This window comes from Xenopus laevis, chromosome 4S (assembly GCF_017654675.1).
Source record: "Xenopus laevis strain J_2021 chromosome 4S, Xenopus_laevis_v10.1, whole genome shotgun sequence".
Classification (NCBI taxonomy): domain Eukaryota; kingdom Metazoa; phylum Chordata; class Amphibia; order Anura; family Pipidae; genus Xenopus; species Xenopus laevis.
Genome location: NC_054378.1, coordinates 54,909,767 through 54,981,855, shown reverse-complemented (window position 1 = coordinate 54,981,855; position 72,089 = coordinate 54,909,767). Strand labels below are relative to the sequence as shown.

At 39.9% G+C, this 72,089-nt stretch overlaps 3 protein-coding genes and 1 long non-coding RNA gene across 5 annotated transcripts; 2 read left to right on the top strand and 2 right to left on the bottom strand.

The window, feature by feature from the left end:
• Positions 1–3,621: 3,621 nt before the first annotated feature.
• On the bottom strand, positions 3,622–11,908 carry kiaa0895l.S. The gene is made up of 3 exons (XR_005960948.1): positions 11,479–11,908; positions 6,646–7,959; positions 3,622–5,751 (listed from the first exon to the last, which is right to left on the bottom strand). It is a non-coding gene; the product is annotated as a KIAA0895-like S homeolog (long non-coding RNA).
• A 9,380-nt stretch (positions 11,909–21,288) lies between these two features.
• tmem208.S (transmembrane protein 208 S homeolog) lies at positions 21,289–33,355 on the bottom strand. Its single transcript, XM_018260612.2, has 6 exons — positions 33,200–33,355; positions 30,623–30,718; positions 27,905–27,964; positions 26,789–26,925; positions 24,066–24,150; positions 21,289–21,728 (listed from the first exon to the last, which is right to left on the bottom strand). Exons 1-6 carry the CDS (start codon positions 33,203–33,205, stop codon positions 21,588–21,590), a joined length of 525 nt encoding a protein of 174 aa, XP_018116101.1. The 5' UTR covers positions 33,206–33,355; the 3' UTR covers positions 21,289–21,587.
• Positions 33,264–61,070, top strand: usp1.S (ubiquitin specific peptidase 1 S homeolog). 2 transcript variants are annotated; one of them, NM_001094172.1, is given in 9 exon segments: positions 33,264–33,289; positions 44,105–44,359; positions 44,714–44,843; positions 53,272–53,379; positions 54,719–54,879; positions 55,088–55,719; positions 57,629–57,793; positions 59,317–59,518; positions 59,687–61,068. In NM_001094172.1, coding segments are annotated over 8 exon segments (2,301 nt in total). In that variant the 5' UTR covers positions 33,264–33,289; positions 44,105–44,183; the 3' UTR covers positions 60,414–61,068.
• LOC121393288 lies at positions 44,873–52,275 on the top strand. The gene is made up of 2 exons (XM_041561245.1): positions 44,873–45,570; positions 46,000–52,275. Exon 2 carries the CDS (start codon positions 48,034–48,036, stop codon positions 50,188–50,190), a length of 2,157 nt encoding a protein of 718 aa, XP_041417179.1. The 5' UTR covers positions 44,873–45,570; positions 46,000–48,033; the 3' UTR covers positions 50,191–52,275.
• Positions 61,071–72,089: the final 11,019 nt, after the last annotated feature.

Sequence of the window (72,089 nt, the reverse complement as noted above, 5' to 3'; positions counted from 1 at the left end):
TTTTTTTTCAAAATGAATCAGTTAATAGTGCTGCTCCAGCAGAAATCTGCACTGAAATCCATTTCTCAAAAGAGCAAACATATTTTTTTATATGAAATTGTGGAATCTGACATGGGGCTAGACATTTTGTCAATTTCCCAGCTGCCCCTGGTCATATGACTTGTGCCTGCACTTTAGGAGAGAAATGCTTTCTGTCAGGCTGCTGTTTTTCTTTCTCAATGTAACTGAATGTGTCTCAGTGGGACATGGGTTTTACTATTGAGTGCTGTTCTTAGATCTACCAGGCAGCCGTTATCTTGTGTTAGGGAGCTGTTATCTGGTTACCTTCCCATTGTTCTTTTGTTTGGCTGCTGGGGGGGGGGGGGGAGGCGGTGATATCACTCCAACTTGCAGTACAGCAGTAAAGAGTGATTGGAGTTTATCAGAGCACAAGTCACATGACTTGGGGCAGCTGGGAAATTGACAATATGTCTAGCCCCATGTCAGATTTCAAAATTGAATATAAAAAAATCTGTTTGCTCTTTCGAGAAATGGATTTCAGTGCAGAATTCTGCTGGAGCAGCACTATTACCTGATTCATTTTGAATTTTTTTTCCCCCATGACAGTATCCCTTTAAAGTAATGAAAATATAATGTAGTGTTGCCCTGCACTGGTAAAACTGATGTTTTTGCTTCAGAAACACTACTATAGTTCATATAAACAAGCTGCTGAGTAGCAATGGGGGAAATTGAAAAAAGGCTATATGGCACAGGATAAATAGTGGATAACAGATAATACCATTATGTTCCACAGAGCTTATCTGCTATCTGATGTGTAACCTGAGCCCTTTCTCCTTTGAAGGCTACACAGCATCTTATTTATATAAATATATAGTAGTGTTTCTGAAGCAAACAGCAGTTTTACCAGTGCAGGGCAAGAGTACATTATATTTTTATAACTTTAAAACACTTTAATATTTTGATGTTACTGTTCCTTTAACAGAACAATTAATTAATGTAATTTGTATTAATGTGGTATCTGCCTTTTGCAAATATTTGACCTGACCGGTGTACTTAATTAAAAGTATAACAACACATTCCAGATTTTAACATGACCTATAGACCTGGCCACTGACTGCCCCTAGTTCGTCAAACTGAGTGGCTTTGTGAATGACATGTGGCTGGGAGGGTGGAACAATGTTTTGATTGGCCAGGGCACTGTTTACAATTTGTCCTCTGGCCTATTATTCATCACTTACAAGTCCACTCTGCTTGAAGATGTGTCTATCACCAACACAGGTTAGTTATGGGGGGCTGGGGGATGCATGAAGCCAGTGGGTTACCTTTGCCAAGAGTGATCAAGATAAATGACAAATTCCTTTTAAGCGTGGAATATGTAACTAATTCCTTAGAGCTCCAAGTTAAATTTGTATGGGCATTATTTATTTTAATATACAAGTTTTGGTGAGTTACAGTATATAAACTGGTGTCCTTAAAGGGGTTGTTCGCCTTCCAAACACTTTTTTCAGTTCAATTGATTTCAAATTGTTCCCCAGAAATATAGACTTTTTTCAATTATTTTCCATTATTTATTTTTTACAGTTTTTTTAAAATCTAAGTTTAAAGTTTAATGTTTCTGGTGTTTGAGTCTGGCAGCTCAGTAATTCAGGAGCAGTTGCTGTGTAGCCATGGGAGCAGTCATTTAAAGTTGAAAAAGGAGAAAAGGCACAGGATACACAGCAGATAACAGATAAGCTTTGTAGTATACAATGGGATTCTTCAGAACGTATGTGTTATCTACTGTGTCTCCTGTGTTTCAATGGCTACTCCCATGGCTACACAGCACCTTATTTATATAAACTATAGTTCTGTTTCTGAAGCAAACACACCCTTTTACTAGTGCAGGACAACAGTATATTACATTACATTACCTTTAAAAATTTACATTACATTACCTTTAAAATAAAGGGGGATAGCCTTGCAATCTCTATTGAGCACCACCTATAATCTAAGTACAGTGCTGACCAATTGACCCCCCCTCATTGTGTGGCCTCCCACATGAAAGTCTGCCTGCTGTGACTACTTACCTTGTGTAAAATTTAAATTCAGACTGTAAACTCCTGCATTGTCACACCTGTAATCCCCCTGCATTGTTCACACTTGTAACACCTCTATTGTTCACATCCCTAATGCCCTGTACTGTTCACACCTCAGACAAACTGCTGGAGGGGCACCCTAATTGTGTCACTGTAGCATAGTATGAACTGTTCATTTTAGAGTCCTAATAGGTTTCCCTGCCTTCTGCTGTACTCTGCCTGCCCTATGCTCCCTGTGTGTGTCATACTCTGCCTTCCCTATGGCCCATGTGTGCCATACTCTGCCTGCCCAATGCTGCCTGTGTGTGCCATACTCTGACTGCCCTATGCTCCCTGTGTGTGCCCTACTTTGCCTGCACTATGCTACCTGTGGGACGTGAACCTGGAAGGGTTTGGTCTGGGGGTGGGTGTTAGCATTTGGAAATTGTTGTTAGGGGTCCCTAAGGTGTTTAACCATGTGTTGGGGGTGCTGTGTCACAGGGCAGGTGGAGGAGGAATATGGATTTAAAGGTATGTTTAACATGATTTATATTTTTCACAAATAAGTGATGAGTGAAATATATAAGTGATATTTGGACAGTAAGCACCAACCATTTTTTCTGGTGTGCTATCAATATTAATGTGGACATGGTCTTTAAAGTTATTTTGGTAACATGGGTGTGGTTTAAGTTGGGTTTAGTTTAAAAATAGGAGTGGACACTGACTTCCATTATCGGCCCTCCATCACAGAGACCAAAAAAATTCCAGCCCTTGGTACCACAAAAGTTGGACAAGCACTATCTAGGACATGTACAGTTCTGTTCATAATAATAGCAGTATTCGTAAAAAAGTGAATAAAGCTTAAAATCCTTATAATAGCTTTTATTTCCATACACGAGAATGCATTGGGAACACTGAACATTCTATTCCAAATCAAAACATGAAGAAAATGTATCAAATTTGTGTTATTCCTTTACAGAAAGTGAAAAAAAAGGGAATATTAGACTGTTCCAAAAAAAAAAAAAAAAATAGCACTGTCTGCATTCTTCTTTAGAAACTCAAATATTCACTGTATAAACTGAACACTTTCAAGATATTGCTTTCTTTTGAATCACTGAACTCATATTTAGCTGTATAATCACGGTTTCTGAGAATTACTGCGGATCTGTGTTGCAAGGAGTTGACCATATTCTGGCACCTGTGAACAAGTATTCCAGCCCAGGATGATTGGACTACTTTTCACAATTCTTCTGCATTTCTTGGTGTTGCCTCAGAAACAGCATTTTTTGATGTCACCCCACAAGTTTTCTTTTGGATTAAGGATTTGGTTTGCCACTCTGTAATGTCAATCTTGTTGGTCTGGAACCAAGATGTTGCTCGTTTACTGGTGTTTGGGTCCGTTGTCTTGTTGAAACAATCATTTCAAGGGCATTTCCTCTTCGTCATAAGGCAACATGACCTCTTCAAGTATTTTGATGTACACCAGAGTATGAGAAACATCCCCATATCATGATGCTTGTGCCACCAGGCTTCACTGTCTTGGCTTGAATTCAGTGTTTGGGGTCGTTTTACAAACTGTCTGCAGCCCCTAGACCCAAAAGGAGCAATCTTGCTTTCATCAGTCCACAAAATGTTGCGCCGTTTCTCTTTAGGCCATTCAATGTGTTCATTGTCAAATTCTAACCTCTTCAGCACGTCTTTTTTTCCAACAATAGGACTTTGTGGAGGCTCCTTGTCGATAGCTTGGCTTCACATAGGTGTCTTCTAATTGTAACATTACTCACAGGTAACTTTAGACCAACTTTGATCTTCCTGGAGCTGATCAGGCCATTTTGGCTATTCTATGCATTCGAAGGATAGTTTTCCCGTTTTCGTCTGTCTTTCACGTTTTGGTTGCCATTTTAAAGCATTTGAGTTCAATTTAGCTGAGCAACCTATCATTTTCTGAATATCTTAATGTTTTCCCCCTATCCAATCAACATTTTAATTAAAGTACGCTGTTCTTCTGAACAATGTCTGGAATGACCCATTTTGCTCAGAGAGAGAAATGCGCTATAACCAGCATGCACAACATTTGCTGCCTTAAATGAGGGTCGTAATTGACATCTGTTTTTTCACAAAATGAATGACCTCACTAATTGAACTCCACACTGCTATTATTTGGAACAAGCCTCAATTAATGACTCAATTACACAGAATCAGCAGGATGCATGTCATAACTGTTGGGTCTTTTGGTTTTCAATTACTCTACTCTACTAGTAAATTTATTGCCATGTAAAAATATAATGTCTATCAAAAACAGTGATTGATCAGGTTAGTGATATCAGACTGCTATTATGCTGAATACAACTGTAGATGTAACTCCTATAAATTCAAAGTTATGCCAGATAGGGAATGAAAAGAATAATAATTTAAACGTTAGCATATTACTATCAAGTCCCGATAATGAGTATTTCTGCTGTCGTAATCAAATTAGAAGGCATGTTAAAAAGTTAATTTAAAAAAAAAATGCAAAGAATACGGTCCATCAGGTTCAACCCTTCAATGTGTCTCCCAGCACCATGAAGGATTTTGTTCATTGGAGGCAATACTTCTTTGCTATCAAACAGGTTGCTCTACTGACAATGTAACAGCCTGTACTTCAGCTTGTAGGAATGAATGCCGGTAAGACATGAGCCTCTTCTAATTCTGCATTCACAAAATAATAAACAAGCATAACACAGTGTACAAAAGTGGAATTCTTTTTACATTTTATTAAATAATAAACACACCCCAGAAATACACATAAGAAATAAACATTACCTATAATGTATAGGATGTTTTAACACTTGCTGTGCTATTCTTAAAAAAAACATGCATTATTAAGTTAAGTAATTTAAAGGAAACTGAAGGCCTGATTATCACCTCATTTTAATAGTGTTATTACCACTCCCCATTGCCAGTAGCCCTAGGTCAAGTTAAAGCCTCTTGTGCAGTTAATATTTTAATTCTGGTGACACAGGATCATGCATGGGCAGCACATACGTAACTGCAACTGCAACTGTCTGGAAAACTTGAAAAAAGGAGGACCATTCCTAAGGATCAAATGAGGTAATTATCAAGGCACAGGAGGCTGCTAGCAGTGGGAAGGGGGGCAGAAGCTGATGCCCTAAAAACATTATGATAAGAGCATGTATAATTGGGTCTTTAGTTGTCCTTTACACTTAATCATCCTGTTCATAATCCCTCTGAAATAAAATCATGAGCATCTTTAATTTACACTTTAACAATGTGAAATTGTGCTCATCAGATGGGTCAATTATCAGAGAAAATATTCCTCCTACTCCTATTCAGTACAAGATTTAAAAAAACTTTTTCACAGTACAATGTGCCCCATTTTACTCCCATTTACTATAAAAAAAAGTGCATCAATGTGTCTACTTCATTGTTACAGAAACACCTATTACTTTCTCAGTAAAGACTGTATAAGTAAAAAACTTCTTCAATCCTGCAGCCACAACACATCTAGCATTTAGACAGCATTCTACCCCGGTCAGTTAGGGAGTAACGCTTGCAGCTCCTCGTCAGTAAGCTGGTTTGTTTCCATAATGTGCTGAAGCGGATGATGGTATTTCTCCAGATCCTGCAGGAAGTGAGGAATATGAGTATTATCTAGCTCAGCAAACTTCTTTAGCTCCTCTGCATCTTCATTGGATACCTGAGGGAGAAGACAGTGAACCCCTCAATCCCTCCTCAAAATCAGTATAAACGTCAGACATTTACTTAGTATGGGGAATAAAGCAACTAGGGTGGTATCTCCTTATAGCTTGATATCTCAAAGTAATAAGGAAAGCTGAAGCTTTACAACACCACTTGTCCTCCTTGTTCTTTCCAGCACTCAAGAGGAAAAATAAGCTGATGAGCAAATGAATATGACTGGGTTGACATAATATTTTTGTGATTTGTAGGAAATATGAATTAGGTTTGTAGGACAGTAGAACAAATCATGGGCAATTTAGAAATTGAATATGCATACGTATTGTGTTGATTTTGCAAAGGTGGTTTTATGCCACATTTTTTGTAATAACTGTGTAAAAATGCCACTTGTGATGAAGGCTACAGCTTGGGGAAGGAATGAATTTGTTAATGAGAGCTTCACTTGACCGCACAGATTGTACGGTGGCACATGGGGAGACTTATCAGCAGGATATTTGTGCTGCTGTGGTTGACAAATTTATGAAACTACCTTAGAATTGGAAGTGAATCGCTGGCAGTAAGAGCTGCATAACCTCTGAAAAATGCAGGGAAAGGCAATTTCCGGCTGTTACATAATTCATACTGCTGGCCATTCACATTAACACAACTTTATGAGTGATCTCTTGCTTGCTGGTAACACAGATTTCCTTTTGATGAAATTACCCCCCTATGTGCCATCAACCTAAGTTGTGCCCTTTGTTGGAATGTCAAGAGAGTCTCAACCATCATCTAATTCTAAAGACACTAATGGTGTTTTGCTACCATGTTTGTAGCATAGAAAGAGCCAAAATATGCACACACCTATTAAAATAGAGTTGTACAACTGATAAATGAGGTAGTTGAAATCTTACTATACCTTTCCAAGTTAACAGTCGAAAATCAATGGTATGCCGGTGATGCAGAAGGCATAGTTTTCCATCAAAATAGACCTGGTCTTTACTGAAGCAGCCTGGGGAGAAACAGGTTTTAGTAATTATTTGTCTATTTCTTGACTACTGTTCTTTTAGCCTGTACACCATTATTTAAAGGAGCATAATAACCCCTTGTTTGACATGAGTTTGGTTAATAATACTTGTGATAAAAATACTTTTTGTGTATTGATTTAATCACAGAATATCTATGGTTGCTCTTATTCCTTGAGCTTAATGGGGGAATTAAAGCTACTCCATATTTGGGCCTTGAGCAGTAGCTAATTAGATTACTATTATTCAAACCCTTCCCCTTTGTTTTGCCACAAGGGGATTCTCTTAATGCAATTTAGAGTAGAAAGTGTTAATTATATAAAATGTAGTCCTGTTGGTGGAGTGCTCCCAAATATTTATTTAGCAAACAAAATTAAATAGCATTGTATATAGAAAATTGGCAGTTATGTGTTGATCTGACCATCCGAATCTGACGATGTACATGCGTGGCATTACTGCACATAATCCAGTCACTATTTTAGCCAATCAGGAATGGATGGTAAAGGGCAGACAATGTATAAACAGGTTATCCAAATATTCTGTGTGAACCAGCCATCAACCTGTTTGGTATACACTGAAATAATTGCAAACCGCTATTTCTTTTGCACGTAGCACCTTGCCCAGCTCTGTATTCTTGGAAGGCAGGCTGGGGATGGTATGTGGCCAAGTCCTGGACAGAATTAGCACAAGTTGCTAAGTACAAGCTCTGGACATAAGTCCTCTGTGCACTGAGCCCTACAGAGACCACATTTACGTTGATTAGTGCTAAAACACTTGAATTTGATGATTTGATATATGAGGCCGTTGACTTTAGAGGAAAGAATATCTGGATGTTTTAGCAAGTGGATTATAATATGGGAATCTGGGTATCAAAGCCATTTCAATACTCAGTGGTTTCTTGCCTGTTTGTCCAGTGTCTTGCTGTCCATGTTTAACTCGTACACAGTACTCCCATCGAACAGTGGGGTCCTGCACAAATTGCTGCAAGTCTTGGAAAAGCTCACAGAAGCTGGAGTTAGCCGCACGGCTTACAGCAAAGTAGAGAAGTGCAGCACGCCACAGGTATGGATTATTCCGGAATAGCACACTGTGCAGATTTGCCAAGCCCTCTTCAGTGGGATTAGCTGGCCTCAGTGAAAACCTCTTTCGACCTTCTGAACCGTGCCACGGCTGACGTGCATCATTTACGCCACACAAGTAATGGGTGCCTGAAAGATGACCATAATGCATTTACATAGTATAGAGAATTCATGTGGGAGACATATGACAGACATAAGAGCTATAGAAGAGATACAATAGAATGTTTACTAAAGGTCAACACTTTGTTAATTCATATATATGTATCTAGTAATTGAAATCCTATGGTATCTAGTATAGCTAAACCTAAAGTAAAAGAACTTATTAAGCAGTCTTGTTATCTTTTACTACCAAACAGTGTGTAACGCTACAAAAAGGTACAAAACTACTCTCTCTTTATGATGTTATTGAGGGGAAAAGTGGCTGTCCAAAACATTATGTATGGAGATTGAATACTGCAATGCAACCAGCAGACTTTAGTTAATAGCTAAAGGGGTGGTTCAACTTTCAACCCCCTATTTCAAGTCAACCCACTAGTTTTTTACCTATTCCCTAAAAGTCTTGCATAACACCTATAAAAGTTGGAAATATGAACTCTCTTAATCGCCGTGGGAGGGAATCCATGGGCATATAAGTCCATAATACACACGTATTATTATGAATTGTATTTTTATGAATATATTATTATTATTATTATTAATTGAATTATGAATTGCTGTGGAATAAAAGCCTGATGTTTCAGGAACACCCCTTAATCATAGGTGTTTCCGAAATACGTCAGGCTTTTATCCCACAGCAGCTACTGATTATTGATTAATGAATCAATAAAAAGTGGTCTATATTTTTTCTATATGAATGGTGTTGCAGCATAAATAAGTCCTGCTTGGATAGAAGCACACCTAAACCTCTGAAGCTTATCCCTTAATATTTAATTGAGGAGCCAGAGGTCAGTCTTAATAGATTTATTTTTCCTAATGGGTTACTTTAAAATAAGCACCAATACCAAATTATCCATTGGCTTAAAGAACATGTATATATATTTAACATAAACATCATATAGAGTGGAAGTAAGAAGTGAATAAACAATACCAAAATAAAAAGCAATATTTAGAAAATAATTGGCGTTATCACTTAAACCTGGTCAATGGCAATAAAAAAAGAAAAAGTAGGGGGAAAAAAAAAAGATCCAACCTGTGGTAGGAACTGAAGTGAGCTACGGTATATATGCAGCAAGTTACAAAAGTTGCCAGTGCAGAGCAGGCGTATCAAAGAAGATATGTAAACTGATATAATGAGTCCACTTTACATCAAACCCAAAACTCTATTTTTAGCAGTAATGAGCAAGATAATTAAGTGTTAATACACATTACAGCCACAATGTATAGTGCTGAATAACTAGTTACAATGGACACCATACGATATTGGTGTTCTCAGAAAAGCAAAGGATCCTCTACACAAATATTGTTTGGTGTACCACACAAATCCTACCTAATAACTTTTAATGTCAGGTCATTCTACTCATCCCCCACCATTGGATGCTGTATAACCAGAACTCCACACACCAATTTCATGCCAAAGCATCCCCTCTAGCCAGTGCTGTGTACCACCAAGTAGATGCTGAGAGTGGGTCAGCAGTTCTCAATTGTCATAACTGCTTGAGAGAGTAAGTCTTCAGTGAGTTGTACCACCACCTAAAGGTAGCCAGAAAGAGACAGATGTTTGTATATGAGTAGACCCACCACCTAAGATAGAGAGTGAAGATAAAGCGTGAAACGTGTTGGATCTGAGATAGAACTTAATTAGTGTGTTACCACAGTCTTATCAGCATTGGTTTGTTATGTTTAAATGTACATTTTTAAGCAACACTAACACTAATAGTATGGCTGAAATCCATTTGCCATTAGCTTAGATATAAAAGCATCACCATCTTTATTTTAAAAAATATTATGTTTCTTATTCCAGCCAACTACAACAAATACCCTGCACATACATACTGCAACCATACATCCTACACAGGCTTCTTGTTTCTCATGTAAAAAATAGGCCTCTGGCATTACACACTGCTGCTTTAGAAAATATAGGATTTTTTTGTCACAGAGTTATATACAGAGGAAGCAGAACCTGAGGCTGCAGGGGCCCAATAAGTATAGCGGCCCCATGAGGCCCTAATTCATAAAACATTTTAATAAATATTGGTAAAACGGGTCAATCTCTGGACATTTTTTGGGCCTGAAAAATAATTTGCTGTGGGCTCTACTTAAGCCACTGGAAGGGTGTACTTTAAATACATGATTCGTTTAACAGAAAAGCATTAAAAATCTGCTACAGTTAATCTCCTTTGTATATCCTTTGCCAGTGTTACAGACACGGTAGTCCTTTGTGGTAAAGGGACCCAGGGCAAATTGATAAAGTTATTGATGGGATTAACAACCTCTTATCCAAAAACATATCTGACTTACATATTAGATGACATTCAATAGGATAATAAGGTATACATAAAAAATCATATCCACTGAAAAACACATTTGCACATGTTTAGTATTCCTGCAGGAACAATGCCACAAACTCCCAGTATTCCTATCCCTACACAGAAATTTACCATAATAGAAAGTCTACTTACAGTTCCACAGACCTACCAAAACTCTTGCATTCACATATGCAACTCCCCTCCCAACCATTACTAGTAGTTATGTTGGGTCATAACTTGTTTTTCAGTTGATGTGCCTTTGGTTCTTGGGAGATAATCCCAAATTGTAGTTATTTTCTCCAGCAAATGTCTGGATGCTCCAGAACTTGTGTAACTATTCAAATATTGTAACTATTACTTACAGTCTGTTGGCCAGATGCAGTAATTGTCCTCTTGCAGACATATGTGACCTGTGTGGTGCCTCCATCTCTTCTGAGAACACTCCCTTCCAGCCTCAACCTAGATTGCTACTTATAAGCCACCAGTCCCTATTTTTCCTCAATAAATATCAGTAAATTGACTTTTCTTGGGAGCAGTGCACTGATGAAGCAGAGCAGTTACAGGGCAGTGCTCAGGCACAGAAAGTCACCATAGCAGTGTACAGTAGCAACAGAAAAAACTTACAAATAGTATGAAACGACTGGCCTACACCCCACCCAAAAGAACTGCTCTGTGTAATTTTCTACTGAATAATGAATGTACATTGAGCTGCATCCATTTTGCAATTCAGTTTGAGTCAAATAAAGGATACATTTACGACCAAAAATCACCACTCACCCTTACAAATGCTCACTATTTGTCATTTCTGCATTAAAAAAACAAACTGATCCTATTGTTCACCTATTGTTAGGTGATTTAACTAGGGTACATACTCCTGTAAATATCGTTTCCTATCTTCATGTGGGCTACAACAAAACAGGTAGGGAAAGAACCAACTCTGTAGCTAATCAGAGCAAGAGAATCTGAAATTACAGTGTAAAGTATTGGCTCCAATAAGATGCAAAATGTGTGAAATTGTACATGTATGAAATCATATAAAATGAATCCAGAATCCCACCCTAGTACACAACGACATATCTATGCAATTAATTGCGTCTCTGTATTTAGGCTGAATAAGATACAAGGTTGATTTCAAGAATATTTTTGAAGAACAAAACTTCAGTCAGCATGTAAATGCTCTCACCTCTCCACTGCAACCTTCCTTCTGCATGTATTTTTTGCAGCATGCCCAAATCTGACACTTGCTCAGAAGATTTCCTCCTGTCACAGCTTGAAAGTTTTCATAATCGCCATACTTCCTTAAAACTGTACTTAGTATCCAAACAGCCTGTAAAGATGTACACATTTTCTAATCATGATCAGATCAGACTACTTTTTTAAGCACAATTCTTCTATATCTAAATGAGTATAACGCACTGGTACATTCTTATTTTTTTACACAAATTGTCTTCTTTAAAGCAGCCCTAGGGGTGAGCCACCACAAACAACATGATTAGCCATTTTTTCTGAATAACTCATGTAAAGGGAGATCACTAAAGCAAATCAACGCCAAAACCAATAGGAGCCAGAGATACAGTGTGTATCTAGTGTTGCCACCTGGCTGGTAAAACGAATGGTTGATCCCAATGTTATCAATAAGAAAAAAAAAAAAAAAAAAATGTATATATATATATATATATATATATATATATATATATATATATATCGGTATTTTTTTCCAGAAAAGGTGGCAACCCTATTTGTATCAGTGAGAGAGTGAATGCTCCACGACCCACACACAAATACACATTTGTAGATTCCCCTGACACACAAAAACCTTTGTAGATTACTGTATGAATAATACTGCAAGGAAACGAGAGAAGCAATTTCTAGGTAGACACCTCCTTTTTAACTAGTTCTATTCATGCATCATATACACTGGAACACATTTTTCCAGAGGCCACACAATAGTTATTGCTGAAACTGTACATTTTTTTTTCCATCTCTGTATAGTGTATTTTTCGCACAAAAGACGTGAATCTGACACGTGAATCTATGTGCGCAATGTAAATACCAACCCATGGGACACTTGCATTGTTGCTCATACACACAATCTGCAAAACATGCATTTATATCATGCTGCATACCAATATGGTGCCAGATAAGTGTTTCAATGCCCCACAACGCCGTTGTAGTACCTAAGCACCAGCCGGCTAGCTCTCGCAGACAAAATACAAAACAAAAAGGTGGTACTGTGTTAGCCAGTCGCAAAAATAACAAATAAAAAAACAAACAAATACAAAAAGTATTGTAGGTATCACGTCTACAATACTTTTTGTATTTGTTTGTTTTTTTATTTGTTATTTAGACAAAATACAGAAACCTCACAAATCTTATCTCGCGGGACTGTCACATCACAGCTACAAGCATAAGCGCAGTGACGCGCCACGTAGCTTCCTGGGAGAAAGACGCATTATGTTTGATTGAGATTAATGCTAGATGCCGGCAACAAGCTGGACTAGGGATAGTTATGCTGCTTTGGAAGGTCCAGCTGTTCTCCGCTCTCATTCAGTTTTTCTACTCAGGATCCCAAGAAGATAAAATGATGACTACGGCTATCCTCACCGTCCCCAGAGACTCTGCTTCCAAAATTTCACTTAAACGCCAAACCATGTTTGTTTACCTGGTGGTTCACAGCAATACCCTGCTCCCAATATTTAACCAGGAGTGAAAAATCACGTTTTCTCTATTAGGGAAGTGACAGAAAAAGCATGGAATTGAATAATCATTCACCTATTTTGTACAGCTAATACATGGGTCCCTACGTTTATGTGCAATTTAGGAGCATGTTGTGTGCAAGAAACAAAACAAAAAAAACCAAACAAACAAAAATGCAATGAACTGTGAATGCAATGAATAAACTCTCAAAGCTCATGAGTAAAACAAGTCAGAAGATAATGGAATTGCAACCCTTTTTTCCACTGTAGAACACTCTATAGCCTGCACACAATTTACTATTTCAATGCTTTATTAAATACCGCAATATAACTCCGCTTCTGGTCTACTAAAATAATGTATCACTCTGCAAGATCCAACATGCGGCACTCGATATCGCCTTCTAGCCCAACTTTTACCTAAACCGGAAAATCATTGTTACTGTTGTATAGAGCTTTTTTCAGCTCCGTCTTCATTTTATTTAGGTAATGGATTCTCGTTATTTAAGTTATTTTTTTGTAAGAGCTTCAAGCAGTGACCACCCTGATTTTATGGGCTTTCTGTCACACTTAGATTTATAGCTGACCTGTGTGGTGCCTTTCCTGCTCACAACACTTACAGGTATACGAGAAAATCCTGTCATACTTACTGTGATTTTCATTTCCTGGACTGGACCATGGCAGTGGGCATGAAAGTTAATCCCCCTGCCTTGAGGGCGTACAGGAAATTACAATAAAAGGCCTTCCCCCACCTTGCGTCCCCATCTCTGACTGTAGACCAAGATCCTAAGGATGGAAATCCCTGCCCACTGCCATGCTCCAGTCCACGAAGTAAAAATCACGATAAGTGTGATAGGATTTTTTGTTTTCCTGTACACACACAAAGGAGGGATATCATGTAATTATCTATTAGTAGCAGCCAAAAGGATAGAACGGCCAAAGCAAGCCAATTCCTCGGAAAGGTGTCAAACTTGTAATGTTTCACAAAGGTACAGCAGGAAGACCATGTTGTGGCTCTGCAGATCTCTTCTGAGGAAACCTGGGCATGGAAGGCCCAGGACGCCGCCATCCCTCTAGTGGAATGTTCCTTCAGAGATTCTGGGATAGTTGCAGTCTGCAATAAGTTGGCCATCTGGATGCATACTTTGATCCACTTTGCTATGGACCTCTTGAAAGCTTTATTCTCCTGATTGCTGACTGTTGTAGTAACCAGTAGAGAATCTGGTTTTCTGAAGTTTGCCACTTTATCCAAGTAAATTTTGAGACATCCCACTACATCAAGAGTGCATTTTTTTCTCTTACTCATTTTTGGGATTAGGAAAAAAGTAGGTAGTATCAGATCTTGTTTCTGGTGGAAAGAGAAAGTGACCTTGGGGAGAAAGGAATCTGCTGTTCTCAAAACTTTGTAAAAGAAGATCTTTGACGGCTTGACTAAAAGGGCATGTAGCTTTTTGACTCTGATAAAAGATGTAATGGCTAGTAGAAACACTCGTTTTAAACACAGAATCTTAAATGAAGCCTCTTCAAGAGGTTCAAAGAGATCTTCCATTAGGGCTTTTGGTACCAAAGATAAGTCCCAAGGGGGAACCCATGTTCTGTTGACTGAAAGAACTCTGCTGAGGCCTTTGAAGAACCTTTTGACTAAGGGGAAAGAAGCCCAATGAGTCTCAGTTAAGGCGGAAATAGCAGTAACTTGCCCTTACATGGTAGACACACTAAGCTTGTGGTTGATTCCTGATTGTAAGAATTCTACAATGATAACTTCAGAAATATTAAATGGGTCAATATTTCTAGCACAGCACCATTGCCATTGGTGTATTTTGAGTTGGTTCTCCAGATTTGGGTGGACAATGGACCTCTGGTGAAGAAGATTTGGGGTAACCGGAAGCCTGAATGGCTCTGAGCCATCTGGTACAACAGAGGGAACCAAAGCCTCCTGGGCTACCAAGAAACAATCAGGATGACGTTCGCCCTGTCTTCCATGATCTTCTTGATGGTCGTTCCTTTGTCAGGTCAGGTTTTTTGCCTGACAAAGGTTCCTGTGAGGAACTGAAACATTGGACAAAATAAAACTTAAACTTGATTGATTTATATCCTGTTAGAACATTCCTTGGAGTGCGGTCAGTAGGTTTCTATTATACACATATAAAAACAAACACCACAGGTGAACCATTACAGTGTTTGTGGTTACCAGTCATTGGCCCCAAAAAAACTGATAGCAATTTCAATTTAGCATGGAAACAGGCAGAATAGAAATGTTAATATCGAAATCATAAATAAAATAGAAAAGTATAAAGTGAATCACTCTTACAGGCAGCCAGTTTTAGACACAACTGAAAGCATATGCTTGTTGATGAAAAAAAAAAAAAACCAAGACAAAAATTCTTGTCTCAATAGCAACTTTAAAGCCCATCTATGATATGACATGATTAGAAAGTTAGGGTGGAATTGCAGTCGATTTCCTGATCATCAATACCGATTTCACCCCCACAGGGACAGCTTAGTTACAGAAACAGCTGAACAGCAAGGTACCCAGACAAGATTTTAAATCTTTCTTACAACTCACAGCAATGGCATTCAGTCGCAATAACCTAACATCAGTTCACACTGACCACTCACATTAAACTTACCACATAAACACCAGACTACAAACTATAAGGAATGAGGTTTAATCGTGAAAAGCCAGTGCCCAGCCAGCATACCCATAGCAATACAAACACAAACTAACTGCAGTTCTGTCACGGAAACACTGTAACCACCGGACGCACATCTTCCAGCAATGCCTGTAAGCATATTCCTAATATTGCAATTTTAAATATTTCATATGATTCAAGCGCAAGCGCACCGTAACACTTAACACACAAATAACTAGTAAAACGAAAGCCAGTATAAAAAATATCGCCAGAGTTAAGGGATACGGCCATTTTGTTGGTGGGTAAAATCAGATTTGTGGATTAGCAAGTCAATGAAAAGTAGGGGACAGATGAAAAGCCTTTGAAAAGGAATACACACAGTATGACTTCAAATGCCTCTCCCTGCTAGATAGGTGTCTTTTGCCACAGATGTGGCTTTTTTAGAATTTATACTTTTTGGCAAATGGACGGTGAGACTAAAAAAAGTCACTACAAATACAGAGAAATTAGGGGTTGTCAGTGCCACAACTACTCACAGTTTATACAATTGGAGCTGGTGCACATTTTATACAGTTGAGTGTGTATATATATTATATATATTGTAATGTCTTGAGAAAGGCTCAGAACGGGACCGAAATGTTGACAATAAATTTTCTTTTCTAAACTGCATTATGAAGTCCTGGAGTGCGTCAATCTTGGGGAACTACTATATATATATATATATCAGTGCCGGGCCTACTCAGCTGGGCGCCCTAGGCAACCCGGCCAACTACTTCGCCCCCCACCGCTCGCGCATGCGCAGAAGTGTGCGAGCGGAAAGGACGCACGAGTGCGCATGTGCAGAAACCGGGCGAGTGCGCATGCGCAGAAAATGCGCGAGTGCGCGTGTGTAAACTTCGTAGAAGCGCGGCCACAGCTTATGAAGATAGCAGTCCGAGCTAGGGGAAGGCATCAGAAGAGGTAAGTGCCTGGCGCCCCTGTGCCTTTGCGCCCTAGGCAAGTGCTTCTTCTGCCTACCCCTAGTTCCGGCCCGGATATATATATATATATATAAGCCCAATATGAAAGCACTCACAGCAGATTTCATCAGTGTATAAAGAGGTTTATTCACCGCTCACATCTACGCGTTTCAACCCTCAATGGGTCGTCATCAGGACGACCCATTGAGGGTTGAAACGCGTAGATGTGAGCGGTGAATAAACCTCTTTATACACTGATGAAATCTGCTGTGAGTGCTTTCATATTGGGTTTATGTGAATTACGGTTAGCACCCAGCTGTGATACTTTATATGGTGAGTGCCGTTATATGTGGAATTATATATATTATATTCCTTGCAGACCTTCTTTGTGGATAGATATTGTAAAATTTTGGACACTGCACCCAGGCATTTTTTGAACCTAATGACGAGAGTGCAGACTCCTCCACAGTCTAATATATATATATATATTAGACTGTGGAGGAGTCTGCACTCTCGTCATTAGGTTCAAAAAATGCCTGGGTGCAGTGTCCAAAATTTTACAATATCTATCCACAAAGAAGGTCTGCAAGGAATGCCCTGACAATGAGTGAAGAGTTTGGATGACATGATATAGCCACACATATCAATCATAGCAATAAAAAGGGACTCTTTTACCAGAAAATTATTGTTTATTAATATACCGGTCGTAATAACTAATGTAAGGTTTGTTTGTATTAATGATGTCCCTCTCAGCACTCTACAGCAGTTATACATGTAATATGCTTACTTATTACATACTTATTGACTTGCCTGTGTATGGGGCTCTTGGAAAGGCCTGATATTGAAAACTTGTTGGATATTAATGATGTATAGGTCAAAAAAGGGTCCTCTTCCACAAACAACCAGCCCAAAACAAAATTGGTAAAATTTAGAATAACAATCAGCAGATGTGAAACATAGGTTTCACTGTATATACATCTATCTAAATATAGATATAGGTATACATAGGGATATGTTATCCAGAATCTTCATCACCTTTAGGTTTTTCAGATTGTTCCATAATTTGGATCAGTATACTTTGTACACTAAAAATCATTTAAACAGCAAATGAACCCAATGGATTTGTTTTGCCTCCAATGTGAATTAGTTACTGTATTTCTTAGTTAGTATCAAGTACAAGGTACTGTTTTATTACAGAGAGAAAACAAATAATACAAAAAAATGTAATTAGTTGCTTAAAAGGACTCTTTGGGAGGTGGCTTTCCCCATAATTCAGAGCTTTCTGGATATTGGGTTTCTTGGTAGATGTCACATCTGTAGAGAAATATACACAGATGTACATAGATATACAACACACTGCCCAAGGTAAAACATTTAAGTAGAAAGGTCTTGATTACCCAGTGGCACATACTACTAAAAAAATATATTATTATGAAAATGGTTTATTTACATGAAGCAGGGTTTTACATATGAGCTGTTTTATGCAATATTTTTTTATAGAGACCTACATTGTTTGAGGGGTACGGTTTTCCTATCCTGGCAGATAGAGTAATATTAAGAACTTTAGACCTAAGGTTGATGCCTTATAAATCAGGAGAGGTCTTCAGGAGAAATCAGGAGATGTCTTCAGGAGAAGTCTTGCCTTATCTGTCAAATACCCAAGGTGACAGCCATCTTCATCTTCTGGATGTACAGTAGGTAGAGTCCTCAAAACCTATGTCAAACGATCAGAGGAAATCAGGAAGAACAAGGGAATGAAGACTTCCAAACCATTTTTAGCCTAGTGGATTAAGGATACTAACGATAACCGTATTCTGCTCTTTAAGGTGAACACGCATTCAACGAGGAAAGTTTTTTTTACATCCTGCGCTGAAGTTGCAGAGGTGTCTATGGATCCGATATGCAGAGCGGCTACCTGGAGCAACCTGAACACCTTCATCCAACATTACAGGGTAGACCTAGCCTCTCTGGGAGCTTCCTACGGCAGCAGAATTTTGCAAAAGGCTCTAATATGATTCCCACCCAAGTTACTTCTGAATTCTCATTGTGCTGCCATATTGGACATAAGGGAATGAGTAAATTTATACTTTACTATACCCTTAGTCCCTTCGGCAGTCCAACCTGGTGCACTCACAACGCATTCTATATCATCTGCCTGGGTGCTGGTCCTTTACTTGGGCAGTCTCATCCTGAAGATGTCAATTTTTGCTAATAAACACCTATATTTTCATCGCTAAGACCTGTGAGTGCAAGTTTTTTTCCCCTGTTCTATCTCTATCTATCTATCTATATATATATATGCTATCCCACAGCACCAGCACTCAGATTATTTTGCAGGTGGTGCACAATCAAAGTTGCATTGATAGTGTAGAGAGGATCTCCATATATTGTCCAACCGTACTAGCACTCAAATCAATGCAAAGCCAGTGGTGCAGGATCAAAGATGAGGTAAATAGCAAATGGAGGATCAGCACACACTGTGGTTGAAGTGCAAAGGTGCTTTATTTTCATACAATGTTACATGTTAATCTGACGTTTCAGTCCCTCCTTGGGACCTTTCTCAAGGATATAATGTGTATAGCCAAATAGCCTTTAAATACCCACCCCCATTAGTGTTTTTTTTGGCACCATGATGACGTCATATGTCCATGTTAGAAGTGTATATACAAAGTCAGTAACATTCCAGTGTTTTTACAGTAAGGTCTTGAGTGTAATCTCTTTTTACACCACCAGGTGTTAGTGTTCCCTCTCAATGCTCAAAAGGTGTCCATCAACAAGTCCTTAAAACGAAACTTGGTATACAAAATACAGATACTTCATATTACAAGTAATATACAATTAAGGATACAATTTACTCACAGAGTTGCAAGTGTATTGGAGGAACATTCAGACCATGAGTCTGTAAGGTGAAAAATAGTAAGTGTTGTTACAAACCAAACTGAGCTTAAAAGTACATTGAAAAGTCCAACAGTAATAGTTCATGTAAGAAAACTGACTTGTTTTCTTACATGAACATTGTATTAAAATAAAGCACCTTTTCACTTCAACCACAGTGTGTGCTGATCCTCCATTTGCTATATATATATATATTTATATATATATATATATATATATATATATATATATATATATTCTTGCTAGAGATACTCTATTGTGTTCTATTTGTTGTTATCAAAGAGTCATCTAAATCCACATTCCAGAGAAAAAGCAGAGATAAGGCAGGAAAACCCTAGTGTCAAACAAAAGCTGACCCCCTTAAGCTGGCCAGATGCAAAGATCCGATCATACGAATCGAGGATTCGTATGATTTTCGGACCGTGTGTGGAGAGTCCCAACATTTTTCGTCGCAGAGATCGGTTGATCGGACAGGTTAAAAGATTTGTTGGCTGCCAATAATCTCTCTACATGTATTGCCGATCGTACGATTTTCAGTGGGAGACTGTCACTAGCTTTTGTCAGACATAACTTTCATACAATTGCTGTCAGGGGCAGAACATCGGCTGATCTGTTCTGTTACTACTTTATTTGATCTCAATGGTTAGTGGCAGGTAGGCAGCCATCTCAGGTCATTTTGCCTGGTCATGTGCTTTCAGAAAGAGCCAGCACTTTAGAATGGAACTGCCTTCTGGCAGGCTGTTGTTTTTCCTACTCAATGTAACTGAATGTATTGCAGTGGGACCTGGATTTTGCTATTGAGTGCTGTTATTAGATCTACCAGGCAGCTGTTTTCTTGTGTTGGAGGGGGGGGAAGGGAGGGGGTGATATCACTCCAACTTGCAGTACAGCAGTAAAGAGTGATTGAAGTTTATCAGAGCACAAGTCACATGACTGGGGACAGCTGGGAAACTGACAATATGTCTAGCCCCATGGCAGATTTCAAAATTAAATATAAATAAATCTGTTTGCTCTTTTGAGAAATGGATTTCTGTGCAGAATTCTGCTGGAGCAGCATTATTAACTAATGCATTTTTGAAAAAAAAACAAAAAACAAAGAGCATTTTTTCCCATAAAAACAAAGTTTTGGGATAACTTGTGCTTCATCTGTACTTTTGTAATCCCATGTATACTGCTGAAACTTTCACCAATTGAATCAATTTCTACAGCTGCATCACTCTAACCACAAATGGTCTTTTACATGAAGAGAGGCTTATTTATTTTTAAATAATAACATGCCTTTAATAAAAAAATAAAACTGAAGCTCTGTAATAAGATATAAACAACACATTTTGTATGTGAAAGTGGAGCATTACTTTGGATGGAGCATTGAATAGTTTTGTTTGATCACTTGCTTGAAGCATTTAGGCCACAAGATTATACAAAACGAATACTTGTAAAAATAGGATGTTTAGTTTAGAATTGGGTTGTGTAGCAGGGCAAGCTTTAGGAATACCCTACATAAGAAAATGGACATGCTATAAACCTAGAGGAGTTACAGTTAATGGTTTTGAATGATCCATTTGAGTATATCCTTAAAAAAAGCAAAAAAAAGCAAACAGACTATTCTTAGTTTTATACTTGGACTACTTTTTTTCTGTTCATAACTGACCAGAATGGACAAACTATATAATCACTCTAGAATGTCATGACAAAAAACCCTTACTTCCAAAAATGCAGTCACTCCCAGAAAAGGCCTTTTCAATACCTGTATATTATTTTTAACTTTAGGTAAACATAACTAATAAAAAAAAAATAATGCAACAGAGAGTTGTAATATTAAATGTGGGTTTTATGGCTTTCAGTACAGTCTTAAAATGAGGAGCGAGCATGCGTGCCAACAGTTCCTGAAAGAACTCCATTAACGTATTCTCCAGCCAGATCTGTACACCCAAGTTTTATGATACTGGCTTTTGCAGATTGAAAATTATGGAACAGCAGCTTTACTAACAAATCTGTTATATTTTTTATATATGTTTTTATATATGGCCCCTGTCTCCATTTTCTTAGTGCACAAACTGCCCACAGTCTGTTATCGTAAGACTTTTCAGCTCCAATGATATTAAAAAGTTATCAGAATCTCTTCATTTGCCTTCGTTCTTGACGGCGTTGCCGTTTTTCATTTTGTTCTTCTGGAACTGTAGAAGAATTATCAGCAGTGAACCAAGGACCAAGAACATTAATCCAGAGCAGATACAGTGCACGACCAGGAGCCTGAAAAACATGCAAAACACAAATTTAGTTAAGAACGGACATAAACAGACTGGAGACAAAATAATCATTTTAAGTGTAATAAGGGGACAACATATATATTTTATTTTAGAGATTATCTTGAGTGGGTTAGTGTGTTTGGCAACTATAAATATTTGCTTTATACTCACTGTAGAAGTTCCTAATAATGTTTAATGCAAAATGGAAGTTCAACACTCCCTACCATTATAACGGTTTTGTGGGTATTTATATGTAAAACAAATCAAATTAATTAAGCAAGAAAAATCCCTAATTATGTGATTTAGACATACAACAGTGAAAAGTATTGAACACGTCAACGATTTTCTCAGTAAACATATTTCTAATGGGGCTATTGACCTGAAATATACAACAGATGTGGGCAACAACCCAAGTAATCCACACATACAAAGAACTCAAAACAAACAAGTCCATAAATTAAATTATGTGTAACAAAGTGGAATGACACAGAGAATAAGTACTGAACAAATGAAGAAAAGGAGGTGCAAGGGTATGGAACGTCAGGAAACCTGCTGAAATCTGTCAGTATTTAGAAAGCAATCCTGCCCCCTATAAGTGCAAATTATTATCAGCTGATTTAGCCCTAATTGATGACCTGTAAAAAGGTTTCTCATTACCAAGGTATCACACAAGAAGTATCTCATGATGGTTAAAGCAAAGAGCTCTCCCAAGACCTTTGAAACATAATTGTTGCAAAACATGCTGATGGCATTGGTTACAGACATATTTCTAAACTTCTTAATGTTCCAGTGAGCACCTTTGGGGCCATAACCCGGAAGTGGAAGAACATAATTTCACCCTAAACTGGCCACAGTCAGGTGCCTCTCGCAAGATTTCTGACAGAGAAGTTAAAAGAATAATCAGAACAGTTGTCCAAGAGCCAAGGATCACTAGTGGAGAGCTTCAGTAATACCTTGAATTAGAAGGTATAGTTGTTTCAAAGAAAACAATGTACTCAACAACATGGCTGCTACGCACGCTCCCCACACTAGACTCCGCTGCTGAAGAAAAAGCATGTTGAAGCTTGTTTAGTTTGCTGCACAACATTTAGACAATGAAATTCTGGGAAAATATTGTCTGGTCAGATGAGACCAAAATTGAGCTCTTCGGACGTCATTGCACACACCATGTTTGGAGGAGAACTGGCACTGCACCTCACACCAAAAACACCATACCAACAGTGAAGTTTGGATGTGGAACATCATTGTGTGGGGCTGTTTTTCAGCATATAGTACTGGCAGACTTAATATAATTGAAGAAAGGATGAATGGAAAAATGTAACGGAACATTCTTGATAAATATCTGCTGCCATCTACCAGGATGCTAAAGCTGAAACGAGGGTGGACATTTCAGCAAGACAATGATCCCAAACACACAGGGAAACTGTCAGTTGGTTTCAAACCAAAAAGAAACCAAAAGAAAATAAAGCTGCTAGAATGGACTAGTCAATCACCTAACTTGAATGCAATTGAAAATCTATGGAAGCAACTGAAGATCAGAGTTCATAGTAGAAGCCTCCAGAACCTTCAAGATTTGAAGACATTTTGTGTGGAAGAATGAGCCAAAGTCACACCTGAGCAATACATGTGACTAGTTTCTCCATACAGGAGGCATCTTGAAGCCATCATTACCAGCAAAGTCTTTTCTACTAAGAATTCGATACATTTCTGTAGGCGTGTTCAATACTTATTCCCTGGGTCATTCCACTTTCCTACACAACAACTTATGAACTTTTTCGGAGTTCTTTTTTTGAGTTCTTTATGTGTGTGGATTACTTGGGTTGTTGCCGACATCTGGTGTAAATGTCATGTCAATAGTCCCATTAGAAATATATTTTCTGTGAAAAACGATGATGTGTTCAATACAAGTATGGGACCTATTATCCAGAATGCTTGGGACCTGGGTTTTCCCGGATAACTGATCTTTCCTTAATTTGGATCTTCATAACTTAAGTCTAATAGAAAATCATGTAAACATTAAAGGAACAGTTTAGTGTAAAAAAAGAAAACTGGGTAAATAGATAGGTTGTGCAAAATAAAAAAAAAATCTAATATAGTTAGTCTTTTATTTTAGTTTTATGATTATCTTTTTTAAAATTGATTAAAATGGAGTCTATGGGAGATGGTCAACCCATAATTTTGAGCTAGAGCTTTTTGTATAATGGTTTCTGGATAATGGATCCTATACCTTTAATTAGGTGCCAGATACAAAATATTAACAGTATTAACAAGTGTTAATAAAGTGTTTTTTTTTTACTATTTCCTAAAGCATATGGTGAACCATGTTTGGGACACATCTTACCAAAATCCAGAAGTACCAGAAGTACAGGGAAAAACAGCTAAGGACCTGTACAATTGCTGTCAGCAACACAATATCCTTGAGATGTCTAAGGACGAAAGTAACAGAGGTCAGAAACACTGGAATAAAGATATGATCAACAGAAAATGTACAAAAGCTGCAAATGTTCTAGTGTAAAATGACTGGTTTACAATTCCCTGTTGAATACAAATTGCAAATGATAGAAATAGATAGATTAGGGATATTCAACATTCAGGTCAGGTACACCCCTTCAATAAAATGGTTTGCTTATATCAGTGAATTGCAACTAGTGGCCTGTGAGCAATATGATGCTCATCATTGCCAAGATGATGCTCCCAGTGACCTAAAAGCAAGTACTCATTAAAGAAATCTTAGTTTGCAAGCAAGTATTGGAGGTAAAAAAGGACACTGTAAGTCAGAGGATGCCGCAAAGTGGAAGACCACGTGTTGCTTAAAAACAGCCAATCACAGCTCATATCGTTCAGCCTCCATGAACTTTTTTGCTTTCTACATATGAATGTGGCTACGAGGTCAAAAGATTAGAGACCTCGGTTTTATTTACTCATCATGGGTTACACAGATCACACCATTTTAGTATACATTGGCCCACTACACTGGAAAGGTGGACATCACTGCTTTGGAAATTCAGCATACAAAAAAAACAACAAAGTAGTTATATAGAGCAGCTTTATAAGAAAAATATTTTCTTATCATGATGTGCACATTTCCAAAGCTTTTTGTCACTTGAAATAGATCCAAACATGTCAAGGCAAGTGCAAAGTATAATCAAGTTTGTGTTCCCTTAAAATATCTAGATCTATTTTAAATTGGTACCCACATGTCAAAACCCAACCCAAGCCTAGCAATACCAGCTGTCATGGAGGGGAGAGTATGGTGCATGAGCTGCACTGCTTTGTGGTTTCACACTATGCTGGGGGTGGCAAGATTCCTCCACAGACTGTTCAAATAAAAATAGTCCAGTGCAGTGGGATCGCACCACCTCCAGCATCAACTGATGCAACCAGCTCCCGGGACCTTAAACCATGTCACAGCATCAGCTGCAATACTACTACTGGGTTAAGGATAGACTGGAGGGGCCTCATGTGCCTTCGTGAATAACTGAATACTTGATCTAGGATAAATACAACAATATTTTCCCTATTGTGCATGTGAGCTGTTCTAGAAAAGAAGATACACATATTTAAAGGAACAGTAACACCAAAAAGTGAAAGTGTTTTAAAGTAATGAAACACTGCTATAGTTCATATACAATGTCCAACAGACCGCAGCACACTGACACGTTGTTTCTTGTGAAACTTTTGTGATTTATTGGCTCAGTAGACAAAAAATGTTTTGTCTACTGAGCCAATAAATCACAAAAGTTTCACAAGAAACAACGTGTCAGTGTGCTGCGGTCTGTTGGACATTGTATATGATTGATACCCATGGCAGAGTGGGATATTGACTGCTAAGCACCTGGTCCTCAAGGGAAAAGAGACGGAGGTGAGCGCTTCATTCTTGTGTGCTATAGTTCATATAAACACGCTGCTGAATAGCAATGGCGGAAATTGAAAAAAGGCTATATGGCACAGGTTATAGTGATTCTGATGCCAATAAAAGTTTTTTTTTTCATCCTGTCATAATTTTGGTAAAGTTATTAGCCTGCTACCTGTGGTGGAAAAAGTTTTTAGCGATCAGTCTATTACCTGTACGAGCGGATTGAAATTATTTAATTGAAGGAGACATTTTTCCCCTCTTCACATCCATACTGCAACGTGAACGCCTCCAGAAAAAAAACAAAAAACACAGCAGCTAATCCTGAAGGTCTGCTGGTTCTGGAGTTCTGCTGCCCTTACTTCTCCATGTGCATGTGAAATATTGAAATACAAGCTTGCTTGTGGAGATTGAAGAGAGTGGATGGTAAGGAAATTGTTAATACTGCTTTAGCAGAACTTGATTCTCTGTATGTAAGGAGAAAGGTGGTGGTGGTGGTGGTGGTGGTAAGAGAGTACTTTGGAGCAGAGAGAGCCCGGTGAAGCAGGCAGGCAACACACTGGAGGGGAGAGAGGTAGAGGCAGAGCTGAAGTAAAAGAAACTCACAGGCTGCAGACGAAGAGAAACCAGGGACAGAATCAGTAAGTTCCAAGGAGTAGAAGCTGGCTCAAAGGAAGGGAAACTGAACAAGAAGCTCCTCTTGATGGGCAGCAGGAGAAAGCTACAGTGTGGGCTGACAGCCCGGTGCAGAACTGAACAGTGGATTTATTAAGTGAAAACAACTTTAAAAAGAAAACATTCAGCATGACCTATTGGTAACTTCAAATAAAGAAAATTAAAAAAAAAACTTTTGATGTCAGCTTCTCTTTAGTGTATAACAGATAACATTGTTCTACAGAGCTTTTCTGCTGTGTAACCTGAGCCTTTTCTCCTTTCATTTCTCCCTCATTTATATAAACAATAGTAGTGTTTCTGAAGAAAGCAGTTTTACTAGTGCAGTTTTACTAGTGCAGGGCAACACTGCACTATATTTTTATTATTTTAAAACAATTTCATTTTTTTGATGTTACTGGTCCTTTAAGTATCTAAACCTTAATGCATTCTTAGGTAATACACAAAAACCATAGCAAAAATACATGTTTACAAGGTTAAAAAACGTAAACGTAAAAGGAGGGAGCAGCTGGTGCTCACCTGGGTGAGAATGCACTCACTCTGCCATTCCTTGCTCCATGTTTAGGTCAATTCCTCCATCTAGAAGGCTTCCATCTTCTGAAAAAGATGCCCGGGCCATGCTTCGCATAGACCGATAAGCTCCAGCATACACTATTCCACTGAACACCAGTGTTGCCTGAACAAAAGGAAATGAACAATTTATGATATCCCTCCAAAACAGAGTAAAATGATCTGAAATGCTGGTACTGCATACAATATACAGCAAAACATGCAGTTGCTCTAGACTGCCACGAGGTGAAATATTTTGTAGTTATATTACCTGTTAATATATTAACAGCTTGACTTGTACGGAGGCTGCAATGCTAGTATCCGACACGCCATGCCAGTAATTTATTAATAACTACTCTATGGCCTAGTCTTTAAAAGCACATATGATGGAGCAACAAGTTTAGAGTGAGGTGGGCTACAAGAAGTTAAATTCCTTCAATCTAAAGTACAATAAAAGTCCACTGGATACACATGTATTCACATGCTCTATGTTGTCACTAAACAAAGGAAATTCAAAACACTTCAGAAATTGAAAAAATTAACAAGAATCTCACACATTGTCATTTCAACTACAGTCAAAAATGCAGTGCCATAACATGAGTTCTATTTTGTCTATACGGAAGCAGTTAGCTAGCTCTGATTTTGCTGCTTGTTTAGCTACTTTTCAAGCCAAAAACATCATCACACCAATTCCTCTGATGAAAACTTTTACTACTGAAGCATATACATTATTATATAAATAGCTCTGAATGTATATGTTTTGTAAACCGATAGGATTGGGTTGGTAGTAAGCGATTTGTGTTGATTTCTGCCTCAGCTCCTGAAGTAGGGAATTTTATTTCCCTAATGTTTGCGTTTAGTAAGAGAATGCTAAAAGGCTTTTTTTGAACATACATAATATAATCCAAGCTTTACACCATATATTTGTATTTTAAGATTTAATTTTCATGTGTTAACTGTCAAGATTATGTGGTATAGGGCTCTTTTTGTGGCAATATATTTTTTTATCAGCAACCTTACAATGCAAACTTTTTAGTTATGATGTTAAGCACTGTACAATGACAAAATCAAGTCCTCTTAATAATAGCTCTAACTTTCATACTTACCCAAGTCCAGAAATTTGAAGAGCTGTAAAACATTCCCAGATTAATAGTTCCACATAACACCTAAAAAAATGTAGATATACAATAAGGTAACCGCACCATGGTTTGCACAAGTCTTACATTACCAACACCAATATAAGAACCTCTTTGAAAGCTAACTAATTTTCTAAAAATATCCCTTTGAAATTTTTTAGCGCAATATATTTTAACATGTACACTCAGTGTCGGACTAAATGCCAGGGGCCCACCAGAAAACCTTAGACCACGGGCCCACTTTCCAAACTATTATTCCTCCTCTCCTCACTCAACCTCTTTATTCTGATAGTCTTTTATACCTACTTACTATATGCTCTACTTTCATTATTAAGCCTCTTTGTTTCCCACATAAAGAAATAGGGAATGGCCATGAAAAAAAGTCAAATGGTTAGAAGCAAGAGGGCCCACCAGGAGATTTCCTCGTGTCCCGGTGGGCCAGTCGACACTGTGTATACTTATATATTTGGTATTTGTTCAATGATTACTATTTTGCAAGTAAGGTTTTGCGGTTTCATTAAACATTCTATAAGTCCAGCAAAAAGAATTGTGTATGTTTATAGTTTAATCTCTTGAGGAGCACAAGACAAACTTACGCCTTGCCCCTCCCAGCAAGGAGCTGGTTTGGTCTGCTTTTTAGATCATATTTTAGATGAACACAGATTTGCTTATGTTATGGTAAATGTCAAATAACAAAAGCCAAATTTTTAACTAAAACCCCAATACACAGCAGTGAGAAAAGTATGTAATAATATATATGCTAATTAGTTGAATTCATTTATTATCATGCTATGCAACAGGAAGTCCAATTTTAAAAATTATTCTTGTTTACCACTCCAAGAAAACAATTTACAGTGAGAAACAGCATCCGCACATATTTTAAATTGTATACATCTGGATGTGTAATGATCGTGTAGGCTAATAACAGCAATTACAGAAATATTCCACATTTCCTTGAATTTTTTGAACTCTGGGAAATAGTTTAAAGGGGCAATATAACCCCTTGTTAAAAACTAGTTAAATAAATAGGGCAGATTAAGTCGCCTGGCGACTAATCGCCTCTTCTTCAGGGCGACAATCTCCCGAACTGCCTCCCGTCTGCTAAAATGAAAAATCGACTGCGGCAATGCAGTTGCAGCGATTCGATTCCCAAAGTCGCCCAAAGTTTCCTCGTGAGACGAAATCAAAGTGCCGCGAGTGTAATTGCGCTGGCGTTTTCTCATAGCCGGCGGAAGGCAGTTCGGGGAGAGTCGCCCCGAAGAAGAGGCGATTAGTTGCCAGGTGACTAAATCTCCCCAAATCTGCCTGTGTGCCCCTGCCCTAAAGATACATTACGTCTTTTGTTTTAATCACAAAAACTGTTTCTGTTATTACCTGAGCTTACCATTCAAGCAGATAGACTGAAGCTACTACCGATTTGATCCATGTGAGGTAGATAATTAGATTATGAATGCACAGAGAAGCAGAAGTTCATTATGCAGGGGATTATCTTTGTACTAGTAATCTAATGATCTACCTTGCAAGGATATAACATGGAGTAGCTTCAATTTCCCTGTTCAGTTTAAGAAATTTAAAAAAAAAAGTTTTTTTCCTGATTAAAACAAAAAAAAAAAAAAACACAAGCCCAATAACCTCATGCTAAATAAGGGGGGCATACTGCTCCTCTAAAGCAACTCTAGAAAACGTTACTGCATTAATGACAAGGTTTACTTGGTACTCTCCGTTAAAGGAACAGTTCAGTATAAAAATAAAAACTGGGTAAATAGATAGGCTGTGCAAAATAAAAAATAGTTAGTTAGGCAAAAATGTGTGACTGGATGTGTAACATAATAGCCAGAACACTACTTCCTGCTTTTCAGCTCTATAACTCTGAGTTAGTCAGTGACTTGAAGGGGGGCCACATGGTACATTTCTGGTCAGTGAGTTTGTAATTGATCCTCAGCATTCAGCTCAGATTCAAAAGCAACAGATATGACCCATATGGCCCCCCCCTCAAGTCTCTGATTGGTTACTGCCTGGTAACCAGTCAGTGTAAACCAAGAGGTAGAGCAGGAAGTAGTGTCTCTTTAAAAAATTCTTCGACCCCCTGGTTCGCCACCTAAAACCTACAGAGGCCAATGTTAGCCTATGGGGAAGGTCCCCATAGGCTTTCCAAGGTTTTTTTGATCAAAGGAATTTCGTTCGATCGATGGATTAAAATCGTAGGAATAGCGGTAAATCCTTCTACTTCGATATTCGAAGTCGAAGGATTTTACTTCGACGTTCGAATATCGAGGGTTAATTAACCCTCGATATTCGACCCTAGGTAAATGTGCCCCTACATGTTTGGCTAACTAACTATATTAGAAACATTTTTTTTTTTATTTTGCACAGCCTATCTATTTAGCCAGTTTTTATTTTTATACTGAACAATTCCTTTAAAAAAACATTCCCAGAGAACAAACAGGTATTTCTTAGGGGTGGGACAGGAAAACAATTTGACATAAAATTTGTTGTAAAACCCAAGAAAAAGTAGCAATTAAAACACATTGAAATGTGTGTGCCCATGAGCAATGGCACAAAATGAAGAGAAAATTAAAATCAGGATTAGACTGTAGTAGGTGTGTGGTATGTACATGAGTGACGCTGGTGGGAATACAGAGTACAGAACAGACTAAGAAGGGAAGAAAAGGTCTCTAAAGTGCTTACTGTAGCCCCAAGGATGATGCGCAAGTAGAAACTTAATGTCTCCTTATTTTCTTCATAAATCTGCTTCTTTCCTTTTGTTCCAACCTTACCCTTGGACTGTAAAAAAAAAAAGCATATGTAATTGTGATTTTCTGCCAGGCATAGCCAATGTTCTTCAATTCCTTCTCAGCTATGTCCGCAAATAAAATGATTTTGTGCGCACATTTTATACTTGTGTGCCCAGTTTTTAAAAACGGTGTTCTCAGGTCAGAATTGATACAAAATGTGTTTTCACACAAAATTCTTTGTGTGCACAACAATTTGTAGTGTGTGCTGGCCTCAAAATGTGTGTGCGCACAGCTTGGAGGGAACATTGAGCTAGAGAGTATGTGTCCTTTTGTGGTCAGTAGTAACTATGCCAAAACAGTATTTAATGGACATTGCCCCAATAAGAATAAACTATTTTTGTGGTAAAGCAAGAAAAGTGGTACATTTATAATATAACTGCTAAACAATAATTTGTAATCTGCTATATAGAGGGGGCTTAACCTTGGCGTATACATAGGGCTATGAATATAATGGTGCTAAACCTCTAGAACTGTCAATTACTTCAACAATATTTAATTTAGTTTGCCTTACAATCACTTGATACTTAAACCTAATTGAGGGATAGGTATTTAGGAAAAATTGTCCCAGTCCAGTTATCATAACTACCAATCAGGAATAATACAGGTTAAAACTGTTTAACTAATATGGACACATCTATTGATAGATATGGGTTGATGGGTGAGTTTTATTCTCACATTTTGATAAATCTGTATTTCACTTCAGAGAGCTTGGCAAGAGTCCCTTCAAAAAAAAACAACAACCTTGTAGCCGCCCTCATGCAAGTCAGAGCATGTATGAAAAACAGCACCAAGGGTCTTTGCAAAAAAAACTTGCATTATGGCATGGGGACTGAAACATCATTTGTGCATAATACAAGTTGTTTTTTTGCAAAGACTCTTGGTGCTGTTTTTCGTACATGTTCTGACTTGCATGAGGGCGGCTACAAGGTAGCTATATGGAAGCTGGTGCTGTTCGCTACATTCGGGCTGGATGGAAAATTTCAATCGGGTGCCTTTGAAGGCACCCAAACACCATCCATTGTTAGTGCTGAATCATCAGATATAGGTAGAATTCTATTGTTTCTACCCTGCCCTAGGCAGCCTGCCCGGCTGCTGCACCGTCTGGGTGCTCGCGTGTGCGCGAATAGATCCTGGTGTGCGAATAGGCACTTGTGCAAAAAGACGCTTGTGAGCATGTGCGGAGCAACGCGCTATCGCACATAGATGACAACAAGTAGGCGGTCGGCAGAGAAGGGCCCGGACTAGGTGTAGGAGTAAGTATGTGCCTGGTGCCCATCCACCTTTGCACCCTAGGCACATGACTACTCTACCCCTAGTTCCGGCCCTGTTTCTACATGTATATCAGACAATTCAGCTCTGCACGTGTGTATTGAAACAAACGATCTTTCTTGGAAAGATATTTTCCAAGAAAGATCGTAATTGTTACATCTATAGCACAGGGCAGCGCAATCTGCACCTACTGCACATGTCTTGGCTCTTCCTAATTAATTAGCACAGCATACATTCTGCAATGACGGCTGCCCATACAATACCATTTGATCAAGTAAGGAAAACAAAACATGCACAGAAGTACTAGAATCTTGCGCAGCCGTAGCTCCTACTGGAAACAAAGGTCTTATGACAGTGGAGCAGAAAATGTCCAACCTCCTACTCCAGAGGCATTTATAAGCACTGTGTATCTTGACAGCGCTATATAAATAAATGATGATGATAATGATGATGATGATACAACTTCCCGGGATTAGGTGTTTTCTTTTGCTAGAAATGTTAAACCTTTTTTTAGGCAAAGGTGAACTACAAAAATGCCTATGCCTGCATGTGCCAAAACTCGAAACACGTCTGGATTTTATATGTAGAATAAAGTTGAACTGATTTCACCACTGCCTGAAAGTCTTTGCAGAGCAAGTTCAAGCTGAAAAGGTGAACTACTCCCTTTAAAAATAGATCTTCACTTTGACAGGCTGCTGTCATCCAGCTTTTGTTAGTTTTACCTCTCAAGTTGGACCACTCCCAAAAACTAATTAAATAACTTATTTTGTGCAGGATCAAAAAGCCCATTAGGAAATCAGATCGCTCTTTAACTGAAAAACTACTTTTAGGGAAATGTACAGTGCGGGGCTTGACTGGCTGTGGAGCCCAATCCGTGAAATAGCAAAAACGCTCCATTATGTATTTCTATTCTACACTTCCATGAACTGCTACGGCGTCGTCCTTTTATCCATCGGGCAAACTGGATATTATTGCTCACAAAACCTTTTCAAATTCAAACCTCGTCAACTTTACAAGTTATGGTTATACGCGTGCAGTACTAGTAACTCTCCAGCAGAGGCGTGAAAGATTTTGTCATGTGTAAAATACATTGAACATTATGATATCGTCATTCAGCTTCATTAAAACCACCGAGAAAACGTGTCCGCTTTCTCGCTCGCCCTATGCTGTTCGTCTATCCCCCATAACAATGTTCTCTCACCGCCATGGCTGCGCCGGGTATTCAAGCGAACACTAGCACCGACTCAGCAATGCACAGACTTCCGGCGCAAGCTGATGACGTGGCAATCGGGTAACACGTTGTTTCCGCCAGGTTTCCTAGTTCAATTGCACGCTGAGAAAGATTGGAGACACGGAGGCAATTACACGTAGTAATTAGCTGGTTTATCTCAGTACATGTGTAAGAGTAATTGAAGAACACCGCTGTCAACTCAACACCAACATATAAAAGAGTTCGTCTTTCATTTTCTTAAGTTCACTTTGGATCTAAGCAGTAACTCTCCTCCTGGTTTCCACTTTGGACAGGCATATCCGGAATCATGGTTGCATTTCATTCACATCTCTTGAAAGGGTGTAAGAGGGTGATTGGGTTTGTGTGCGGAATATGTGTACATTGCATGTGTTAAGTGAATGTTTGAATGATGTCAAATGTTAAAATGATTGAAAATGTTGAATGATTGTTTAAAGCTGCAATGTGCAAAAATCACCACAAGATGGCAGTGGTGTCAAACAAGTGAATTAAAGGACCAGTAACGTCAAAAAATTTTATTTGAGAAATCCATTCTACATGTTAAAAATAATGGGCATGCCCTAATAAATTAATATAACACACCTAGCGCTTTTTTAAAAAAATAAATCAAAATACCTTTCCTCCATTACATGGAAAACGGCGAAAAGGCGACCAGTGTGCACTCCCGACGCAGTTTCTGTACACACAACCGGAAGTAGGGAAACCGGAAGTCAAAACACAGAGCAGCCGGTAACATCCAAGCAAGCAGTGGTGAGCGAACTTCTGCGCAAAGAGAAAGACTGAGGATTGAAACGCTGCACACACAGATAGAGAGAGGCTGAGAGGACAGAATACTGCAGGCACTTAAACGCTGCGTGGAGAGAGAGGCTGGGACAGAAAAGCTGCCGGCAGAGAGGCTGAGGGGAGAAATGCTCAGGTAGGAAAGACTGCGGGGAGAAAAGTTTAGGGGACAGAAAAGCTGCTGGCAGAGAGACTGAGGGGAGAAATGCGCAGCAGAGAGAAAAGTTAAGGGGGCAGAAAGGCTGCCGGCAGAGGGGAGGGAAACACTGCGGTGACACAAACGGTGCAGAGTTACAAAAGCCTGAGGAGGAGGAACGGGTGCCGGGAGAGGGGAGATAAAGGGTGCGGGGAAAAGAGAGATAAATTATCTTGACAAAAATATTCTGGAGGGGGAGAGAGAGACATGCTGGAGGAGTGAACATAACTGCTGGGCAAAAGAGCAGGGAGATAATGTAACAGAACGGCTGTCAGCTGTGAGCGTGAGCAGAGAAAAGCATCCAGAAGTGACGTCAGTCCAGGAAGAGAGAGACAGCAGCGCGCACGTAGGGGAGAAGAGAAGGAGAACCAGCAAGAAGATGGCGGAGACCCCTTGGACACCGTGGGACAGTGCCGGTTTGAGTTTTTTCCTATGTCTTATCCAAACAGCAGGAAAGATCAGCATATTGGAGGTAAGTAATATGTATGCATTTGTTTTTTTTATTTTTAAAAATTGTGTTACTGGTCCTTTAAGGAGGTTACATGAGATTAGCAGGGGAAAGGCAGAAGTAAGAGCAGCTCATGCAAAGTAAATGTTAGGGTGATGACTAATTGGGAATGGTATTTAAAGGGGAACCACACCCATGGTTGGATGGTTGGTGAACACAGCTGGAAATAGATAGTGCTAGGGCTACAAGTGTAAGTACTAGGTAGTTACATAGTTAAATTGGGTTGAAAAAAGACAAAGTCCATCAAGTTGAACCCCTCCAAATGAAAACCCAGCATCTATACACACACACCCCTCCCTACTTTTAATTAAATTCTATATACCCATACCTATACTAACTATAGAGCTTAGTATCACAATAGCCTTTGATATTATGTCTGTCCAAAAAATCATCCAAGTCATTCTTAAAGGCATTAACTGAATCAGCCATCACAACATCACCCGGCAGTGCATTCCACAACCTCACTGTCCTGACTGTGAAGAACCCCCTACGTTGCTTCAAATGAAAGTTCTTTTCTTCTAGTCTAAAGGGGTGGCCTCTGGTACGGTGATCCACTTTATGGGTAAAAAGGTCCCCTGCTATTTGTCTATAATGTCCTCTAATGTACTTGTAAAGTGTAATCATGTCCCCACGCAAGCGCCTTTTTTCCCAGAGAAAACAACCCCAACCTTGACAGTCTCCCCTCATAATTTAAATCTTACATCCCTCTAACCAATTTAGTTGCACTTAGTCTCTGCACTCTCTCCAGCTCATTTATATCCCTCTTAAGGACTGGAGTCCAAAACTGCACTACATACTCCAGATGAGGCCTTACCAGGGACCTATAAAGAGGCATAATTATGTTTTCATCCCTTGAGTTAATGCCCTTTTTTATGCAAGACAGAACTTTATTTGCTTTAGTAGCCACAGAATGACACTGCCCAGAATTAGACAACTTGTTATCTACAAAGACCCCTAGATCCTTATCATTTAAGGAAACTCCCAACACACTGCCATTTAGTGTATAACTTGCATTTATATTATTTTTGCCAAAGTGCATAACCTTGCATTTATCAACATTGAACCTCATTATCCAGTTTGCTGCCCAGTTTTCCAATTTAGACAGATCACTCTGCAAAGTGGCAGCATCCTGCATGGAACCTATAGTTCTGCACAATTTAGTATCATCTGCAAAAATAGAAACAGTACTTTCAATGCCCTCCTCCAGGTCATTAATAAACAAGTTGAAAAGCAAGGGACCTAGTACAGAGCCCTGCGGTACTCCACTAACAACACTGGTCCAATTAGAAAATGTTCCATTTGGTACTTCAAATAGTTAGATGATAACTAGAATGGGTAGCCAAGACCCCAAACGAGGAGATAGTGGCTTAGGAGCCAAGGCTTTGCCAGTGAAGGCAGCAGTGTTAGGAGACACGGACGTCCTGATGGAGGGGCAAAGAAATTCCTATCTAGAGTAGGCCAGAGGGGCATAGGATGTATGCCGGACAGGTAGGACCAGAAGGTGAAAAGGGAATTCCTACCCGGAGTAGGGCAGGGGGACGTAGCGCATATGTTGGGCTGCTAGGACCGGGAGGTGAGTGACCCTGGAAAGGGATGATCCTGTGACTCTGTGTGAGGGGTTCACTATTGGAGAAGTAACTGCTCTGCAAGAAAGGGAGTGACTGATATTGTGAATGTGCTCTGGATTGTACAAAAGTTGAATGGATGTTACTAAAGTGTTCCAATAAATATTCCACATTTTTTATAATCAACGGTGTGGATTCCCATCCTTGGAGGAAAGAGTGGTTTCCATGGTGACAACGGATCATTAACCCTTTCCTACCCTTACAAGGGGCTTCTTTTTTCAAAATGAGTTGAATGAATAGAGCTTGTGGCCTTTTGCTAAACATATTATTTGAACAAATATAGTGGTTTCCTGCACTAAACATTACAAAAACAAACATAATTTAAGGCAAATTCAACTCCCTGTTAATATGAACTGCTTAAAGGGATTGTTCACCTTTGAGATAACTGTTAGGATGATGTAGAGACTTCTATGCTGAGACAATTTGTAATTGGTTTTTATTTTTATTGTTGAAGGTTTTTGAGATATTTGGCTTTTAACCAGCAGCTTTTCAATTTGCATTTTAAGCCGTCTGGTAGAGTCCTGTGCAGGTTCATTTTTTGGGACCCATACCTGACACCTGCAATCCGCAACCCGGACCGGCATTCTTACCCGCTTAGACCCGCAAATACCTTATCCGTAACCCGCTAACCATCAAGAATCAGGAAGTGCTGTTATTGTTAACCAGAAGTGACATCATCGGAATTAGCTATGATCAGAAAAAAAGGAGTAAAACAGGAAGGGCTGTCATTGTAAACCGGAAGTGACATCATCGGAAGTAGACGTGACCAGAAAAAAGGAGTAAATAACGCTATTGAGAAGACCCACGGCCCGACCGGCAAACCAGCAGAACCACCGACCCACGACTATACCCGCACCCGGAACTTCTATCCGCAACCCGACCCGCTGCAGGACTCTATTCTCTGGTAACTAGGGTCCAAATGACCCTAGCAACCATGCATTGATTTGAATAAGATACTGGAATATAAATAGGAGAGGCCTGAATAGAAAGAGGTGTAATGAAAAGTAGCAATAACAATACATGTGTAGCCTTACAGAGCATTTGCTGTTTAGATGGGGTCAGTGACGCCCATTTGAAAGCTGAAAAGAGTCAGAAGAAAAAGGCAAATAACTATAAAAAAAATAAATAATGAAAACCAATATAAAAGTTGCTTACAATTGACCATTGGACTAAGGGGCAGATTTATCAAAGGTTGCAGTGAATTTTCGAATGAAAAAATTTCGAATTTCAAGCTATTTTTTGTGTACTTTCGACTAGGGAATAGTCCAAATTCGATTTGAATATCGAAATGTATTATGTACTGTCTCTTTCAAAATTCTGCTTCGATCACTTGCCATCTAAAACCTGCCGAATAGCTGTTTTAGCCTATGGGGGACCTCCTACAACCTATTTTGAGTAAATTGGTGGACTTTCTTTTTGGGAAAAACTTTGAATCGAATTCGATCTAATGCACTATTCCTTCGATTAGAATTCGGCCAAATACTGACCTATTCAATCGAAAACGGAACTATACGACCAAAAAAAACTTAGACTTAATTTCGGTTTGTCTTTTTGCCTTCGAATTTCAAGTTTTTTCAATTCGAAATTCGACCCTTGTTAGATATGCCCCTAAAAGTTACCTTAAAGGGGAACCACCCTTTAAGGCAACCAACCTGTCCCCTGAGAAGCTCTTGTATAAACCATCCTCTTCTTTCCCCAAGCCATTTCAAGGTTTGAAATATTGAGTGTGTATTGAGGACTTTTTGGTGGATTGGTCATTTGTTTAAAGCAGCTTGTACAAACCTAAGAATGTAACAACACTTAGTTTCAATGTAAAAACCCATTTATCAAGTGTTTAGGTCTTCATATTTTCTATTAAAAATGTATCAGGAATAGTGATGAGCGGGTCAGGGTTTTCCTGACCCGCAGCCAACCCTAACCCGCCCTGCTCCAGCCAGCACTTCCGGGGTCCTTTTATAGACCCACGCTGACCCGCCTATGACGTCACAAAAGGGGCGGGCAGACTATAAAACCGGAACCCGGCATTTGAAGGTGGCGGGCGGGGAGTGCAGGAGAAGAGCTCAACCCGCCACCCGCGAGGAGCAGTGCGGTCGACCCGAACCCGCGGGTAAACCCAATATTTTTTAGGGGGAAAGGTCCCTGGAGATATATTTTGGTATCAATGTAAATATGTGGTATTGAATTATTTAGAAGATTCAGAGATTTCTTTTGTCTTTGTAAACTAAATATGGGTTTTCACAGCAAATATTGAAATGCAAACTGTGACTTGCCCTTTTTCTCATGAGGTGCTTTAAAAATGATCTCTTGTATGCATTTGGTCTGTGCAAATCAGAAAACTGTGTATAATTCAATGTTATATGGCCTGTCTGATATATAATCCCACTACATGGGAACTCTTCTTTTGCTGCTCTGCTCAAGGTTATCTGAGGTTTCTGATCCCCTTTCTTAAGCAAAGCAATATCAGGACAGTGCTCTGACTTCCTGATGAACATGTTCTCCCTGATTGTAAAAACAGCTTAATAGCTTTGAAACAAAAAAAAGGACTGTAAATTACAAAAGTGTTTTTACATTTATTTGTTTTTCAGGTTTACATTCCCTTTAAAATGAGTGGGGTCCTCCACAGTAGTTCTGAACTTTCCCTATGATGGTGGCCCTGGTGCAGGTACTGGATCAGGCAAACATTACAGGTGGCAAAAGCCATGGGACATGTTCCAGCAGCCATTACAGGTGTCAGTCTGTGTAGCCTTCTGCTGTCAGTCACATATGGTTAAATGGTCCTGGAAATCTGTTCTATTAGTCAGAACAGAAGACAAGCCCCGGAAGCAGCCAGGCCAGGAGCCAAAAAGTTTTGGTTGCCTGCTGAAGAGAGGATACATGGCTCATATTCCAAGAACCAAAACAGGAGTAATTTTTAGGCATCATTTCTGCCATGTCATTTAACACACAGAATTGCTCAGCATTCTGAAAGGTGTGGTTCACCTTTAATTTAACTTTTAGTATGTTATAGAATAGCCATACTTTAGCAACTTTTCAATTGGTCTTCAAGTTTTTTAATAATTTCCTTTCTTCTGACTCTTTCCAGCTTTCACATGGGGGTCAATAGCCCCATCTAAAAAAATGAATTCTCTGTAAGGCAGGAGTGCCCATACTTTAGTAATGCGGGGTCTACTTTTAGTGATGTTGTCCCATTATGATCTACATCCATAACATAACAGTTAGCATTCTGTTCCATTGAAAATATTACTTAAATATTATATTGATTTATAGGAGAATAAATATAATACACAAACGCCATGAATATTTTGTAAATTGTATCCTTATAAACGGTGAGTACTGCAATAGCTAATTTTTATTACTCATTTTTCTATTCAGGCCATCTCCTAGTTATATTCTAATCTCTTATTTAAATCAATGCATGGTTGCTATTAAAAAAAATTAAAAACAATTGCCTCAGAATATCGCTCTCTATATCATAATATAAAGAAACTCATAGGTAAACAACCCCTTTAAGGAGGCCATACAAGGACCTATCATGTTGTGTTCTTACTGATTTGCCTGTGGGCTTAAAGGGGTTGTTCATCTTTGAGTTAACTTTTAGTATGACGTAAAGAGAGCGATTCTAAGACAATTTAGAATTGGTTTTAATTTTTTTAATGCTTGTAGCTTTTGAGCGATTTGGCTTTGAATTCAGCAGCTCTACAGTAACGTAGGATCCACGTTACCCTAGCAACCAAGCACTGATTTGAATAAGTGACTGGAATATGAGTGGACTTGAATAAAAAGATGAGCAATAAAAAGTAGTAATAATACATTTGTAGCCTTACAGAGCATTTGTTTTTTGACAGGGGCCAGTGACCCCCATTTGAAAGCTGGAAAGAGTCAGAAGAAGAAGTCAAATAATTAAAAAAACTATGAAGGGCAATTGAAAAGATGCTCAGAATTGGTCATTCTATAACATAGCAAAGGTTAACTGAAAGGTGAGCCATCCCTTTAATGGAGGGACCTTTCTGTTATTCAGCTTGTTTGGGCCAACAGCCAGAGCAGCAAGTAATGAAGAGAAGCTTCTGTAGCTTCTCTTCACCTCCACATCTGCCAATGCAGGCCAGCGTTAGGTATATCGGTGTATAATATTTTTAAACATGCCCTATGGATAAAATACAGATATTCCTAGTACATATCAGTCAGGTCGCACTACACAAACTTAAAAATGATTGCCAGTACATGTGGCCACCATTGTGCCCCCCCCCCCTTATTCCAGAAAGGTCAAGGTAGTGACCCCAGTATATAATAGCAAATTACCCCAGTCTATAATGGCTCAGTCGTCTAGGCCGGGGTAAGCAAAAGAGGCACATGCCTAGAGCGCAATGGTGAGAGATTTTAGGACTGTAGGCAAGTACCACTTGCGTGTCCTCCAGTCTCTGGATAGGCCAGTTGTGACATGTGAGTTGCAAGGGACTGGAAGGGATGTAGAGGTGGGAAATTGTTGGGGGGGGGGTGGCCAGATAGCTTGGGCATCATTCAGATGGGCCTGGATCTGCCTGGGCATTTTTTTCTTTTTGCCACAATGACTCAATGCCACAATACGCTCTACTTGAAATTATTGTTTGACAGAATTGACCCCATGGGTGGAAATATAATGAATGTAACTACACAGACATATATATATATATAATACACAAAAGCCATGAATATCCTGTAAATTATATCCTTATAAACGGAGAGTTCTGATGTCATCAGTTATAAATGGTGAGTTCTGATGTCATTTCTGTCACATGACTCATTGAAATTTGTGTATTATAATAAATAAAGTACCCCCAGTTGTAAAATATGAGGATATTATAAGTTACCTCGGAGTTCCATGACCTGTATAAAAACACTCGGCCTTCGGCCTCGTGTTTTTATATGGTCATGAAACTCCTCGGTAACTTATAATATCCCTATATTTTACAAAAGGAGGTACTTTATTCACTATATATATATATATATATATATATATTTCTTCTCTCTACAATTACACTTTCATTCGGTGTCTTCGGGACTTCAGCTGCCTCTACATGACATTGCCTTTAAGGTCCCCTTCCTAAGGGTAAGGCCACACGAGGAGATTCGGGGAGACTTTGTTGCCTGGCGACTAATCGCCTCGTCTTTTGAGCGACTATCTCCCTGAACTGCCTCAGCGTTTTTCCCCATAGGCTAGAATAAAAAGTCGGCTGCGCTAATGCACACGCGGCGATTCGTTTTCTATAGTCGCCCTAAGTTGCCTCACTGAAAACGCATCGCCGCGTGTGCATTAGCGCAGCCGACTTTTTATTATAGCCCATGGGGAAAAAAGCTGAGGCAGTTCGGGAGATAGTCGCTCAAAAGACGAGGCGATAAGTCGCCAGGCAACAAAATCTCCTCGTGTGGACTAGCCCTAAGGCAATTATCAGATCATCTACCGTTCTTCCCCTTTCCTTTCACATTTTACAGGTTCTTTCGCCGGTTCCACCTCTCAAACACTACATTATACCCCCTCTATTCAAATCTCCCGCTCATCTGACTTCCATTTCCTGGACTAGTGCATTGCACTTCCTATCGCTGGAAACGGAGTGGTCACGTGGTGCTGTGATGTCACGGATGACATCGGAAGGTCCACTGCGGGGATAGGGTCGTAGAGAATTCGGAGAACTCCCGCGCTTATTGCGAACAGGAGTACAGCGGAAAGTACACTCTTGGGAATGGATCATCTGCCAAATAGTTCTGCTTGGTATGTGTTACAGTTGCCATTTCCCGTTCCTATTTGCAATCCTGGCGGCGGGTTTACTACCTCGGACATTGTTCTCTATGGGGCCTGTCTGCAAAGTTCAGGTGGAAACCCGGTGTCACGCTTATGGATTTTTACGCTAACGCATCTTGGCACTTGTGCTTTTTGCTGTGCTGAGTCCTATACCGCTTGCACTTTTCATGCAACACACGACTAGACCGGCGGGAGTTGTAATTGTACAGCGGATCTAGAGGGCAGTGCAAGTTTGGAATAATGAGTGGGTTAGCTGATGTTGTGACGCGCGCCCTATTTTATATTAGACGCTATGTAATTGCGCTGCGGAGCTGAGACTAAAAACTTGGAGCGAGTGAAGCGATTTTGTGAAAGCGAAAGTAACTGGTTTTAGTGAGCGCGCCTCTCCACTTCCGTGTGTGTGTGTTTGCGTCCAATCCTCTGTAGCAATGGCGGGGCTTCCCGTGTGATGCGCTAGTGACACTTCCCTGCTCACTGTAGCACACGATTAGCCGTCCCTTCACTCTTGACTCTCTTCATCTCTTCCTGGTTGTTTACTCGCGTGTCTTTACATTGTACAATAATTTGCCCTTCCTTATAAGGAGACTATATGTATTCTTAACCAGTCTTATTTAAAGGACACGTAAACCTTTAAAATAAGGGCATGTAAAATTGACGAGGGTGCCATTCTAAGCACTTTTATCATTTACATTCATTATTTATTTCCTTTCTATAGTATATTAAAGGAGAAGTCAACCCCTTCCGTGCTAAAATCCCTCCAGGGCTACCTCCCCCTCCTCCAGGGCAAATGCCCCTAAAGGTGGCCATTTAGCAGCTTATTGGCCCATATATGCCCGGTAAAACACCTTCCAAGGCCGGGGCCAGTATTATGAATTTACCGGCAATGCAGTTGCCGGTAATTTGTAATACCCTTTAAAAAAAAAAGCCCCTGGCCTGCCCCCAATTCGCACAGAACTTAAATTTTTTTTCCAGCGCTGTGGACATTTCTGCAATGTTGCTCTGCCCCTTTTGTGGCATGCCATGTAGCTCTGCCCCCTTTTTGCATCACAGACCGCTTCCTTTTGGTGCCTGAGCCCCACTGGCCGGTAATATTTTTTAGTAAAGGTGGCAACCCTAATCGAGATCTGGCCTATAGTAGATCTCTCAGTGTATGGCCACCTTAAGTTGCTACTTAAAGAAATATTAAACTTTAAAATCGCAAAGTCTTTATTAAAAAATGACTTACCTAAACTCTTCAGAAAAGGAAACAGGGCAACGATCCATTGTGTGGCGCTCTATTTCTCCTCCCTGCCCTTTATAGGAGAGAGCCAGGAAGGAGAAATGAGTGCCGCACGATGGATCGTCGCCCTGTCGCCTTTTCTGAAGAGTTTCGGTAAGTTATATTTTAATAAAGACTTTGAAATTTTAAAGTTTAATATTTTTTGGTGTTTTTTTTTTTTTTTGTTAAATACAAACACGTTTTTTCAAAAAAAATTTTGACATTGCTGGTCCTTTTACTATGAATGAGTTTTGTTACAACAGCTCCCAGCTCCACCTGCTGCTCAGTTTCTGACCAGTCGGACCACCAAGTAGTTAAGGAAGTTGTCAGGAGAAAGAAAAAGGCTGCTCTGATGTTATTCTTCTTAGGAAAATTAGACAAACCTTTTCCTAAGCAGAAGAACATCAGAGCAGCCTTTTTCTTTCTACATGTAAGTATATGGGATTCACATTGTAATCACATGCGCAGAGTATAAATTGACTTGTCGAAATTTCAATTTATTGATAGATCACACAGAGCTTGGTAGTTTGCGGTTATGGGATCTTTATATCCCTATGTAAAATATGTTCCTTGTCATGAGCAGTACTTGACTACTTGGTGTCAGAAACTGACCAGGAGGTGGAGCTGTTGTAACAAACATTTCATATTATAACAGCACATGTATCTTGAGCACACAGTATAAAAAAAATAACATTTTCTTTTACTGTTGTACAGGGGACATTTGGTAATCTAAGGTATCCTGCCACAGAAATATTCTGTATTGACTGAAGAAGGTGAACGGCTTCTGAATAAAATGCCAGGAGTCACTCACTGTGAAAGCCAAACAGTCCTATCTGAAAGCAGTCCTCCAAAAAGGAACCGCTTATCCTTGCGCTTTTTTCAGAAGAAAGACACTAAGAGGGCACTGGAATTTACTGAGGCTTCACCAGCAGCAGAAAGCCAAAATGATGAGGAAAAGGAATCAGAAATGTAAGGCAACTAGCATTTTAGACTTTTTCCCCCTGAATTCAAGTACAATACTGCATAGGCTGGGCTAACCAATTCCCAATGTCCTGGTTCTCCCAAGTATTCAGTTGTCCTATGAACATTGCAAAACAGACATATGACAACATAGTGTCTGCACTACAGCTGGTTATTACACACAGTGATAAGTCTTTGGAAAATACAGGGCACAGTCCTGTCTGCTTCAGGACAATAATTTCCACTTGGCACACAATATGGGGGCAATGTGGGGGAAAACATACATGTTGCGCCCAGCTAAAACAGGCTGGGGAGATCATTGGTTTATACAGTGAACAATTAAGATGTTTGTTCTTTCTCCAGCTGCAGTGATCAAGTTGTTCCAACTCCTCAGTTATCACCACCAGCTTGCTGTGTAAAAAAAGAAGGTCTTATTCCATTTGTTGGCTTGAATAATCTTGGTAATACCTGCTACCTCAACAGCATACTTCAGGTACTTATGCCTTTTTTATATGCTAGAATTTATTTTTTTCCTTTTACAGATCTAATATAAAGTGAAGAACAACTAAAGCACCATTCACTGGTGGGTGCTATTGTGTTAGGCACCAAAAGTTTTTGGTTTTTTTTTTTTTTGCTTTCTCCCAGGTACTCCTTTTAGTAAAAAAAATCCACTGGTGCAGTGCTACTGTTTTACTTTCTCTTGCCTAAATTGGGGGACACAGGCACCATAGGGGATGAAGATCCTGCAGCTGGAGATGGACACTATGTTGCAAAATATGACTCCTCCTCCTGCCCTGGGCTTCATCCCCTGCCTCCTCCTATTACCCTCAGTTTCTTTTAGTGTCCTCAGAAGGAGAAGACACGGATTTCTTGTGGCTGGAGCACGGATCAGGGCCCCAGGCCTAAGATCTTGCCACATTCAGGGGCCACTGAATTATTCAAGAGCCTCTCCAGCTGCACCCTATATGCCCTTTAGCCTTCCCGCTCTCCGGAGGTCTGCAGGCTTGCTCCTCACCCCTGCGCTGTCTTCCCGCTCTACGGAGGTCTGCAGCAGCGGTATACACTCATCTGAGTGTATACTAGCACACATATATATACATATATATATATACTACATCTGTGCATGTGTGTATATATATATATATATATATATTTTTCTGTGTGCTTATCTTCACAGGGGTCAACCTACACAGGGCACAACTGAGCTGGCGTTCTACTAGGTGAGTACCTATTTTTATTTCTTTTTATCTCACTCCCTCTCTCCTAGGCCCCTAGCCTTAGGTCTTCCTCTCTGTGTAACGTCCCTTGTGCGTTTTGGCGCTTTCCTCATTCCCTAGACGCCATTCTCCGCCTCCCCCTCGGGTGACACGCATCCTGCGTTCCACCTCCTTCTCTCCCGCCCCCTCCTGGCTTCTGGCGCGCTTTTTTCACTTGGCGCCCTCGATGCGCCATTTTGTGCCTCTGTGACACGCACCTGCGTTCCAGCACTCGCTCTGATGTGTTCACACGCGCTCTGTCTTGCGCCTCTGCCCGTCGCTCTCTTCACTACAGGAGGGATCTGGATTCTAACGCTGGCTCAGGCTTGTTTTCTCCTGTTTAGATAGCCTCCCTCAGCGCTCTCTCTCATCGGCTCTTTCTCCCTCCTGCAGAACCCCTCTGGAGCGCGTCTGCCTGTCACTGCAGTACATATTGTATCTGCCTTCTCCCTTCTGTGTCTAGCCTGCCCTTGCTACACTTCAGTTCTCATTCCAGGCAAGTCCCACATTTATTCTTTGCCCACGGGCAGTATTAATGCTGTTTACTACTCTGTGCAGGTATGCCCTTGTATGCTGTGGGAGTATGGGACCCATGAGTCGCTTCATATCTCTCCTTTTCTCCCTGCAGGCCACCCCATTTGTATTGCCTAGCCTTTTACCCCTGCCTCATAAAAAAATAAATAAATAAATAAATTTAAATAAATGATTTTAAAAGGGGATCCTATTGGGGAATCTATCCTCCCTGCCATTCTACCGTGAAGGAGCAATATGGCTAACAAGGCAGAAGAGCCCAGGACCAACAAGTCCTCAGCTCAATCCCACCCACAGGTTTCTTTTTTTAGCCTTCTCAATTGTAAAACAAAATTTAATTCAGCCTCGGCTGATTCACTGCGTGGGGCCTGCAGCAAACCTGACTCACTGCCGCCTACTCCGGCAGCTAACTCTGACTCTGATCTACTTAGGGCATTATCCCTCTCACTTGCAGGCATTCAACATCTGGCCCGCATACCCGAGACCTTAGACAAGGTTCTTGAGCGTTTATCTCAACCTTCTCACGTTGACTCCCGACCAGGGACCTCAAAACGTCATGCCCTATCTCCTACAGACTCTCCTGAGGATGGTCCCTCTGATGAGGAAGGTCTGGTCATTTCCGCGGGAAGACTCTGATCAGGACCACCCTGATCTAGACATAGACGCCCCCAGAACCCAAGGGGAGGTGGAGGGCCTCATTCAAGCTGTACTAAACACCCTAAACATTGAGGACTCTACTGCCTCTATTGAACCTTCTAAGAACATCTTTAAAAGGCACAAGAAGAGCTTATGTTTGTTCCCAGCATACGAACAGCTCGACGAAATTATCTAATCCCAATGGAAAAAACCCTGATCACAGGGTACAGCTCTCCAAACGCTTCACCCAGACTTATCCATTCCCGAAGGAGTGCATTGACCTCTGGTCTTCTCCTCCCGCAGTAGATCCTTCGGTCTCCGGGCTGTCAAGGAATACCACCATTCCGGTCGCCGACACGGCCGCATTTAAAGACCCCATCGACAAGCGTCTCGAAGGTCAAATCTGCCTTCACTGCTTCCGGTTCCGCCTTTCGTCCTATATTTGCAATAGCCTGGGTGGCGAAGGCCATGGAGGTCTGGGTCGAACAAGTGGCACAGCTCATCGGATCTGAAGAACCTACTACCGACAACTTGCTCTCCCAAATCGCTGACGCCACTACTTACATTGGAGACGCAGCTCTTGACGCAGCACGGATGGTTGCTCAACCTTCCGCTCAGTCCGTAGCAGCTCGCAGATTTCTGTGGTTAAAATCTTGGTCCGCTGACCTGACATCTAAACGTTCCCTAGTCAGCATACCCTTCCAAGGAAAACTACTCTTCGGGGCTGAACTGGACAAGATCATTTCCCGGGCAACAGGGGGAAAGAGCACCCTTCTTCCTCGATCTCGACCCAGGAGAACACCCTTCAAACGGAGGCCCTTTTTTCGTCCCTTCAGACAAGGGCAAAGGTCAAAGACGCAACCTGACGAGTCCAGCTCTAACTTTTGATCCCGCTTCAGGGCAACCAAAGACAAACTTGGTTCTCTTCCAAGTCTACCTCCAAGCCCTCTCAAGACAAGTCTCACACGGCATGAAGGTGTGCCCCCTCTCGACGGGATACCCTTAGGAGGTCGACTCAAGTCCTTTCGAGAGGTATGGCACAACGGTATTCGGGATCAGTGGGTTCTCCGGGTGGTGTCACACGGACTGCTGATCGACTTCACCCAACCCCCCCCCCCACAGATTTTACATATCCAGAATACCGACAAAGGCCTCCGACAAAACCAAATTCCTCTCCGTCTACAAGACCTCGCCTTAGAGGGAACCATTCAACCCGTACCACCACGGTCCGAACGAAGAGGCTACTATTCAAATCTCTTCATGGTTCCCAAGAAGAACGGTTCTCTCAGGCCCGTCTTAGATCTCAAAGATCTCAATCCCTTTGTTCGGAAGTGCCATTTCAAAATGGAATCAAGACAGTCGGTCCTGTCGTCCATAGAGGAAAACGAGTTCATGACTGTTATCGACATCAAGGACGCGTATCTACATATACCGATCCACCCAGCTCATCACGGCTTCCTCAGATTCTACGTGGACGATCAGCATTGGCAGTTCGTAGCCCTACCATTCGGTCTGTCATCAGCTCCACGCACATTCACGAAGGTCATGGCGACCGCATTGGAGGAACTGAGACTCAAGGGAATAACTGTCATTCCTTATTTGGACGATCTCCTCGTACAAGGTCCTTCCGCACCAGTAGCCCTCCAACACACATCCCTAGTCCTAGAGACTCTCACCTCCTTGGGCTGGACGATCAATTTCAAGAAGTCGAACCTACACCCGACCCAATCCATAGTGTACCTAGGCCTAGTACTGGACTCCAGCCAAGGGAAAGCCTTCCTACCACGAGACAAGGCCATGACGCTCCAGAGCCGAATACGGTCGCTCATGGGACCCAACGCCGTCCCCCTTCGGGCAGCCATGCAGACACTGGGCACGATGGTCGCTTCCTTTCCGGCCATCCCATATGCGCAAGCCCACACCAGACCTCTCCAACACACCATACTACTTCACCAACGCAGGGATCGAGCCAACCTCGATCGCAAGATAATCATTCCCAGTCGGGTACAGCTCTCTCTACACTGGTGGCTTCAACCACATCGCTCGACGGGCGGAAAATTCTTTCCCCCCCCCCCAGCACTGGACGGTTCTCACCACGGACGCCAGTCTACGGGTGTGGGGCGGGGTCATCGGCCAAACCACAGTTCAGGGTCTATGGACCCAAGAGGAAATGAGGCTACCCATCAACCTTCTGGAGCTCAGAGCGATCCGCTACTCACTCGAACACACGGCGTCGTTACTCCGGGGAAAACCGGTGCGGATCCAGTCCGACAACGTGACGGCAGTGGCCTACATAAATCATCAGGACGGAACCAGAAGTGTCAGGGCCCTCAAGGAAGCTCAGGCGATCCTAAGTTGGGCAGAAAACAACGTTCCAGCGATCTCCGCGGTCCACATTCCCGGTGTGGACAATTGGATAGCGGACTATCTGAGCAGGGAGCCGATCGATCGCGGGGAATGGAGCCTACACCACGAGACGTTCCGCCTCATTGTCGACAAGTGGGGGCTACCAGAGATCGACCTCATGGCGTCCAGGCACAACAGACAGGTCCAACAGTTCGTCTCCAGAAGCCTAGACCCCCTGGTCCACGCGGTGGACGCACTGGTGCTTCCCTGGCGATTCTCCAGGGTTTACATCTTTCCCCCCCTCGCTCTTCTACCGAAAGTTGTCAAAAAGATAATGAGGGAAAGATCTCTCACCATTCTAGTGGCCCCATTCTGGCCCCGAAGGTCTTCGTTCGCAGACATTGCAAACATGGCGGCAGACGAACCCTTCCATCTCCCGCAGCGGACAGACCTACTCACTCAAGGTCCAGTTGTCCACCCGAATTATCATCTCTGGGCTTTAACGGTGTGGCTCTTGAAGCCTTGATCCTACGGCGCTCCGGAGCCCCTCCAGAGCCAGTTCCTACCATGCTCGCGCACGTAAACCCGTCTCAGCTAAGATATACCATCGGGTGTGGAAGAATTTCATCTCTTGGTGCGAGCGGAGGTATCTTGACCCACAAAAGGCGGGAGACCCTTTCTTTCCTACAGGAAGGACTCGCGAACGGTTTAGCCTTGAGTTCCTTGAAGGTGCACGTGTCTGCGCTGTCCATCCTTCTACAGAAAAAGCTGGCACTGCACCCGAACATCAAAACTTTCTTACAAGGGGCTACACGCATTTTTCCACCCTATCGCTGCCCCGTGCCTCCGTGGGACCTCAACCTGGTGCTCTCCACTCTGCAGGAGGCACCCATCGAACCATGGAACAGATTCCTCTGTCTGCCCTATCTGAAAAGGTCGCATTCCTTTTGGCCATCACCTCCGCTAGGAGAGTTTCCGAACTGGCGGCTTTGTCCTGCATATCTCCCCTCACGGTTATCCACATGGACAAAGTTGTCCTCCGACCCACGCCGGATTTTTTGCCTAAGGTGATATCTGAATTCCGCTTGAACCAGGACATTGTGGTCCCTTCCTTGTGTCCAAACCCCTACGGTCCCATCGAGACCAAACTCCACACACTCGACGTGGTCAGAGCTATATCTTGCTACCTTAAAGCCACAGCGGAAGTCAGGAAATCGGACGCCCTTTTCATTATTCCCGACGGCCCCAAACGGGGCAACAAGGCGACCAAGTCGACATTGTCCAAGTGGATTCGAGCCATTATATCGAGGGCTTATGCTGTCAAGGGGAGACCTCCTCCTCTCCAGATGAAGGCTCATTCTACACGTTCTCTCAGCACATCCTGGGCCTTCCGTCACCAAGCTTCAGCGGAACAACTCTGTAAAGCGGCCACGTGGTCATACCTTCACTCGCTTCTACAGGCTCCACATTCACGCCTCAGCCGACGCTGCCTTTGGGAGGAAGGTGCTCAGAGCTGTTATTAGCTATGCATCTTGTCTACAGTGTCCCACCCTTAGGGGGCGCTTTGGGACATCCCCATGGTGCCTGTGTCCCCCAATTTAGGCAAGAGAAAGAGAGATTTTTGTACTTACCGTTAAATCTTTTTCTCTTGTCCTATATTGGGGGACACAGGCCTTCCCTCCCGATTCTGACACTGTTTTCACACTTGTTCGTGATGTTCTTATAATGTTGTTATTTACTTTTGGTCAAAGTTGTTCTTACTTTTCGAGGGTATTGTTGCTCTGTTCTCTTCTGTTTTGGGCTGTTCTGCTCCTTCTTCGGTTGAAACTGAGGGTAATAGGAGGAGGCAGGGGATGAAGCCCAGGGCAGGAGGAGGAGTCATATTTTGCAACATAGTGTCCATCTCCAGCTGCAGGATCTTCATCCCCTATGGTGCCTGTGTCCCCCAATATAGGACAAGAGAAAAAGATTTAACGGTAAGTACCAAAATCTCTCTTTTCCCAGGTCTTTTTATAGTGCCGACCTACACTACTGCACCGGCACAAATCTATAATCTGAAAATTGTACTTTACAGTGCATGCTTAATTCAAATTCTGAAAGGACTGCTAACTGTGAAAGGTAAGATAGCACAGCTGCGGTTTTTAGTCATGTTGACACCCCTTTAGCAAGTCATGGCTCTCTAGGTAGAATCCTGTGGGCTGGACATAATTGCCTATGGAACTATTTTAATATAAGTACTCCATGGTAGCACTTAAAACAAAAAACAGGACAACTGATTAGTAACTTAATAGAATCAGCTGGAAACAATAGTAAGAGTAGCAAGGAATAGTTTACAGTGCAAACAATAAATATTCACTTTGTGCAGTTAACCTGCTTCATAGGCTATTCCTTGCTACTCCTACTATTGTTTCCAGTTGAATCTGTACCTGTGGCGGAGAACTGGCCGACTAAGATATAAAAAGCTTCAAGTACATAGAATCAGCACAATTTCTCTTCTAATGTGTTTCACACATTAGGACAGTATGAGTGGCTGACCGTAACAAACTGTCAAATGAGAGCATATCTAACAGATGCTGTAGCATTCATAGTACATAGGAGAGATTGAAAATGCAACAATTTCATTGCTTTTAAATGAAATGTTTCTACACACTTTATACACACTTTATAATTAACACACAGGTGTGTTAATTAAAAAAAAAATTCCACAAAAAAAAAATTCCATATATTATATATAATTATAATTAGATATACAATCACCCCATAGACCTGGTGGATTAGATTCTCCAATCACACAGCTGCATGAGGAAAGTGTTCCATATTTTACCTCCCAGTAGAGTGGCAAGTAGATTTACTTAACGGCTACTTAAGTGGTTGACTTGATTGGTCCTTCGGTGAATTTCTTCCAAGAATCCTTCCAATTGTTCTATTAACATTCTTTTTTTTTAAACCTGGTTGCCTCTTCCAGAATCCATTTTAATGTGGTATCAATGTGCTAAAATATTCTGTATACCAATATAATGTCCACAGAACTATCCACAGTCAGAGGGGCTCTGGGAATGAACTGATTATGTAAAGCATGCACTAAATGAGCAGTCCTCCATAAAGTGTGTGTAAAAAAAAAAAACAATAAGTTTATAATGTACAGACAGAGGCAGCTTTAGCATTTTGTGTTCTATTAACACTTAAAGGAACAGTAATGCCAAAAAAATGAAAGTTTTAAAGTGATGAAAATATACATATAATGTAGTGTTGCCCTGCACTGGTAAAACTGACGTGTTTTTTTCAGAAACACAACTATAGTTCATATAAGCAAACTGGCGGAAATTTAAAAAAAGGCTATATGGCACAGGTTAAATAGTGGATAACAGATTACACTATTATATTCAACAGAGTTTATCTGCTGTGTAACCTGAGCCTGTTCTCCTTTGAATGGCTGTCCCCATTGCTTCACCACAACTCATTATATAAAACCATAGTAGTATTTCTGAATCAAACAGTTTTACCAGTACAGGTCAACACTGTATAATTTTATTACTTTAAAACTATTTCATTTTTGATGTTACTGTTCCTTTAAGGTGGCCATACACGCAGAGATCCTCTCGTTTGGGGACCTCACCCTGATATGCCCTAGGGCCCAACGATTAAATCACTTAGCTGAAAATACAGGCAGTCAGATCGAGGACCACATTAACAAACCTATGGGACCACATTAACAAACAATCCAATGGGATTTTTAAACCTGGCCAATCGACAATAAAATCATGTCCCTTTTTGGTCTCCTTAACCCTTTCTGCATTCACAAATTAGAGTTTGGATTTGTGACAACCACTTTGTTTTATATTGTTCAGAGCTGTATCAGTTCTTATTATAGTCACATTTTTAACTATATCATTGGCTGTATATTAATACCTGCATAATACTGTAGCTTCTGAGTAGAATTTTTGGGGCGATTCCTTTTTTTTTTTTTGCAGGTCAGAGGAGAATGATTTGTTTTGTAGACGTTATATTTCTTAAAGTATCACATGCAGTCTAGCCTTATAAAGAAATTACTAAAATATTTTTTTTCTTGTATAATCATATATAATTAACCTTAAACCAGTAGTCTGTATTTGTTGCTACTTATTTTGGATAACTTTTTTTTCTTTCTCTTAGGTATTGTGCTATTGTCCTGGATTTAAAAGTGGGATCAAGTTTCTGTCTGAGATCATTTCTAAGAAGGCAGAAAATATAAGCAAAGAGAGAGAGCAGACTCAAGACAAGGTACAAATATATAGTGCAACTTTGATTTAGTTTGTCTGTAGATGAAATTATAGTCCTTAGGAAAATGAGAACTGCAGTATAGTATATCCTTTATAGACAGTGGGGCTTATTTATCAAATTTCAGGTTTTGGGTAGCAGGTTTAATGGTTGTAAACAGTCAAAAAATGTATGTTAATAATGCATTCAACTTAAAGAACTCACTGAGAATTTCTGTATAATTTTATCTACATGCAAAAGGCTTCACCCCCTTGGTTTTCATGTTTTGTTGTTTGAGAGTTTGCACCATTTTATTTACAGAACATGCCTGCAACTTTGAAGATTTTTTTTTTTATTGTCAAGCAAACAACAAATAGAACAAAATAACAGAAATCTTCAGCTTATATAACTGTTCACCCCGCTAAAGTCAGTACTTTGTAGAGCCACCTTATGCGGCAATTACAGCTGCAAGTCACTTTGGATAAGTCTCTATGAGCTTGGCACATGTTGCCACTGGGATTTTTGCCCATTCCTCAAGGCAAAACTGCTCCAGCTCCTTCATGTTGGGTCGTTTTCACTTGTGAACAACAATCAAGTCTGACCACAGATTCTCAATTGGATTGAGGTCTGGACTTTGATTAGGCCATTCCAACATATTTAAATGTTTCCCCTTAAACCACTCGAGTGTTGCTTTAGCAGTTTGCTTCGGCTCATTGTCCTGCTGGAATGTGAACCTCTGTCCCAGTCTCAAATCACATTCAGACTGACACAAGAGTTTTGCTCAAGAATATCCCTGTATTTAGCACCATCGATCTTTCCCTCGACTCGGACCAGTTTCCCAGTCCCTGCTGCCTTAAAACATCCCACAGCATGATGCTGCCACCACCATGTTTCACTGTGGCGATGGTGTTCTTGGGGTGATGGGATGTGTTGGGTTTGCGCCAGACCATCAACTTTAGTCTCATCTGACCAGAGCACCTTCCTCAATACATTTGGGGAGTCACTTCAATATATAGAATGAGTGAATCAAGAAGCAGCAAAACACAGAATACCTGCTATTTAGTATTTATTGTGCATCCACACAACATATTTCGTCAACTAGGGCCCTTTTTCCAGTGTGTACAAAGTGAACCACAGTTAACCCTTACCACTGTGGAATATAACAATCAAGTATTAAATACAATAAAAATATTAGCACAAGCAGTGTATATAAATGTAAAAATAATTGTATATAAACTATTTAAAAAGTCCAAAATGTCATAAAAGTTTGTATAGCTGTGCAAAACTCCGTAGTGTCAAATGGTTGGAAAAAGTAAAGAGTTATTTTGCAAAATGATACAACTTTTAACATTTCTTATTACAGGACACTGTAAAGCATGAGTTACCTGCAAGTTATGATGTCATCTGCAGTTTAAGTTCTTTGGTTCACTCTATGGAACACCTTCAAATAACTTTTCTATCAAACCCAGAAAATTATGATTCTGAACTTGCAGCCCAACCAAGGAGGCTTCTTAACACATTGAGGTATGTCATAAAAATGTGTTTATTAATGTATGTTTTTAATCCAACCGATAACTTAATATCAATAATTGGCTACTGTTTTCATTGTATTCAATTGTTGGTAGTGGTTTTAAAATCAATCTTTCAATACATAGAAGAACAATGAATCTGCATGTTTTTGGCAATATCTATGTTTAACTAAAAATCTAAATTTCTATTTGTGTCTTTACAGGGAGGTAAATCCTATGTATGAAGGTTATCTACAGCATGATGCACAAGAAGTTTTGCAGTGTATTCTGGGAAATATTCAAGAGGCATGTCAAATTATGAAAAAGGAAATACAGAAAAACTCACAGATGAATAATTTCAGTAGCAATGTGCAGGACACTGCTAAATCAACAGCTGAGTGCAATGGGTTAAATGGTGGTGACCCTGAGGCTATAAATGGCAGCTCTGCTGAAATAACAAATGAAAATGGCAAAAGAAAAAGTGATAATGATGCTGGGAATGTAAAAAAAAGGACCAAATTAACCAAAGAGCCATCAGCAGAAGAACAGAGACTAACCAGATCAAAAAGGAAGTCCCTATCAGATACAAAACAAGATAAAAGTACAGTTGCTCCACCTAAGACTGACAGTGCAAATTCAAACCATTCACAGAAAAAATCAAAGCTAAGGTTAACCTGGCTGAAATCTAGTAAACAACCTAGCATATTATCTAAATTTTGTAGCTTGAGTAAACAGTCAGACTCTTCATCTAAATGCTCTGAAACTAGAACACACAGCATAAAAACCAAAGATAAAACATCTGAAAGTGAACAGTCTAAAGAAAATAGCGAAACTACAAAAACTGTTTCAGGAAATGGTTTGTATTTTGTTATATGGAAATATTGCTAATGTGTAAGCTAAATAGTAGATGTAATATGGATAAATACTGAGAAATTGCTTTTAAAGGAGTTGTTAACCATCCAAACATTTTTTTTTTCACTTCACTTGTTTTTAGATTGTTCACCAGAAATCTTTTTAAATTGCTATCCTTTTTTTATTTTTTACTATTTTATTTTTCTGAACTGATTGAATTTGATACATTAGTTGATAAACTTCTTGGCTGCATCTGTCCAATGTTGACAACTATTGTATCAATTCTAACAGCTGATTTTAATGAAACTCGTGGATTCTGCTCAGCACAGCCAAAGAAAAGAAATGTATCATTTGTAACTGTTTACATTTATAGTTGGTAACCTTTAAACCTTTAAAATAAGTGAATGTAAAATTGATGAGGTTGCTATTATAAGCACTTTTGTCATTTACATTCATTAATTTATTTTTTATTTCAAGATATTAAGGGATACATATACTGTTAATATGAATGAATTTTATTCGAACAGCACCACCTGCTGGTCAGTTTCCCACCAGTCTGACCACCAAGTAGTCAAGGAAGTTGTCAGGAGAAAGAAAGAGGCTGCTCTGATGTTCTTCTGCTTAGGAAAGATTTGAGAGAGGTTTCTAATTTTTTTCCTAAGCAGGAGAACATCAGAGCAGCCTCTTTCTTTCTCCTGACAACTTCCTTGACTACTTGGTGGTCAGACTGGTGGGAAACTGACCAGCAGGTGACGCTGTTGGAACAAAATGTATTCATATTAACAGTACATGTATCCTTTAATATCTTGGAATAAAAAATAATAATTAATAAATAATGGATGTAAATGACAAAAATGCTTAAAATAGTCCCCTCATCAATTTTACATTCACTTATTTTAAAGGTTTACTTATCCTTTAATTGGCTCATGTGACCTAACATGTATGGTTTGTTTGTGTGCACTGTGAATCCTTGGATCCCATGGGGCGGCCCTTATTTTTTAGAATGGCAATTTTTTTATTTAGCATTGCCCCATGGCTACTAAAAAAGTATATTATTATGAAAATAATTTATATACATGAAGCAGGGTTTTACACATAAGCTGTTTTATGCAATATATTTATATAGAGACCTACATTGTTCGGGGGGTAAAGTTTTCCTTTAATAGAACCTTATGCATAAGGTTTTCAGTATAGAATACTTTATTATGCATTTGTGGCCTCTTCAATTTTGACTTCTAGCTGGTTCTGTAATTCAACAATGGCTTAGAGAGTAGCACTTGTACCATGCAGAGATGAGTAAGATTCCAGCATGGGCACTACCTAATTGAGTTCCTGGGAAGACTACTTTTGTAAAGCAGTTGTAAGCCCAAAAAGTTTTGCATAATGAAAGCAAATTTAATTCTGAGCAACTTTCCAATATACATTTTCAAAATAAGTTATCACTTTTCAAATTCAAAAGTTATCATTTTTTTGCAATTGTTATTGCTGCATTTTCTGACTGTATTTACTAATATAAAGTAAAATTTATAAAAAAAAAATATATAAATGTAAAAGTTCATGTGTCCCACCTGTGTTTGGTGCTTGGATGTGTCTGTCAATATGGGCCGATAGGGAAGAATAGGCTAAGCGCATCTGAGTGGCACCCATTATTGTTCAATTTATCTCGCCTTTGAATTAGTGTTCTGATTCTTCAAACTTTCTGTAAAATATTTCCTATTCAGCCAAATGTGAAAATCACGGATTCAGTTTATACTTTAGAATTAGTCCACTTAGTGTTTCCAGTGCTCTGATTATCCTTGTAAATGAGCTATGCTATATGTTTTTGGCTTCAATTTTAAATCAGACTACTCTGGTATTCTTAGGTAAATGACTGTTCTTTCATAAATCTGATTATTAAACTTTGTGTTTTGTAGAATCAAGTGGTTTTGAATTGGTGGAAAAAATGTTCCAAGGAGAGCTGGTGTTGCGAACCCGCTGTCTTGAATGTGAGTCTTTCACAGAGAGGAGGGAAGATTTTCAAGATATCAGTGTGCCTGTTCTAGAAAGCGAACCACCAAAACTGGAGGACTCTTCTGACCGTAAGTTATTGCCTGTGCATGGAGTGGTTTCCTTGATTTAGAGGAACAATGAGCATCAGTGTGTACTTTTGTGGAGAATAATAATGCATTTCACTTATGTGTGGGTTTGAATGTGTAGCTTATTTGAAAAGGAGTCTCTGGACAGGCAAAATATAGTTGCTTACAAAGTGGGAAGGTATGGATACAGATTGGACGCAGGTCCTACCATGGCAACATTTTGCAGGTTAGGGATGAGTTAAGTTTTCATATAACACAGAACAAGAATATGCACAGAAAGAAAGAAAAAGTTAGAAAATTGCCTTACATCCGTTCAAAGGTAGCAGATATTCAAAGGTAGCAATACAACATGTGTGCTCTATGGGAGTGTGGTAGGTTGAGGATTAGGGTAGGCAAATGTCATCTCTCTTTTGACCAGGGTAGATGGTCTGGCCTACATCAAGTTCACGGCTTCTCGGCAGAGCAAGTTATGGACTCCATATAGCTAGAAATATGGGCATCCTCTGGCCAGGTATACCACATTTTACAAGGGAAGGACATGTATCGGCTTCTCTATTGTTAAAATAAAGGTTTGCTACATGTTTACTGTATATGCAATGGAAACAAAGGAACAGCCAGATACAACAGCTATGACAGAAAAAGCATTGTTGCTGTATAGCCATACAACATGGTTTTTCTGTGTGGTTGAACTACCCTCTCAGATTGCTAAGGGAGCTGGAGTTTTAAGCTGCTTGCAGAAGTTATGCTTGACTTCACTCTTGGCACTGATATATATAGGGACAAATTTACTTAAGGTCGAATATCCAGGGTTAATTAACCCTCGATATTCAACTGTCGAAGTTAAATACTTCGAATATCGAAGTCGAAGGATTTAGCGCTGTTCGATCGAACGAAAAATCGTTCGATCAAGCGAATAAATCCTTAGAATCGAAGGATTTTAATCCATCGATCCAACGATTTTTGTTCGACCAAAAAAAGCTAGCAAAGCCTATGGGGACCTTCCCCATAGGCTAACATTGGCTTCGGTAACTTTTAGGTGGCGAACTAGCGGGTCGACATTTTTTCTTAAAGAGATAGTACTTCGATTATCGAATGATTTTTAGTTTGAATCGTTCATTCGTGGTCGAAGTAGCCAAAAAAAAACATTCGAAATTCAAAGTTTTTTTCCTCTATTCCTTCACTCAATCAAAGTAAATGGGCCCCATAATGTAACTTCATTTCAGATACTGTCTTACAAAATAGGACTGGGAGTCTGCAATTAGGGAATGCAAACATACAGCTATGTTACAAACAGCAATGCAATGTATAGTCAGTCATCAGCATTTATTAATCTACACTTGCACTAGCAGTTTAGCTGATCAGCAGCAGGTATGTAATGTGGTAAAAAGAAAAGTCCCATAAACCAGAATTAAAATGTAAATTGCTCATGAGAGCTTTGCATGTTCATGTGCATTTTAATTTGAGTGAATTTGCATTGGGTTTTATGCTACTGTGCACTTCAACTTTTTTTAAACTGTCGTTCATAGTTTCTCCTGATCCCCGACTTGAAACAAAGACTTTAAAATGGGCAATTTCCCAGTTTGCATCAGTAGAGAGAATTGTCGGAGAGGACAAATATTTCTGTGAAAAGTGTCATCATTACACCGAAGCTGAAAGAAGTCTTCTTTTTGACAAAATCCCAGACATCGTGACAATTCATCTAAAATGCTTTTCTGCAAATAGCTCTGAGTAAGTTAATAAACATGCATATAGTAGTATATAGTAAACCTTTCTTATGTAAGGTCTAGTGCCCCCCCCCCCAGCCTAATATTCATCAGCTTTCATGTATAACCCTTGTATACACACTGCTACTTGTATACACACTGCAACTAATTCTTGTGTTTTTCCTTATTCTAGATTTGATTGCTTTGGTGGTCTTTCCAAAGTAAACACTGCATTGTTGACTCCGCTGGATTTGTCTCTTGAGGAATGGAGTACAAATCAAAGCAAGGACCTTTATCGGCTATTTGCAGTGGTAATGCACAGTGGGGTTACTATAAGCAGTGGCCACTATACCGCTTATGTTCGAATTCCAGAAATGAGTGATCTTGAAAGAGACCATATAAAAACTCTTGTTGACCACAAGGATGTTCTAAAGGCTGAGCCATTAAATGAAGACGAGGCACGGATGAGCGATGCCAATTATGATGATGGAGAGGTCTCGTTTAGAGTGAATGGTTGTATACCATCAGCCAGCAAAGTGAGCAAAAAGCAAACCGAAACTGTAAGCCTTTTAGGAGGACAAAAAAGTAAACCAGACTTTCAGCAGTTACCAAACAAGTCTGCTAAATCGGAAACTGTCTTAAACTCCCTTGGGGATGAAAGTTACAGTGCGAGCTTTAGTGTAGACCTTCAGTGTGAGCTATCGGAAGAGAGGAACTTGAGTGCATCCTCATATACCTGCAAATCTGCCAACTCAACTTCTTCCTTTTTGGAAAGCCTGAAAGAGTATTTAGGAAAATGGCTTCTTTTTGACGATTCAGAAGTAAAAGTTACAGAAGAAAAAGATTTCATGACTGCTATTTCCCCAAACACCCTTTCAACATCCACTCCTTATTTGCTCTTCTATAAGAAATTAGTTTAAAACCTGCAGATATTTTGTAAGCAAAAGGTATATGTACGTTACTCTTTGGAGATTGTGTCTATATATGAGATTATTTGTACATATGTATATGTAAATTTTGTTATATTATAGAGTTAACACTACAGTATTGAGTCTTTATCCGTATGTAAATATTACAGGTAAATTCCAGTTGGCAGTCATGTCTGCTAGCGAATGCTTACATAGCTTCTTTTTTTTTTTTTTTCTTGTTTTCATCTAATTTCATCTTTATTAACAAAATATTACTGAATATCATGATTATTGATCGCCTGGAATTTGGTTTTGACAATACCACATTATTACATTGTCCATGCCTTTCCATAAACCATGCATACATTGCTTTCAGCTAAAGTTTTCTCAATCACCTTTTAGAGCTCGCCTACAAAAGGCAACTGCTTTCAAATAGGATTGGTGTTGATTGATGTTAACTGCAAAACTGAAGTTCTTTTTTGGATTGTGCTGTATGATGGATGAAGTTTTTGTATTTATTGTGAAATAGTAACTGTGTGTATTGGATTACAAAACAAACAGGAAGTTTTTATTTGTTAATCGTAGTTCATTATAAATCATTTTAATATGCTTTCTGATTTTTTTTCTTATTGTAAGAAATGAATTTTAATTAAAATATTTCCTACTTTTTTCCTGAAATTAATAATTGAAAGAATGGGCAATGGTATTCAGCATTTTAGAAACAAATCCTCAAAGGGATTCTGTCATGATTTTTATGGTGTAATTTATATTTCTAAATTACACTGCAAATAATTCACTCGATATAAAATTTAATTCCTGAACCAGCAAGTATATTTTTATTTTCAGTTGCAATATTGGTGTGTAGGCGCCATCTCAAGTCATTTTGCCTGGTCATGTGCTTTCAGAAAGAGCCAGTGCTGCAATATGGAACTGCTTGCTGGCAGGCTATTGTTTCTTTTACCCAGTGAAACTGAATGGGGTCATAGTGGGACATGGATTTTTAATATTGAATGCTGTTCTTATATCTACACTGGAGCTGTTCTCTGTTACCTTCCCATTGTTCTGCTGGGGGGAAGGGAGGAGAGTGATATCACTCCAACTTGCAGTGCAGCAGTAAAGAGTGACTGAAGTTTATCAGAGCACAAGTCACATTACTGGGGGGCACCTGGGAAACTGACAATATGTCTAGCCCCATGTCAGATTTCAAAATTAGATCTAGAAAAATCAGTTTGCTCTTTTGAGAAACTGATTTCAGTGCAGAAGTCTGCAGTGCTATTAACTGAGGAGTTTTGAAAAAAACATGACTGTATCCCTTTAATTATACAAAATCAGTGCTATGAAACTGTACTGTTGGCAAATGTTTGTATTGAAAAGGATCTGAAATCGAATAGGTTGGTACGTCAGGGTTTTGTGGACCTCTTTGTATCAACTATTTGTTTTAAAGAGTTATCTTAAAAAAAAAAAATGAATGGTAGTCTTTGTGTCACAAAATATGACTACAGGGTGAATATGAACAATTTAAGAAAATTTAGCATAGAGAGACTTTCCAGGTTTCTTAAGGTTCTTTTGTTGTGAGTCTTCGGTTCTTAAACTCTTATAAACCTTTTAAGAGTTAAGGCTCTTCAAATGAAAGCTTCCCTCTTTTTGTTATCTGTTGGATTGATTTCCAATGGAGCAGTAAGTATGCCCAGTTGGTCTTCATAGAGAGGAGGAGTCCTCTGAGAGCAAAAGGGATAGGGCTTCACACTGGGTACACATTTTGTTAATGTTAAATTATGGGAAAAGGGAAAGCTAAGGAAAGAAAATGGGGGATTTGCCTGTTAGGGTGTTAAAGTACTTTGCATCTTCGGGCCATGACACACAGTGCTACTTGAAGCCAGCCACTTGTGGTGGCTGGAAAATACCCTGCTGTAGACAAAACTGAGAATTTTCTCAGCTTAAACACAAATAGTGTTTTACCAGAGACCATTATGGCTATTGTCTATTTTGTAGCTGGTGACAGGTAGCTCTGTGTGCCATTTCCCTTTTACTACAATTAAATTGTTCTACAGACAATAATTAAATATATGCCAATGGCAGTCTCTCCTTTTTTTTTTTTTTTTTTTTTAACCAGGATTGCCAGATTTAATCCAATTCAGTTTGGCAATATATGGCAATTTTGAAAATGCTATAATTTCTGCATAAATTATCTTTGTGAAACATGGGTAAAGTTTGTGTGTTATTTCCCCGCAGCCTCAGCTTCTGATCTGAAGGGAGGAGTAAGTAAAAAATTACAAAAAGGAAAAATTGTGAGAGCACTCCATGGCTAAATAAAAATGTACTAAAATACAAGTGCTACTGATCTGGCCAAATTAACTACAGACATAGAAAAAAAGAAGAAAAATTGATCAATGCACATTCCCTGGTCCCCTGTCGTATCAGTAATCTATGCAGATGCATGTCAGTAATCTATGCAGATGCATGTATTTACAAAGACAGGGGGTTTTTTAGTTACAAAATTATGATCATAAGATTGATAAGCCACCATACCACGTCAAGGTAAAACCCATAAGGTGGTCCCTAACTATTTACCTCTGGTCATAATTTCAAATGCTAAAGCCTCCCGGCATAAGAGCATTACCTGAAAAATAAGGTCTCCCGACCTGGGCATTGGTTTTCATCATAGGGCTTAGTCCTCCCCCGCCATTAGCTTTCAAAGGGGAGAGATAACCTAGACCCCAGCATTGGTTCCATGAGATTAATCCTCCCCCGCTTGCGGCTTTTTAGAGAGAGAAAACCTCACCTTCTGATCTGCAGGGAGGAGTAAGTAAAAAATTATAGGCATTTGCCTGGGGGGGCAGTTAGGCTGTGGGGGAGGAGGGAGGTTTGTCTACACAGGGTAGGTGGGTATGGTTTTCTTCTAGTACGGGTTTGTTTCTCCTTTAATGTGCCGACAAGTGTCGGGCCTCTGTAGAGGTGAATTGATAGCAGTAGTCAAAATTCTGTGGGCATGGGGAAATGGGTGGTGGGTGCTCAGGTATTGGAATATTCTCCAGGTATATTAGCCTCAGCTTGAGCTCTGTGTTTAGAAGAACCTCCAGGTCATTCCTTGTATACTCACTGGTCGTTTCCAGCAAGACATTCAGTCCATCCAGCCAGAGACAAAACTTAAAAAAACCAACAATAGTCAAGCTTTGTGAAATAACATTTGGTATATGATCCCCCTTACAGTATGTGTTTCTTACTTCACTTTGTGTAGGTGCGATGAAGTTTAAACAGCTTTCTACATCATAGCAGATGGAAAAGGCCCTTTCACAATTTCCTGTAAATATAATGAAAAAAGTTAAGCTGGAAGAGTAATGCATAATTTTTGATACATGGTACAGTAGTGTGCACAAGGACCCAATTTCTATTCATCAGGTCTAAAAGAATGCTGGAATGCTTGGGACCTATGATTTCCTAATAAGAGTCTATTTCCTATATGGTAGCATCATGGTTAAAAAACAAACCTGTTTAAACAATTGAAAACTATTCATGGAGAATGTTGGAATTGCCAGATTTCAGAGCATTCCTAATGATTTTCTGGAAAATAGATTCCATAACTGTACAGCTGGGGAGAGGGTTGAGGTTAATGCTGAATGGAGGTGAATGTCTTGTGCTCCTGTTTTCTCTGGATTACTAGAAGCACTCGTTTTTACTTGTACAATTAATCTCTAGGTGAGCAGTCACACATACCCATTCCTGTGCTACTGGCTACACTACACAGAAATATACTGTATTGCTTGTACAGGTATGGAACCTGTTATCCAGAATGCTTGGGACCTGGGGGTAACGGATCTTTCTGTAATTTGGATCTTCAAACCTTAAGTCTACTGAAAAATCATGTAAACATTAAATAATCCAAATAGACTGGTTTTGCTTCCAATAAGGATTAATTATATCTTAGTTGGGATCAAGTACAAGGTAGTGTTTTATTATTACAGAGAAAAGGGAAATCATTTTTAGAAATTTGGATTCTTTGAATAAAATGGAGTCTATGGACAGTCATTTCATAAATCTGAGCTTTCTGGATAATGGGTTTCCGGATAATGGATCCCATACCTGTACTACTGCAGTTATCTGAGTGGTTGATAAGCTGAAACTTATCTACTACATCATTTATCACTAGCAATGAATGTCCAGAGTACTGCTATCTCATTCATTATATGTTGCCTTTGCCCCTGTTCAGAGTAATACTCTGATGTATTATATGCCACTTCGGGGTTTATCTTATGTATTATATGGTATTTACTACACAAGTTGCACATTCTCATTAACTTAAATATGATTCAGTCCAACCATTTAAATGCCTTAAGACTCACATACTCCTGGTGTTGTGTTGTGTTATGACAATTTATAAAGGCAACACAAAACATCCATAATTCCTACCTTATTCTGTTTTCCTTTTTCCCTCTTGTGTGGGCAATGCCTTCCCGTCAGCACATCTTTAATATCAGTCACTGAAGCTAACGAAAGGACATATAAGGTAACTGGGATTGCAGGAAAAGATTAAGATGTCTGTGCTGTTTGCAACAATCCCACAGAACAGTGAAACCATGCTTAGGTAATGGAGAGTGGGTACCTTCAGTTGATGTCCACTACAAGAGTTTAAAGGGATACTCAGAATTAGTCTTTTTGTTGCATTGTGTTTTCCAAAATAAATTATTTTGTAAACTAATTAAGTAATGATAACGTGTTTTTATTGCCGCGCCGTCTGTCATCTCTGCTTATTTTGTGCTATTGCTTTTGGGCAAACTGCTAGATTCAGGCTGCCCTGTTATTTATGATCGGGCATGTCTCACTGCCTGCTACCTCTCCCTGCAAGGGGCACAAGGTTCAACCTGATTAAAAATATACATGAAGAACAGACAAAAGCAAGGCTGTAATGTTGGTATTTACCATCTAATTGAGGCCAGTAGCGCTCCCATAAATCTGTGAAACTTCCTCTGGTCTCTTTTTTTTTAGCCGTGTTGGAATGGCTGTTGTGCTGCACAGGCATGCATTAAATATTCTATTTCTTGTTCCAAATATGTTATATAAATCACTTTAATACCGCAGAGCTGCTTAAAGGAGAACTAAACCCTCCATGGTGATAAGTCACCACTCGGTCCTAGTGATGTGCAGGTCAGGCTTTTCCCGGATGTCGGAAGCCGTTTGGAAGGCCGGAAAGGAGCGTGCAAGGTCCCACGGGTATCGGGGCGGCACGCACATCAATACTGTGCCCCCCCCCTGCACAGTCTTACCCTGAATTCTGTCCCCTCTAGAAATAGCGACCGCACATGCAGAGTGAGCACAGCAGTAATCTTTGTGAAGTGAGCAGCATATTGGCGCATGTGTAGCTGGAGCAATCTTCTGGCCCGCGACAACTACGCATGCGCCAAAAGAGATGATAATTGCCGAAGGGAGGAAGAAGACACGAAGATTACTGAAGAGAAGAGATGGTGCCCGTGAGTTCACTCTGCATGTGCGGTCGCTATTTCTAGTATGGACATAATTCTGGGGTAAGAGGGGGGAGACTTTTCACCATGGGGGGGTTTAGTTCTCCTTTAAGTACAAGCATCCCAGTTGAGAGCTGAAAAGGAAGGAAAAAGAAAGTGAATTTTACAGGATGAATAGTAACAAGAACTATGTAGTACTACCTGATCCTACACAGATCCGGGTATACTGGGCTGGCAGGACATCGGAAAAAACCAGGTGGGCCCCGGCCCAGACCCGCTCCCTGCACTCCCTCTTCTTACATCCCTCCCTGACCCCCGTCACACCAGAAAAGGTACACTTGCACATGGGAGGTGAGAGTCCGACGCTGTGGGTGGAGGATACAGTACTTACAAGAATATACACACTTATGTTCATCAGCCCCCATATTTATATAGGCCCTGAATACGTATGCATATTTTGTTAACTGGCTCTAGAAAAAGTATGGTTAGAAAAGTGGTTGTAGGGTTATGAAAAAATCATTCAGGTGGCCCTACAGTAACTTAGCTCTTGGTAAACGATGTTGGACAGCACTGCTTTAGGCCATTATCTCTTAAAATACTTGCTCTGTATGTGCAAAATCATGCAAAAGGTTGACATATTCCATTTTCACTTGCCAGTTTACAGTCTGTCAGTCCTGAGCAGAGAGCTGCTTTTTGCTGCCTTACCCTACCTTTAGAACTAACCTTAAACTAAGGACTACTGATATGGAACTGAGGAGGGCTCATGACCAGAGAGGTAGAACTGAGCACTGTAGTAGGAGAAGGAATGCTGAAAATGATTAAAGGGGAGGAAGGAAAAGAACAGAAGGTGACGTGTAGAGGGTGCATGGAAACCAAATGCTTGACTAAGCATTGATAGAGCACAACAAATGATCCATTTCCATTGTCTCTCTGTCTTAACTGTCACCACATACAAATTTTTAAGTAAAAAAAAATCTTTATTTAAGTTTTTAATATACATTTGTATCATCATATTTACATTTCCTAGTAGCTAATGGAGAGAGGAGGAGAACTGCCTTTGAAGGCTCAGCCTCAGTTTGCTCATTTTAATTTAGCTCAGCCCCAGGAAAGATTTTGTGAAACTCAATATGATTATCAGGAGGCAAAGATGAAAACCTCTCATATAAATTGGACTGTTGCTGTCAGGTATTGAACCATTTGCAACTCCTGGACAAACACATACAACCTTTTGGGCAATGATACAATGGTGTGATTTTAAACACCTCAGCAGCTGCTGAATTGCTCAGAATCTTTCCCTAGTGCCCACAATAGCAATTGTTATGTTTTGGGTAGCCGAGGATGAGTAGAGGATAACAGTGCTTTATTAACAGAGTCATGCAGGCATTACACAACAGTAAGATTTCACTTTTAAGCTGCCAGGAAGTATGCACAGTATAAGTATGAGCACAGTGACATCTATAGGCCATCTGCATAAACACCACAGCAATAACCTGAACCTTGGTTTTAGCACTTGTGAGGCAAGTGTCACTTGGAAATGCATTCCTTTTGTAGAAAATCGTCATTCTGTCAATGTCCAGGAGCATACACAAAAAAATTATACTTGCGTACTATAAAAAAATGAGGTCTCCATTAATAAACAAATTAATAAACAAAGTGCAAACAACTGTCACAAATCACTATACTTATTAACCACAATGTAAAATTCCAGTGTCCTCTGCAATAAAGAGTACAATTTTGCAATAGATACTGGAAGTACAAATGTCTGTTGCAATTAGTAAATTGTGCACAAAGAGGCATACCTTGGACCTGTGCAGCATCAAGCACTACAGTAACAACACACAAAGGTAGTCTGCACTTACCTTCTGCTCAAGACAGGTGTTAGGTATGGTTTATTTGCAATAGAATGTGCTGTGCCTTGCACCTCAAGTAGTAATAACCAGAATGCTGGCAAACTGCACTAGCACAGATGAGTGCAATAGGCACAAGGGTTTTCTGTATGGTATTTTAATAAATGTAATGCAATACCCATGCATCACCTAGCAATCATCAGTTTCAGTTACCTTAATTTGCTCTCTTACCTCCTTCCCCTTGTCTCCCACTTTCTGCATTAAAGCAATGAAAAGAGCCATGACCTTTGTCTACATCTCCTTATTGGTCCTGTTTTAAAGAAAGAACTGTATTGTTCTAACATATATTTATTTTATGCTGTTCGGTTCATATAATCCTCACTTCAATCTGAATATTATTGTATCATTTTTATAAATTATGAATAATTTCCCTTTCAAGATTTCGCACCCATATGTTACTGCTTTCCTACATACAAGTAGAAAAAAAGAAATACTAGATTATTGGTAGAGCCTGAGATCTGCAAACCCAAAATAGAGCAATCTCACTAGCATGTTATGAAATGAAAATGTATTTTTTTCGGCTTTTTAGCTTACAGGTGATGTTGTGAGCCTCAGGATGCTGCCATTTTTTATTGCAAGGTGGTTCTTCATTAAAAAGATGAAAATGAATAACTTTACTATTCAATGATATCATTTTTTCCCAATGTTGTTATTACAATTTTGCCTAATGTATAGTGATTCATACAAGAATTGTCTCTATAAATTTCTTATTCTCTTCTCTTTGATCATGGGGCCATAGCTCTCATCTCATCTGAACTGTACATTTTTGTGAGCAAAGGGCCATTGCTACACTATGCATCAATTGTACAGCACTATGGAAAATACTGGTGCTTTACAAATACAATATAATGATTCTTTCCATACACATTAGATGAAGGATGTAGTAGTAAATGTATTCTTACATGTAGGAGTAAATATGGCCTCTTGTCTGCTGCTGTTTCCTATGTATACAAAAGATCCCCGGCTATAGGTCTCTAATATAATCTCATATATATATATGTAAAGCATGTGCATGTCCCCTCACAAGCACCTCTTATCTAGAGAACAAAAAAAACTTTAAAAAATCCATAAAGTAGATGCTTAATGTTTTTTTTTTTTAAATATAGGTTTTATTTTTTTTAATGCTTTTTATTAGTCTGCTTCCTCAATTTAACATTTTCCCTACAGCAATCAATCAAATAACACTGCATGTCAGTAGTGCATGTTAATTAGAGCAGGGAAAATCTGGCAGTAAACCACAGCACCTAGTGTGTTGCCTGTAGCCAAGGGCAAAAAATGTTGGGTTCAGGAATAAATAAATCGTTAAATATATAAAAACTTTTAGGAACTTTAGGAAGCCTTTATGAACTTCTAGAGAGAGAACAGTAGTATCACTGCACTCTTCCCCTAAGCAAACAAGAAGCCCTGTGCCATACCTCCCAACTGTCCCTTTTTCGGAGGGACAGTCCCTCTTTTGACAGCTCAACCCACAGTCCCTCATTTGTACTGGAAAGTCCCTCTTTTCTCTGCACTGAACAGCCAGAAAAAGAAACAAAGTTTCTTACTTAATTGGCTTTTAGCAGAGAGCCCAGAACAACTAACAGGTGCAAATAAGATACTTTGTAACAATTCTGAGACACAAAAACACAGTTTAGATAAGGAGAAATATTTTCAAACTTTCATAACCTGCCAAATTTTGTAAAACAAACATGGTAATTAGGGTGTGTGGCCACAGAAAGGGGTGTGGTCAAAAAATTGCTGCGCTACATGCGGGAAAAAAAAATTTGTCCCTCTTTTTACTTCCAAAATGTTGGGAGGTATGTTGTGCAACAGCACCCTTCCAACTCACGACTTGGTATTCTTGGTGCCCATCCACATACTGCAGTGCATAGTGTTCGGAGTTATTAATATTCCACCTGGAGAATGGCAAGAACAACAAGCAGTTAATAATCCCCAGTCCATTTTAGGATTTGTGTGTGGAATACTATAAAGCAAGTACCAGATTTTTTTCCTGTTGTTTCTTTGCAAACAAAGGAAATACGTATGTGAATACCTTAGCATTGTTATGTTCAGCAAATTTCTGTCAGAACTGGTGCATTGTTTGAAAAAAGCGCAAATGCGCCATCATTTACAATAGTATGTCTCAGTAAATAAAGAGGCCAGTCATAAAGGAAGCTCTGGTGGATTGACTATGTAACTGGTCTGATAGAATAACCAACGCAAAGGCACAGCAGAATTTAGCAAATACAGTATGAAGCCAATGTGCTGGCATGCCAACTTTTAAATTGAGACTGTCACAAAGTACCCAAAATAATGCAACAAAATTTGTAAAAAATAAAAAAAGAAGAAAGAAATCAAGTTCGCTTTTATGATAATGAGGAGAGTAAAATAAAATGTCTAATAAGAGATTAGACAGTCTAGAGGTATAATCAAAATTACCAAATATAACATATAATGCACTTTGGGAAAATAAACTGTTCAATTTACAAAAAGATCTGCTGTCTATGAAGCAGATTATTTTTCAGTCTGTTATTGCCCTCTGCCATCTACTATTGACTTGATTTAGAAAAAGATGGCACAGTAACGGCAGTTTTTCTGACAGAAATCCAATGCTGGGCCAGGTCTGTCACTTGCCCCAGGCAACCCAGCTGGCAGTTAGCAACTTCGGTTCCCGCAGCAGCTGTGCGCAACCGAGGACTCACGTGCGTAATCGTGCGTAACCGTGCGCAACCGAGGACGCGCGTGCGTAATTGTGCATAACCGTGCGCAACTGAGGACGCGTGTGCGTAATAGTGCGTAATCGAGGACGCGCGTTCGTGCGCAAAGCACTTCTTGACACTTCCTGTGAGCCCGGACAGAAAGAGAGAGAGAAAGGTGGAGGAGAGCAGGAGGAAGGGAGAGGTGGAGACACAGGGAACTATGGGGGGGTAGTAGTAGTAGTAGAGGAGGAGATTGGAATGGGTTAGAACAAGTCTGTATTCCACTGCTGTTTTCTCTGCAGCGCTGTTCCTGTGAGCGAAGGAGATAAGGGCTGGGAAGCAGCCTGTGTTACTTATTAACGGCCTTTCGGCATCAGTCATTCCCCAGACATGCGGCGACGGTGTCTTTGCTGGCTTCAAATGTTACATTTGTGAGGAGGGGGCGTGTGTATATTGCGACCTCTGGACCTCAGCTCCTACCCTTCCGTTCCATACATGACATCTGGTGGTGTAGTCTACAGATAGTACTTCATGCACTGACCACTTATTTGTCATGCTGCGTGTTCCAGGGTTGGCTGATAAAGAAGTGGAGCCCTTGAGCAGGCTCAGTCTGCCAGTGGCATAATTAAGTGTCCCATTATTTTATCAAGGTTCCATTTCACTTGTTGACAGCGCCCCCTGGTGATCAGTGGCCAAATAATTGGGGTGTCCTGAGGAGGGGAATACTCTGGTAGTTGGGGCTGCCATGATGATTGCTGATAGTAACCCTGACTTGGCTTTATCTACAGCTGCTACCTATGTTTAATGACATTGTTTAGCTATTCAAGACTTGTGTTTACTAACCTCTCTTAAAAAATCAAGTTATTACATTTTATACTATGTTTAAGGTAAAGGAAATGAATAAATCATAATTCAAGTTCATACCCTTTCCTAGGGTTGCCACCTTGCTGGTATTTCACAGGCCTAGTCAGTAAAATAAAATAGCAGCCATGGCCAGTGCAGATGGCCCCCACAGAAAATTATTTTTCATGCCCCAAAAATGTCTAGAGGTTGACTAGTTTTACCAGTATTTATACAAAATGAATATGAATTATACCTCCTGGGCCACCCTGCAGCCGTCTGCTTCCTCTATAGTTACTCCCTTGCCAGTGCAGTATTGCAAATTTACTAGTAGTGTAGCACCTTCCTGTCAGTAGCTATGGCTGGCATGTCTCTGAATGTAGCTACTGATCCAGATTCTTCAGCTACAATAAAGATTTTATATATTTTCAGGGACTCCAGTGCACAACTGTTGGCTGGCAGGCTGCACTTGCACGTATTGTGCAGTCAGTGGTGTAAATTACCAGGTCCACAAGGTACCTTGTAGAGTACTACAGGACTGGTAACCCATAGCAACCCATCAGATTTTGTTTTGAAACAGATGACTAGTAATTTCTACCTGCTAGTTGGTTGCTATTGGTTACAAGGCATGTAGCAAACATTGCACTTTTTAAAAAAAATACATTAACCTGTTAGATTGTAAGCCATTTGGGTAGGCACTTCACTGCATCCCACAGGTCGGATATAGTAGCATGGGTTAAAACAATTATCGGGCTGATAAAAAAAATCTGATGAATAAATTACAAGGAGGTTTTGCCATCAGGTTGG

Coding starts and splice junctions, on each gene's coding strand:
- tmem208.S (XM_018260612.2), bottom strand. Junction 26,926..27,904: donor CTTCAAATTTCTGGACTTGG/GTAAGTATGAAA, acceptor CCTTTTGTTCAG/GCAACACTGGTGTTCAGTGG. Junction 24,151..26,788: donor ATGGAGCAAGGAATGGCAGA/GTGAGTGCATTC, acceptor TTTCGTCCTTAG/ACATCTCAAGGATATTGTGT.
- usp1.S (XM_018259661.2), top strand. CDS start 44,184: ATGCCAGGAGTCACTCACTGTGAAAGCCAAACAGTCCTATCTGAAAGC. Junction 54,880..55,087: donor AGGCTTCTTAACACATTGAG/GTATGTCATAAA, acceptor GTGTCTTTACAG/GGAGGTAAATCCTATGTATG. Junction 57,794..59,316: donor ACTGGAGGACTCTTCTGACC/GTAAGTTATTGC, acceptor TGTCGTTCATAG/TTTCTCCTGATCCCCGACTT.
- LOC121393288 (XM_041561245.1), top strand. CDS start 48,034: ATGGTTCCCAAGAAGAACGGTTCTCTCAGGCCCGTCTTAGATCTCAAA.